Source organism: Arachis ipaensis, chromosome B9 (assembly GCF_059453495.1).
Source record: "Arachis ipaensis isolate K30076 ecotype BB chromosome B9, ASM5945349v1, whole genome shotgun sequence".
NCBI lineage: Eukaryota > Viridiplantae > Streptophyta > Magnoliopsida > Fabales > Fabaceae > Arachis > Arachis ipaensis.
Window position 1 is genome coordinate 85,470,523 of NC_142444.1, and position 72,089 is coordinate 85,542,611.

General features: G+C 38.7%; 2 non-coding genes across 2 annotated transcripts; one reads left to right on the forward strand and one right to left on the reverse strand.

Moving 5' to 3' along the window:
• Positions 1 to 15,959: 15,959 nt before the first annotated feature.
• Positions 15,960 to 16,067, reverse strand: LOC148545306 (small nucleolar RNA R71). Its single transcript, XR_015901607.1, has one exon. It is a non-coding gene; the product is annotated as a small nucleolar RNA R71 (small nucleolar RNA).
• Positions 16,068 to 49,940: 33,873 nt separating this feature from the next.
• Positions 49,941 to 50,048, forward strand: LOC148545307 (small nucleolar RNA R71). Its single transcript, XR_015901231.1, has one exon. It is a non-coding gene; the product is annotated as a small nucleolar RNA R71 (small nucleolar RNA).
• Positions 50,049 to 72,089: the final 22,041 nt, after the last annotated feature.

Sequence of the window (72,089 nt, forward strand, 5' to 3'; positions counted from 1 at the left end):
CGCCTAGAAGCTTATGAGAACTCAAGACTATACAGGGAGAAGATGAAGGTTGTACATGATCAGCACATTAAGAGAAAAGAGTTCCAACCTGGGGACTTAGTCCTCCTTTACAAATCTCGACTGAGGCTCATGCCAGGCAAGTTGAGATCAAGATGGGATGGTCCATACAGAGTAGAGAAGGCCGAACCATACGGAGTTTATCACCTAAGTCATCCTTCAAGCTCTGAACTTATCAAAGTCAATGGACATCGTTTAAAGCTGTACCATGGCGAGCAGATGAAGAAAAACAAGGAGCTCGAGATCTTCCTCTTGGAAGATCCCATATAGCCGAAGCCTGAGCTAGTGGAGCATCCAACTTACGGACGTTAAAGCAAAGTGCTAGGTGGGAGACAACCCACCATGGAATGATCGTTCTCTTCCTTATTTTTAGTTTTCATATTCAATAACTCTTCTCGTTATTAGTGCATTTCGTGCATCTGCATTTCCATACTTTTATTTCAAACAAAAAAAAATAAAAAATTCACGCGACACGACCGCCTCATTGACGCATCCGCGTCGTAGGAGATTGGAGGAAATAATAAAACAAACAGAGAGTCACGCAGGAATGTGGCTGGAGGCGTGCCAGTGGCACAAATCGCCCCACGCGACCGCGTCGCCGACGCGTCCGCGTCACATGGGAATATTGGCCTCCCACGCGACCGCAACACTCACGCGGCCGCGTGCCCTGGAATTCGACGTCAAAAGGGTGCATGACCGAAAGTTATGCTAGAGTGGTTCTGGATTGGTGCTGAACGCACAATCCTTCCCACGCGGCCGCGTGACCGACGTGACCGCGTCATATCCTTCTCATGACCACTCACGCGATCGCATGCCCCACGCGATCGCGTCACCCAATATTTGGCAATTAATGATTTTGAACAGCGAGTTGTGCGCGTGCGAGGCTGCCCTCGCGCCAGTGGCATAAAACGGGTCACGCGACCGCGTGACCGACGCGACCGTGTCAATCAGTATCAGCGCAAGTCGCGCGACCGCGTGCTTCACGCGACCGCGTCGATTGCGCCGCACAGCTTCCCTGATTTGCCACTTATCTTATCTTTCTCTTCCCCAAATCCTATTTTTCCTTTTTCCTTCCTTAATTCTTCTTTCTCTCTTCTTCCTTCTTTCTCACTTTTTACACTCTCACTCTCTCTCTCACCCCCATTAACAAGGTTTTCTTTTCTTCTTCCTTCCTTACTTTTCTATTTTTCTTCTTATTTTTATATGTTATCTTCTTTTCTTTTCTTTTTACTTTCATTATTCATATTTTCTTTTTCTTCTTTTTCCTTTTTACTTGGTGTTAGAAATTTATTTGAGTCATTATTTCTCATTATATGCTTGTGGATTGTTGTAAATTTGTTTGGCAATTATATATTACTTTTTAAAGGGTTGCTTGCATGTTCAATTTAATACTTTCTATACCTTAATTATCATGCATGCTATGTGCTTGTGAAAAAGCCCATATGGCATTATGTATTTTTCTACATTATTCTACTATTCAATGCTTGCTTTTCATAAATTCCCTTTACTATTGTATTCATTGAAATTAATTGTCAATACAAATATGATGGTTTGTTACGAGTGATGCTTGATCTATGCTACTCATGCCTTTGCCATCATGCCAATAAACACCTTGCATTCACTTGTCATCATATGTACTAACTATTTTCTATTAATGACTTTTCACATGTAGTCATGACCATGTGTTAACATCATTTACCTTTTACGGTGCATTCATCACCACCCTTTTTCGTTCTCTCCCTTGCTCTATCTCTTTGAATTTAATTTACTTTCTCTTCCCTTTTTCAGAATGGCCACCAAGAAGGGCAAAGAGAAAGCTACTCCCAAATCAACAGCAAGGAGAGGAATAAAGAGAGCACTAGTGACCGAGCCTTCTTCAACTGCGGTAAAGCCCTCAACAAAGAGACTTAAGAGGATTATAAAGGTTGATGATAAAGAAAAAGCCTTCCCAGCAAAGGACACTACGCGATTTCCCAATTGCTACTGTGAGCAGATGTTCCCCATCCTGGTAGAAAGGAGTTACAACAATGAATACCTTCTTCTCCTCCCAAACCATATTGCTACATTTGTTAAGCCGCAAATTGCACAAAGACAATGGGGTTTCCTACAGAGACAGCCGAGGCAGATCAATCTTTCTTGGGTAGTCGAGTTATACTCCAACTTCCACCTGCCAACCCTGCAGTCTGTCTTTGTCCGTCAGAAGTAAGTCCCCATTACAGAAGAGGCCATTCAAAAAGCTCTAGGTCTTCCCCCTATTTCAGAAGGTTTGGACGCCTTTCAAGAAGCCGCACTCAAGCGCCAGATGTACCAATTTAACTGGGACGCTGTTCTCAGAGTTATCGCACTACCTGGCAGCTGTTGGATCTACGGATACCATCGTACCCGCCCTAAGGGAATATCGACTTCAGCACTTACCTTGGAGGCTCGCGTATGGGCACAGATCATGTCCCATTACGTCTTTCCGAGCACTCACGAGTCCTCCTTCACTGCGGACATGGCCGTTCTACTATGGTGCATCCTTACTGACCATCCTCTGAACCTACCAAGACACATCCAGAATGCCATGGGACACGTATAAATTGCGGGCAACTTACCTTTTCCTGCCTTGGTCTCAGATCTTGTCTCCGCAGCCGGAGTCTCCTTCAGAGCTGGGGACACCAAAGCCATGCTTCCACGGGATGATCAATATGTCCCTAATGGGAAATATATCAGACCCTCAGCAGCCACTACAAGCCAGCCTATTGAACCGGCTGCAGACATTCCTCCTTCAACACCACAAGCACCTACAACATACCAACTACTCCATCAGATACTCGAAAGGTTGGATCGGCAGGAACACAAAGCGAAGATGAGAGAGCGCTGTAACAAGCACCGATTCACATACCTCAAGGAGCTGATCATGGGAAAATTCAAGGACTCAGACACTCCGGACTCCACTTCCTTTACCAGCACAGGGAGCCATGATGGTCCCGACTGTGGAGATACTGCTAACAGCCCACCCCTGTTCCTGACAGATGGCACTGAGGATGGTGCAAAGCCTTAAGTGTGGGGAGGTCGGTCAGTACCTGACTTCCGGAGGTAATTTCTCTTCCCTAAACACCAATAAATTAGGATATTTAGTTAGTTTTTCTTTTGTAGAATAGGATAAATTGCATAGTAATAGATTAGTTGAATGCATGTTCTACTTGATTGAAAAGACAATAAGTTTCTTCTAAGACTCTATTTTTGGAACAAATTTTCATTAATTTTAATTAAAATTTTTATGTTAAATTTGTTTGAAGTTGTATTTGGAACATGATTTTTAAGCAAAAGAACACACAACCTGTGAGATTTGAGCCTTTATGCATGGTTACATTATTTAACCATAATTATTTTATTCTTGTGTGTTTATTTCTCTATTATTGCAATCTATATTTTGTTTCATCCTATGTGTCCAATGTTTATTATATTTATATGTTTGCATATGATTGAGACCATTATTTGTTTAGCTCACTTATCCAAATTAAGCCTACCCTTTCAATTACCTTTGTTAGCCACTTTGAGCCTTTAAATCCCATTTGTTCTATATTTTACCACATTACTAGCCTTAAGCGGAAAATCAATTATATATCCCAAATTGAATCTTTGGTTAGCTTAAGATAGAATTGTGTGTGCTAATTAAGTATGGAAAATTGTGGGAACAAAAGATAATATAATGGAATGTGTCAGGATAATATAATAGAAATTTGGATACCTACTCATGTGAAACTATAAGAATTAAAGATCTATGTGCATTGATAAGCTATGTTTATTTTTATGCTTATATAGAAAAAAAAAACCAAAAATATTCAATAAATAAATAAGGGGACAAAATTACCCCAATGTTAAGTTAAGAATTCAAAGATCAATGCACGTATGATAAAATTAAAATAAAAAGTTGATACATGAGTATGGAATGTGAAAGAGAAATTCTGGGTAGCTAGGTATAAATTCTAAAGCTATATAGAATATATATATAGGTTATGTTAAAGCTTGGGTTAATTAAAGATTCAGTTTATAAGCTTACTTAGCCATATGTGTATCCTTACCATTACCTTGGCCCCATTACAACCTTGAAAAGACCTCATGATGTTTGCATTGGTATATTAAATGTTGTTGATTGATTAGGAGAAGAACAAAAAAAATTAGAAAGCATGATTAGAGAAGGATAGAGTGATTACCCTATACACTAGAGAGACTAGAGTATACATACATCATCAGTGAGGGTTCAATGCTTGAAACTTTATGTTCCCTGCTTTCATGAGTTATCTTCTTGCACTATTATCTGTTATCACTGTATAAGAATTGAATTAGTGGAATTTGATTTATATTTTGAAGAGCCTATTTGCTATTGATCAAGTGGACAAGAATCATATAGTTGCATTCATATATATAGGTTGCATTTCATTGCGTGAGTTTTACATGTTCCTACTTATTTATTTTATCTCCTTCAACTAAGCATGAGGACATGCTAATGTTTTAAGTGTGGGGAGGTTGATAAACCACTATTTTATGGTTTATAATGTGTTTAATTGTGTGGTTTTATCATGATCTTTACCCACTTATTCATATGATTAGCATGCATTTATATTTCCTTCCTAAAATTATTACACGATTGAAAACTTGCATCCTAGAGACTTTTAATTATGTATTTTAATTCTCCTTTATTCCATTCGATACCGTGATCTGTGTGTTAAGTGTTTCAGGCTTTATAGGGCATGAATGAGTTGGAGGTTGGAAAGGAAGCTTGCAAAAATGGAAGGAACACAAGAAATTGAGGAGATGACCAGCGAGAAGTGACGCGGCCGCATGGCTCACGCGACCGCGCGAAAGAGAGGAAATCGCAGTGACGCGGCCGCATGGCTCACACGACCGCGCGGATTGGAATAGCATAAGTGACGCGAAGGCGTGGACGACGCGCCCGCGTGGCAAAGCAAAACGCCAAATGACGCGTCCGCATGAATGACGCGATCGCATGACGTGCGCGATCTGCATAATCTGCAGAATTCGCTGGGGGCGATTTTGGGCCCTGTTTTGACCTAGTTTTCGGCCCAGAAAAGCAGACTAGAGCCAGAGAACATGCAGAAACGAAAACAACATTCATTCTACACAGTTTTTAGTTTTTAGAGCTAGTTTTACTCCTCTTCTAGGTTTTTCTCTCTCTTCACATTCATAATTCTTAGGATTTTTTAATTTCTATTGTTCTTTGCATTGGGATATTGAGAAGAGTTATTACCTCATCAAGACTTCATCATTCTAGTTCGTTTTCTTTACTTGGCTTTACTCTTCCATGTCCTTTAATTTACTCAATTTTACTATTGGATTATTTTAAAATTTATTAATACAAGAGTTACTTTTATTTTTAATTGATTCCTTTGGGTTTTATTTATCATGTCTTTCTTTAATTCCCTTCCCTATGTTATGAGTTTTATATTCACAATGGGCGAGTAGTTACCTAACTTGATGGGGAGTTGATTGAAAGGAACCCTTGAGTTGGAATGCTCAAAAGAGAAATTGTAATTGGGTTTATTGTTGGATTGCTCTCTAGTCACTAACGCCAGTCCTTCCAAGTAAGCAGATTGGGACTTGTGAATAGAAATAGCATTCCAACTCGTTTGACTTTCCCTTACCTAGTAAGGGATAACTAAACAGAATAACCTTCAATTATCAATTAATCTTGAGAGTACTGCAACAAGAATAGGATTTCCAACTAATCTACTCCCAGTCAAGGCCTTTATTTAAATTACTTAATTTCCCCAATTTAATTTCCAGTTTATTCAACTCAAACTCTTTTTGAAAACATCTGATTAATAAAATAGCACACCTTTCTGCAACTCGTTGGGAGATGACCTGGGATTCATACTTCCAGTATTTTAATTTTAATTTTTGTGACAACCCTTCTAAATTGATAAGCGGATTTCTAGTTGGTTAAGAACTATACTTGCAACGCATATTTTATAACAATTCTTGACTTGCCAATTTCCGCCACGTCAGTAACAGTACCCAGTGATGTAGGATATAAGACCCCGGGACACCAAAGGCAATCCTAGACTTCATATCCATCACAAGATTTCAATCTTACGGCATAACTAAAATAATAAATCATATATATATATATATATATATATATATATATATCTATATATATATCTTAACATAATTAAACAGTGTACTCTATCTTAGGGGATTTCTATTCTAACCAACTCCGTTGTCCCACAGCCTTCACCAACCTATCCTCCATGCGATCCCATCTCCACCGCCTTCCGAACCTCCTCAATCCCAGTAGAAATCACAATTAATTACAATGCAATTAAAACACAAGTAGAAGCATATAAGGCAAGTAATTCAAGTAAGCAAATAGGCATGTTATTCAATTAAGCATACATTTACAAGTTGACAAAGTAAACAAACGGATAGAAAATGCACATGATGAATGCCTGCCCTATTGGCTGTGATATCACATTGTCGGTTCAACTGCCAACTCGACACATCTCGATGGAGATGTCGCCCTTCGGAATCATCCTTGGGAACCCCCGAGATATAGTGCTCGGATCACTGTCCAGGGTTTCGCGCCTGCATGCTCTATTGATCCAAAGGGGTGCGAGCGGGATACTTTTGCCACAGACCTCACACTTTACGCAAGCGGGACGAACCACCGCCCTTATGCCGCCGCTACTACCTCGACAAGCAGGATCCAACCGCCGTTCCTGCCGGGTGCATAGCGTCTCATAATCTCAATTTAAAACAGTAGTTCAATGGTTTTTCATAAAACATTTTCAATACAGCAATGACTTATCATTGCACATTCGATTCCTCGACTCATCTCAACCACTGTCACATCAACATTTCCATTTTCGGTCCTCAACTTATCACAACTACTATCAATTCACATTTCAATTCTGAAATCAACAGTTCATCAATTTGAATCTCATATATCAATCTACCTTCACACACCATCAAACACATCCTCAGTACACCCGAAACTTAAGCTTCCATTTGCTAATTTTTCATTATAATATTAACTAAAACTTTAAAGTTCTTTCCCATGTTCTCATACTCAAAATCAAGCCCAAAAGTCTTAAAATTGTGTCATAGAAGCTTACAATCATGTTAGGAAGGTGAAATAGTTGAAAACAAAGTTAAATTTGAGAAATAGGACGTGTGCGTACACATAGGGGTGTGTGCGCGCACACCCTGGAGAAGTTTTAAAATGTGTGCGTACGCATAGAGGTATGCGTACGCACAGGTGCCAAAATTCACAATATATGTTCGCTCGCACAACCTGTGCTAGCACCCTCAACAGAATGACCTTCCCAACATGTGCGTGCGCACAGCGCCGTGCATACGCACAGGTTGCAATTCCTCATTGGGTATGTGCGCGCACAAGCTGTGCCAGTGCTGTGAACAGATTGCTTGCCTCTGCATGTGCGTACGCACAGGTCTGTGCGTGTGCACAGGTTAAAAATTTTGCAGAGGTGTGTGTGCGCACATACCAGAAATCACAAAATTCTGTAACTTTGTAGAATTTCAGATTTTTACATCAATCTTTGAATAATCATAACTTCCTTTACAAAATTCAAATCTTACAAACTTTATACGATTTGAAGAGTTTTCGATAAGCTTTAATTTCATAAAATTTTCAACCAATTTTAAAAACTGAGGCAAAAGTTATGATCAGACAAAGTTCACCAAAATTCCCCTTTTTCCAAATTCTCAACCACATCCAATTAGATCAATACCACACTTCCATTTACAACACAAAACTACCCCCTTGGGTCAAAATTCACTATTTATACAACTTTATCATCAACACCAAATGTGCAATACCACAATCAATTCTCATTCCACTTTTCCAACCACATTACCAAATCATCCACAATCAATATCCCTTATATCAACACAATTCACATCTCAACTTCACATAATCATACATCCTCATCATATCATTATCAATCATCAAAATCAAACTCAAAAAAAATCAATTCATCATAAATTATTACATACCATCATTCAACAACTCAACAACCATTTAAATCCAAACTTATCATATGGGTCACTAGCCTAAGTGTCCATGAATATTATATACTATATAGAGAAAACCGAAACTATACCTTGGCCGATTCCTTATATGAACCAAAACCCCAAATGAGCACAATTTAAGATTTCCACCACAATCCAAGCCACCAACAATCACCAATAAGCTCCAACAAGTTCCAATAGCTCACAACCTCCCAATAATCAAGCTATATATACATTAATCATCACAAATCAACCTAGGGCTCAACATAATTGAAATTTCACAAGGGTTCAAGAGCAACTCACCTTGGCCTACAGTTTTGGATGTCGAATTCAATGCAAAGGATTAGAGTGAACTTAAACATCCAAATTCACAAAAACTCACATAATCAAAAGCCCTAAAAACTAGAAATTTTGAAGAGAAGAACTGAAGGGGATTCGAGCTTTCCTTACGAGTTTTTTGGATGGGTTTTGTAGAGCTCTTTAAAAGGAACACGTAGCCACAAACCGTGCGGCGATTGGAGCTCTATAGCTCAAGATATGAGCTTGAGAAGATGGAAGTGAATAGTGTTCTATCTCTTCTCCTCTCCCTCTTTTCTTTTCTGCTGTGTATGTTGTGTTTGAGGGTGAAAAGGGTTCACTTAAGTGCTTATATATGTTGGGCTTAGGCCCAACTTGGGCCCGGTCCAACCCGTTAGCATTTTTAGCCCGTTTGGCCCAACTTCGGGCCAAACCTTTAAAATTAACGCCTAGTTTTCCATTTCTAACTTTTTTCTAAGGTTTTTGATGATTTTCACTTTTTCTCGTGCATCCTCGGGCAGACTTGAACCGATTCAATCGGTTCAACTATCGGTTCACGGTTTTTCATGGTTTTTCACAGAAAACACATTTTCTAACTCAGAAAGACCTACTGAGTCCAAAAATCATATTTAAATCATCAAATTCTCACTCTAACTTTTTGGAACCTAATTTGGGCAATATTAATTACTTAATTAACTGGTAGATTAGTTGTGGTTCTTACATTCTCCCTACCAAACAAGAAATTTTGCCCTCAAAATTTGAATTACCTGAGAATAGCTCGGGGTAATCCTTTCGCATTTTGGACTCCAACTCCCAAGTATGTTCTTCAACTCCTGCTCGCTCCCAAGCTACTTTGACCAATGAGACTTTCTTTCCTCGCAGCTTCTTTACACTAGTGTCGTCAATTCTCACTGGTGTTACTTGAAATGTCAAATTCTCCCTCAACTTGACCGACTCAGGCTCTAACACATGAGCCGCATCTGACGTGTACTTGCGGAGCTGTGACACATGGAATACGTCATGCAAGTTAGACAAGTGAGGTGGCAAAGCTACTTGATACACCAACGGCCCGAATCGCCTCAGAATCTCAAACGGTCCAATGAACCTCGGATTCAACTTTTTGGTTTTGATAGCTCTTTCGATCCCAATCGTCGGTGTAACCCTCAAGAATACATGTTCTCCCACTTCAAACTCTAACGGTTTCCTTCTCTGATTCGCATAGCTCTTTTGTCGACTCTGAGCAGTTAGAATTTTCTCTCATATCTTCTTAATCTTCTCAATAGTCTCTGCTACCAAATCAAGACCCAAAACGCTCACTTCACCCGATTCATACCAACAAAGTGGAGATTGGCACTTCCGTCCATTCAAGGCCTCATACGGAGCCATCCCAATTCTCGCATGAAAGCTATTGTTGTACTTAAACTCCACCAATGGCATGTAATGATCCCAACTCCCAGGTTGATCCAAAACACATGCTCTCAGCATATCTTCCAACGTCTAAATAGTCCTTTCCGACTGTCCATCAGTTTGCAGATGATATGCGATATTGAGACATAGCTTCGTACCGAAAGCTCTTTGAAAAGCTCCCCAAAACCATGATGTGAATCAGGGATCACGGTCCGACACTATGCTCGATGGCACACTGTGCAACCTTACTATCTCCTTTATGTACAACCTTGCTAACTCCTCCATAGAACAGTTCACTCGAATAAGCAGAAAATGAGCGGATTTGGTTAAACAATCCACGGTCACCCAAATCGCATCAAATCCCGACTTAGTCCTCGGTAAACCAGTCACAAAGTCCATTACAATTCCTTCCCACTTCCACTGAGGAATCTCAAGTGGCTGTAGCATTCCCGACGGCTTCTGATGCTCTATTTTCACTTTCTGACACATCAGGCACTTGGATACCACTGTTGCTACATCACCTTTCATCCCAGACCACCAAAACATCTTCTTCAAGTCATAATACATCTTCGTGCTTTCGGAATGAATGGAAAACCCACTGTTATGAGCTTCCGACAATAAGTCTCACCTTAAACTCCCGACATCTGGTATGTAAATTCTCCCTTTATACCTCCACAATCCTTCACCATCCTTAGTGAATTCTTCACGCCTCTCTAGGTTTTAGGATTCTTCGGTTTAGCTATTTTCAACTTTAGATTTCTACTTTACTTTAATTTAGTTTCTCTTCTACTCTTATTTATTCTAGCACTTTAGTTTCTCTTCTCTTGGTAGTTTATTTATTTATCCATTTTAGTTTATGAATTCTCATGTTAGATTTGATTTTCTATTTAATGCAATTTGAGGTATTTCATATTTATGATTGCGTTCTTCAATTTATGTTATTGATGCTTTAAATTGGTTGTTTGGATTTTATTATCTCTTACTACTTTTCTATGCTTTTATGTTGTTCCTTCCAAATATTTGATAAAATGCTTGGTTGGATTTTAAATTAGCTTTTTATGTTCTTAGCTTAGATTGAGTAATTGGAGACTCTTGAGTTATCAAGCTCCTTTGTTGATTGATAATTGAAAGTTGCTAGTTGATTTGAATCCCTCTAAAGCTAGTCTTTCCTTAGGAGTTGACTAGGACTTGAGGAATCAAATTGATTTATCCACTTGACTTTCCTTCATAATTAGAGGTTAACTAATTGGGAGCAATGGACAATTACTATCATAATTGATGATGCTAATGAGGATACGACTTCAAATTATCAATCCTTGCTAAGACTTTTCTTAATTATTATTTTATTTCCTTGTTATTTACATTACTTGTTCCTTATTTCAAAACCCAAAAAGATAAAATCCCATAACAAATTATAAGTACACTTCCCTGCAATTCCTTGAGAGACGACCCGAGGTTTAAAACATCGGTTATTATTTTTATTGGGGTTTGTTAGTTGTGACAAATAATTTTTTGCATGAAAGGATTGTTTGTTGGTTTAGAAACTATACTTGCAATGAGGTTTCATTTGTGTAATTATAAACCGTCAAAAATCCATTCATCAGAATTCTTACTCTGATTTCCTCTCCCTTTGCCACGCTGAAACTGATCCTGAGTGTTCTTTCTAAAGCCTCCTTGACCTTGAGTCGCATATCCTCCTCTCTTGAAACTTTGACCCCTTGGATGGAAATACTTGCGACGTCCCTGACTAGAACTCCCTTCGTGAGTTTCCTTGGACGAAGCTATCGTCTTGGCATACTCTTCCACCACTCTCACCTTGTTCACCAAGTCAGAAAAAGTATGATTCTCCATTGGAGCCACAGTAGTCATAATGTTGTCCTTCAAGCCTCTTTGGTACTTGATACACTTCCAACTTTCATAGATTTCCGGGGCACCCTAACACACTGATGAGCGGATAATTTATACGCTTTTTGACATTGTTTTTAGTATGTTTTTAGTAGGATCTAGTTACTTTTAGGGATGTTTTTAATAGATTTTATGTTAAATTCACATTTCTGGACTTTACTATGAGTTTGTGTGTTTTTCTGTGATTTCAGGTATTTTCTGGCTGAAATTGAGGGACTTGAGCAGAAATCAGATTCAGAGGTTGAAAAAGGACTGCTGATGCTGTTGGATTCTGACCTCCCTGCACTCAAAGTGAATTTTCGGGAGCTACAGAACTCGAAATGGCGCGCTTCCAATTGCGTTGGAAAGTAGACATCCAGGGCTTTCCAGCAATATATAATAGTCCATACTTTGGCTAAGAATAGACGACGTAAACTGGCGTTCAACGCCAGCCTTCTGCCCAAATCTGGCGTCCAGCGCCAGAAAATTATCCAAAACCAGAGTTGAACGCCCAAACTGGCACAGAAACTGGCGTTCAACTCCACAAATGGCCTCTGCACGTGCTACACTCAGGCTCAGCCTAAACACACACCAAGTGGGCCCAGGAAGTGGATTTATGCATCAATTACTTACTCATGTAAACCCTAGTGACTAGTTTATTATAAATAGCACCTCTTACTATTGTATTAGGCATCTTTGGACGCCTGGTTCTTAGATCAGAGGGGCTGGCCTCTCGGCCATGCCTGGACCTTTCACTTATGTATTTTTAACGGTAGAGTTTCTACACTCCATAGATTAAGGTGTGGAGCTCTGCTGTTCCTCAAAGATTAATGCAAAGTACTACTGTTTTCTATTCAATTCTTCTTATTTCGCTTCTAAGATATCCATTCGCACCCAAGAACGTGATGAAGGTGATGATTATGTGTGACGCTCATCATCCTTCTCCCTTATGAACGCGTGCCTGACAAACACTTCTGTTCTACATGAATTAAGCTAGAATGAGTATCTCTTAGATCTCCTAACCAGAATCTTCGTGGTGTAAGCTATAATGATGGCGGCATTCAAGAGAATCCGGAAAGTCTAAACCTTGTCTGTGGTATTCCGAGTAGGATTCAATGATTGAATGACTGTGACGAGCTCCTAACTCGCGATTGCAGGGCGTTAGTGACAGACGCAAAAGGATAGTAAATCCTATTCCAGCATGATCGAGAACCGACAGATGAATAGCCGTGCCGTGACAGGGTGCGTGAGCATATTATTCACTGAAAGGATAAGATGAAGCCATTGACAAGGGTGATGCCTCCAGACGATTAGCCGTGCCGTGACAGGGCATTGGATCATTTTCCCGTGAGATGACCGAAAGTAGCCATTGACAGTGGTGATGTATCACATAAAGCCAGCCATGGAAAGGACTGAGACTGATTGGATGAAGATAGCAGGAAAGCAGAGGTTCAGAGGAACGAAAAGCATCTCCATTCGCTTATCTGAAATTCCTGCCAATGAATCTACATAAGTATCTCTATCCCTATTCTTTTATTGTTTATTTTAATCTAATCAGGTATCATGTTTAAATCCGCCTGACTGAGATTTACAAGGTGACCATAGCTTGCTTCATACCAACAATCTCTGTGGATTCGACCCTTACTCACGTAAGGTTTATTACTTGGACGACCTAGTACACTTGCTAGTTAGTTGAACGGAGTTGTGATCACACGTGCCATTACCAGGGATTATTAAGATCCCAATTCATTACACCATGATCTCTTTGGGGTATTTTTGATTTCATACAAATACAAAGAGACTAACTTTGAAGATCACAATTTCGTGCACCAAGTTTTTGGCGCCGTTGCCGGGGATTGTTTGTGTTTGGACAACTGACGGTTCATCTTGTTGCTCAGATTAGGTAATTTTCTTTTTATTTTGTTTTCAAAATTCTTTCAAAAATATTTTCAAAAATCTCTCATATGTTTTCGAAAAAATAAAAATGTTTTCAAAAATTTATCCAAAATTTTTAAGAATGAATTCTAGTGTTTCATAAAGCATGTGAAGCCTGGCTGGCTGTAAAGCCATGTCTAAATTCGTTTGGATTGAGGCTTCCAACCATCACTTTATACGACTGTAGGGCATGTCAGGCATGTCATGTCTGAATCACATGCTGAAGCTTGGCTGGCTATTGGCCATGTCTAGTGTTTTGGACCGGAGCTTTCATTGAAAGCTTGGCTGGCTTGTGAGCCATGTCTAATTCCTGGACTGAAGCTTTAGACTAAGAATGCAAGATTCCTGGAATTCATGTTAAAAATTTTGGAATCCTTATTTTTTCTTTTTCATATAATTTTCGAAAAAAAAATACAAAAAAATTAGAAAATCATAAAAATCAAAAATATTTTCTGTTTCTTGTTTGAGTCTTGAGTCATGTTATAAGTTTGGTGTCAATTGCATATGCATCTTGCATTTTTTCGAAAATATCATGCATTCATAGGTTTTTCATGATCTTCAAGTTGTTCTTGGTAAGTCTTCTTGTTTGATCTTGATGATTTTTTGTTTTGTGTCTTTTCATGTTTATCATATGCATTCTTGAATTCTTAGTGCGTAAGCATTAAAGAATTCTAAGTTTGGTGTCTTGCATATTTCCTTTGCATTAAAAAATTTTTCAAAAATATGTTCTTGATGTTCATCTTGACATTCATAATGTTCTTGGTGTTCATCTTGACATTCATAGCATTCTTGCATGCATCACATGTTTTGATCTAAAAATTTCATGCATTGCATAATTTTCATGTTTTTCATAAAAATTCAAAAAATCAAAAAAAAAAAATATCTTTCCCTTTTTCTCTCATCAAATTCGAAAATTTGGATTGACTTTTTCAAAATTTTTTAAAAATCAAATTGTTTCTCATGAGTCAAATCAAATTTTCAATTTGAAAATTTTATCTTTTTCAAAATCTTTTTCAAAAATCAAATCTTTTTCAAATTTCTTAGTTATTTTCGAAAATTCCAAAAATCTTTTTCAAAAATCTTTTTCTTATTTTTATATAAAATTTTCGAAAATAACTAATTAATTAATGTTTTGATTCAAAAATTTCAAGTTTGTTACTTACTTGTTAAGAAAGATTCAAACTTTAAGTTCTAGAATCATATCTTGTGATTTCTTATGAATCAAGTCATTAATTGTGATTTTAAAAATCAAATCTTTTTCAAAACTAATTCTATCATATCTTTTCAAAAATATCTTCTTATCTTATCTTTTTCAAAAATATCTTTTCAAAATATCTTTTCTAACTTCCTAACTTCCTATCCTTTCAAAAGTTGTTTCAACTAACTAACTAACTTTTTGTTTGTTTCTTATCTTTTTCAAAACCACCTAACTAACTCTCTCTCTCTCTCTCATTTTTCGAAAATATCTCCCCTCTTTTTCAAAATTTCTTTTTAATTTATTAATTATTTTAATTTTTAAATCTTAATTTTCGAAAATTACTAACACATTTTTCAAAAACCATTTTTCAAAAATCACTAACTCTTTTTCAAAATAATTTTCGAAAATTATTCCTCCCCCATCTCATTCTATTTATTCATTCATATCCTAACATCTCATTTCACCTCCTTCCATCCTCACAGTTGTGTCTCTTCCTTTACATCACATTCTTTGTCTCCCCCTTCTCTTCCACTCACAAAGGGATCCCTATACTGTGGTATAAAGGATCTCTATTATTATTATCATTTTTCTGGCCATTCTTCCTTGTCATATGAGCAGGAGCAAGGATAAGAACATTCTTGTGGAAGCAGATCCAGAACCTGAAAGGACTCTGAAGAGAAAATTAAGAGAAGCTAAAATACAACAATCCAGAGATAACCTTTCAGAAATTTTCGAACAGGAAGAGGAGATGGCAGCCGAAAATAATAATAATGAAAGGAGGATGCTTGGTGACTTTACTGCACCTAATTCCAATTTACATGGAAGAAGCATCTCCATTCCTGCCATTGGAGCAAACAACTTTGAGCTGAAACCTCAATTAGTTTCTCTGATGCAGCAGAACTGCAAGTTTCATGGACTTCCATCTGAAGATCCTTTTCAGTTCTTAACTGAATTCTTGCAGATATGTGATACTGTTAAGACTAATGGAATAGATCCTGAAGTCTACAGGCTCATGCTTTTCCCTTTTGCTGTAAGAGACAGAGCTAGATTATGGTTGGATTCTCAACCTAAAGACAGCCTGAACTCTTGGGATAAGCTGGTCACGGCTTTCTTAGCCAAGTACTTTCCTCCTCAAAAGCTGAGCAAGCTTAGAGCTGATGTTCAAACCTTCAGACAGAAAGAAGGTGAATCTCTCTATGAAGCTTGGGAAAGATACAAACAGTTGACCAAAAAGTGTCCTTCTGACATGCTTTCAGAATGGACCATCCTGGATATATTCTATGATGGTTTATCTGAGCTATCAAAGATATCACTGGACACCTCTGCAGGTGGATCCATTCACCTAAAGAAAACGCCTGCAGAAGCTCAAGAACTCATTGACATGGTTGCTAATAACCAGTTCATGTACACTTCTGAAAGGAATCCTATGAGTAATGGGACGCCTATGAAGAAGGGAGTTCTTGAAGTTGATACTCTGAATGCCATATTGGCTCAGAATAAAATATTGACTCAGCAAGTCAATATGATCTCTCAGAGTCTGCATGGAATGCAAGCTGCATCCAACAGTACTCAAGAGGCATCTTCTAAAGAAGAAGCCTATGATCCTGAGAACCCTGCAATAGCAGAGGTAAATTACTTAGGTGAACCTTATGGAAACACCTATAACTCAACATGGAGAAATCATCCAAATTTCTCATGGAAGGATCAAAAGCCTCAACAAGGCTTTAACAATGGTGGAAGAAACAGGTTTAGCAATAGCAAGCCTTTTCCATCATCAACTCAGCAACAGACAGAGAACTCTGAACAAAATGCTTCTAATTTAGCAAATCTAGTCTCTGATCTATCTAAGGCCACTGTATGTTTCATGAATGAAACAAGGTCTTCCATTAGAAATCTGGAAGCACAAGTGGGCCAGCTGAGTAAAAGGATCACTGAAATCCCTCCTAGTACTCTCCCAAGCAATACAGAAGAGAATCCAAAGGGAGAGTGCAAGGCCATTGACATAAGCGCCATGGCCGAACCTGTAAGGGAAGGAGAGGACGTGAATCCCAAGGAGGAAGACCTCCTGGGACGTTCAGTGATTAATAAGGAGCTTCCCTCTGGGGAAGCAAAGGACTCTGAGGCTCATCTAGAGACCATAGAGATTCCATTGAACCTCCTTATGCCCTTCATGAGCTCTGATGAGTATTCCTCTTCTGAAGAGAATGAGGATGTCACTGAAGAGCAAACTGCCAAGTTTCTTGGTGCAATCATGAAGCTGAATGCCAAATTATTTGGCATTGATGCTTGGGAAGTTGAACCTCCCTTGTTCATCAATGAACTAAGTGATCTGGATCAACTGACATTGCCTCAGAAGAGACAGGATCCTGGAAAGTTCATAATACCCTGTACCATAGGCACCATGATCTTTAAGGCTCTGTGTGACCTTGGTTCAGGAATAAACCTCATGCCCCTCTCTGTAATAGAGAAACTGGGAATCTATGGGGTGCAAGCTGCTAAAATCTCATTAGAGATGGCAGACAGCTCAAGAAAACAGGCTTATGGACAAGTAGAGGACGTGTTAGTAAAGGTTGAAGGCCTTTACATCCCTGCTGATTTCATAGTCCTGGATACTGGAAAGGAAGAGGATGAATCCATCATCCTAGGAAGACCTTTCTTGGCCACAGCAAGAGCTGTGATTGATGTTGACAGAGGTGAAATAGTCCTTCAATGGAATGAGAACTCCTTTGTATTCAAAACTCAAGGATCTCCCTCTGCAACCATGGAGAGGAAGCAAGAAAAGCTTCTCTCCAAGCAGAGTCAACCAGAGCCCCCACAGTCAAACTCTAAGTTTGGTGTTGGGAGGCCACAACCAAACTCTAAGTTTGGTGTTGAACTCCCATATCCAAACTCTAAGTTTGGTGTTGGAGAGTCTCAACAAAGCTCTGCACATCTGTGAGGATCCAGGAAGAGCCCACTGTCAAGCTATTGACATTAAAGAAGCGCTTATTGGGAGGCAATCCAATGTTTATCTAATTCTTATTTTTATTGTTTTTTGTGTTTTCTTAGGTTCATGATCATGTGGAGTCACAAAATAAACAAAAAAATCAAAAACGGAATCAAAAACAGCAGAAGAAAAATCACACCCTGGAGGAGCATCTGTCTGGCGTTCAAACGCCAGAACAGAGCATAGTTCTGGCGCTGAACGCCCAGAATGGGAGCATTCTGGCGCTGAACGCCCAGAACAAGCATGGTTCTGGCGTTCAACGCCAGAAATGGCAGCAAATAGGCGTTGAACGCCCAAAATGGGCACCAACCTGGCGCTGAACGCCCAGAGTTGTGTGCAAGGGCATTTGCCATGCCTAAATTGGTGCAGGGATGTAAATGCCTTGACACCTCAGGATCTGTGGACCCCACAGGATCCCCACCTACCTCATCATCTCTCTTTCCATTCATGATCATCCCTTCTGTTATCCATTTACCACTCACATCCATACACCCACTACCGTCAAAATTCAACATCTCTTCCCCACCCAATCCCACCCATATGGCCGAATACACACAGCCATCCATCTCCTCCATATCCTCTTCTTCTTCTATTCTTTCTTCTTTTGCTCGAGGGCGAGCAACATTCTAAGTTTGGTGTGGTAAAAAGCATAGCTTTTTTGTTTTTTCCATAACCATTGATGGCACCTAAGGCCAGAGAAGCCTCTAGAAAGAGGAAAGGGAAGACAAAAGCTTCCATCAAGGGTCTATAGCTCAGTGGTAGAACATTTGACTGCAAATCAAGAGATCCCTGAGATACCTCAGGGGATACATTTTCTTCCACACAATTATTGGAAGCAACTAAGGGTGGAACATCAAGAGCACTCCATCATCCTTCATGAAATCAGAGAAGATCTAAAAGCAATGAAGGAGGAGCAACAAAGACAAGGAAGAGACATAGAAGAGCTCAAGGACATCATTAGTTCCTCAAGAAGGAAACGCCACCAGTACTAAGGTGGATTCATTCCTTGTTCTTATTTCTTCTGTTTTTCGTTTTCTATGTTATGTGCTTATCTGTGTTTGTGTCTTCATTACATAATCATTAGTAGTTAGTAACTATGTCTTAAAGTTATAAATGTCCTATGAATCCATCACCTCTCTTAAATGAAAAATGTTTTAATTCAAAAGAACAAGAAGTACATGAGTTTCGAATTTATCCTTGAACTTAGTTTAATTATATTGATGTGGTGACAATGCTTCTTGTTTTCTGAATGTATGCTTGAACAGTGCATATGTCTTTTGAAGTTGTTGTTTAAGAATGTTAAATATGTTGGCTCTTGAAAGAATGATGACTAGGAGACATGTTATTTGATAATCTGAAAAATCATAAAAATGATTCTTGAAGCAAGAAAAAGAAGCAAAGAAGAAAGCTTGCAGAAAAAAAAAATGTAGGCGAAAAAAAATAGAAAGAAAAAGAAAAAGCAAGCAGAAAAAGCCAATAACCCTTAAAACCAAAAGGCAAGGACAAATAAAAAGGATCCCAAGGCTTTGAGCATCAGTGGATAGGAGGGCCTAAAGGAATAAAATCCTGGTCTAAGCGGCTAAACCAAGCTGTCCCTAACCATGTGCTTGTGGCGTGTAGGTGTCAAGTGAAAACTTGAGACTGAGCGGTTAAAGTCAAGGTCCAAAGCAAAAAAAAAAAAAGAGTGTGCTTAAGAACCCTGGACACCTCTAATTGGGGACTTTAGCAAAGCTGAGTCACAATCTGAAAAGGTTCACCCAATTATGTGTCTGTGGCATTTATGTATCCGGTGGTAATACTGGAAAACAAAGTGCTTAGGGCCACGGCCAAGACTCATAAAGAAGCTGTGTTCAAGAATCATCATACTGAACTAAGAGAGTCAATAACACTATTCGAAATCTGAAGTTCCTATAGATGCCAATCATTCTGATCCTCAATGGATAAAGTGAGATGCCAAAACTATTCAAGAGGCAAAAAACTATAAGTCCCGCTCATATGATTGAAGCTCTGTTTCATTGATAGTTTAGAATTTATAGTATATTCTCTTCTTTTTATCCTATTTGATTTTCAGTTGCTTGGGGACAAGCAACAATTTAAGTTTGGTGTTGTGATGAGCGGATAATTTATACGCTTTTTGACATTGTTTTTAGTATGTTTTTAGTAGGATCTAGTTACTTTTAGGGATGTTTTTAATAGATTTTATGTTAAATTCACATTTCTGGACTTTACTATGAGTTTGTGTGTTTTTCTGTGATTTCAGGTATTTTCTGGCTGAAATTGAGGGACTTGAGCAGAAATCAGATTCAGAGGTTGAAAAAGGACTGCTGATGCTGTTGGATTCTGACCTCCCTGCACTCAAAGTGGATTTTCTGGAGCTACAGAACTCGAAATTGCGCGCTTCTAATTGCGTTGGAAAGTAGACATCCAGGGCTTTCCAGCAATATATAATAGTCCATACTTTGGCCAAGAATAGATGACGTAAACTGGCGTTCAACACCAGCCTTCTGCCCAAATCTGGCGTCCAGCGCCAGAAAAGGATCCAAAACCAGAGTTGAACGCCCAAACTGGCACAGAAACTGGCGTTCAACTCCACAAATGGCCTCTGCACGTGCTACACTCAGGCTCAGCCCAAACACACACTAAGTGGGCCCAGGAAGTGGATTTATGCATCAATTACTTACTCATGTAAACCCTAGTGACTAGTTTATTATAAATAGGACCTCTTACTATTGTATTAGGCATCTTTGGACGCCTGGTTCTTAGATCAGAGGGGCTGGCCTCTTGGCCATGCCTGGACCTTTCACTTATGTATTTTTAACGGTAGAGTTTCTACACTCCATAGATTAAGGTGTGGAGCTCTGCTGTTCCTCAAAGATTAATGCAAAGTACTACTGTTTTCTATTCAATTCTTCTTATTTCGCTTCTAAGATATCCATTCGCACCCAAGAACGTGATGAAGGTGATGATTATGTGTGACGCTCATCATCCTTCTCCCTTATGAACGCGTGCCTGACAAACACTTCTGTTCTACATGAATTAAGCTAGAATGAGTATCTCTTAGATCTCCTAACCAGAATCTTCGTGGTGTAAGCTAGAATGATGGCGGCATTCAAGAGAATCCGGAAAGTCTAAACCTTGTCTGTGGTATTCCGAGTAGGATTCAATGATTGAATGACTGTGACGAGCTCCTAACTCGCGATTGCAGGGCATTAGTGACAGACGCAAAAGGATAGTAAATCCTATTCCAGCATGATCGAGAACCGACAGATGAATAGCCGTGCCGTGACAGGGTGCGTGAGCATATTATTCACTGAGAGGATAAGATGAAGCCATTGACAAGGGTGATGCCTCCAGACGATTAGCCGTGCCGTGACAGGGCATTGGATCATTTTCCCGTGAGATGACCGAAAGTAGCCATTGACAGTGGTGATGTATCACATAAAGCCAGCCATGGAAAGGAGTGAGACTGATTAGATGAAGATAGCAGGAAAGCAGAGGTTCAGAGGAACGAAAAGCATCTCCATTCGCTTATCTGAAATTCCTGCCAATGAAACTACATAAGTATCTCTATCCCTATTCTTTTATTGTTTATTTTAATCTAATCAAGTATCATGTTTAAATCCGCCTGACTGAGATTTACAAGGTGACCATAGCTTGCTTCATACCAACAATCTCTGTGGATTCGACCCTTACTCACGTAAGGTTTATTACTTGGACGACCCAGTACACTTGCTGGTTAGTTGAACAGAGTTGTGATCACACGTGCCATTACCAGGGATTATTAAGATCCCAATTTATTACACCATGATCTCTTTGGGGTATTTTTTATTTCATACAAATACAAAGAGACTAACTTTGAGGATCACAATTTCGTGCACCACACACCCTAGAAAACCTACAAAGCTCCTCAAGTTTGCTTGTGTAGTCTACCACAGACAAGGAACCTAGATTCAGCTGCATCAGTTTCATCTCCGTCGCTTCCCTTGCAGACTCAGGATATTACTTCTTGTAGAAGGCCGTCTAGAATACATCCCAAGGTATGTCGGCATTCTGGAGCTATAGCAAGCGGCACTCTGCTTGCCACCAATGCTGGGCCTCTCCTGCCAGTTGATAAGCAGCGAATTCAACATATTGATTATTTGAAACGTGCTGCGCCTGTAAAGCATGCTCCATGGCCTGAAACCAGTTGTCTGCTTCAGTAGGATTAGTCGATCCACGGAAAATTGGCAGATGAACCTTGAGGAAAGTTGCCAAGGTCATCGGAACACTTCTCGTATTATTGCCGTTTCCCTCAGCATTATCATTGGCATTCCCTTCGCCATTCTCGTTTCTGTTTCCAGCCGATTGGCCTAACCTCTGCACAGCTTGCATAGTCGCAGCAGCATTAGCTTCCATGGTGTTCGCCAGATTAGCCATGGCCGTCCTGAATTCGGCATGGTTGTCAGACGGTTACTCATTCCTACTTTCTTGTGAACGCGCTCGACCTCGTCCGCGAGTGGCCATTAGGGTTCCTGTTTACACCAAACAATCGATATCAAGGTGATCATTCTCAATATCAAAAGCCTAGTGCTTCAATTATCCCAAAAAGGCATTCACAAACAAGCATGCTATGCAATATCAAACAGATAACCTAATAGCATCAAAGAAAAAGACACACAGAGTATGCAATGAAGCACAATTAGATCATCCCTCAAGCTCACGAGGACAAACCGCTCTGATACCACTAAATGTAACACACTAATTAGTCTAAGCTTTACCCCGCGTCGTAAAGCAAAGGTTAATCAGAGATTACGACAGTTCTAAGCTCCTACGTAATATATATATATATATATATAGAAAGAATAGTATAATCTAGAAGCCCGATGAAGGATATAGCTCAAAAACAAAATTTACAAAGCGCAAAACGTACTATCGAAGCTTCTAACTTAAAGCACAAGATACAAATAAGATATAGCAAAAGATAGTAGTATAATATCATAAGAATCTAGCCACGGCTCACAGAGTTTAAGCTGGCTAGCCAAATACAGACCATACATGAATCCAGACAGTAAAATCAGCTTATACATGTTTTGTTCTCTCAATACAATCCTCTATGCTAAAACAAAATACAAAAGTGAGAGATGTATAGCAAAATAAATCAAAAAGACTCAGAAGGTATTCGGTTCTGTCATTTCTGTCACCATCCAAGCAACTCACCGAGGTGGGTTGCGATCTGCATCTGAAAAATACAACAGAAATATGGTATGAGAACCGGAGGTTCTTAGTATGGTAACATTGCCCAGTGATGTAGGATATAAGACCCCAGGATGCCAAAGGCAATCCTAGATTTCATATCCATCACAAGATTTCAATCTTATGACATAACTAAAATAATAAAGCATATATATATATATATATATATATATATATATATATATATATATATATATATATATATATATATATCTTAACATAATTAAACAGGGTACTCTATCTTAGGGGATTTCTATTCTAACCAACACCACTGTCCCATAGCCTTCACCAACCTATCCTCCATGCGATCCCATCGCCACCTCCTTCCGAACCTCCTCAATCCCAGTAGAAATCACAATTAATTACAATACAATTAAAACACAAGTAGAAGTATATAAGGCAAGTAATTCAAGTAAGCAAATAGGCATGTTATTCAATTAAGCATACATTTACAAGTCGACAAAGCAAACAAATAGATAGAAAATGCACATGATGAATGCCTGCCCTATTGGCTGTCATATCACATTGTCGGTCAACTGCCAACCCGACACATCTCCATGGAGATGTCACCCTTCAGAATCATCATTGGGAACCCGTAAGATATAGTGCTCGGATCACTGTCCAGGGTTTTGTGCCTGCACGCTCTATTGATCTGAAGGGATGTGAGCAGGATACTCTTGCTACAAACCTCACATCTCAATGCAAGCAGGACGAACCACCGCCCTTACGCCGCTACCGCTACCTCGACAGGCGGGATCCAACCGCCGTCCCTGCCGGGTGCATAACGTCTCATAATCTCAATTTAAAATAGTAGTTCAGTGGTTTTTCATAAAACATTTTCAATACAGCAATGACTCATCATTGCACATTCGAGTCCTCGACTCATCTCAACCATTGTCACATCAACATTTCCATTTCCGAGTCCTCAACTCATCACAACTACTGTCAATTCACATTTCAATTCCGAACTCAAAAGTTCATCAGTTTTCATCTCATATATCAATATACGTTGACACGCCATCAAACCCATCCTCAGTACACCCGAAACCTAAGCCTCCGTTTGCTAATTTCTCATAATAATATCAACTAAAACTCTAAAGTTCTTTCCCATGTTCTCATACTCAAAATCAAGCCCAAAAGTCTTAAAATGGTGTCATAGAAGCTTACAATCTTGTTGGGAATGTGAAATAGTTGAAAACAAAGTTAAATTTGAGAAACAGGACATGTGCGTACGCACAGAGGTGTGCGTGCGCATGCTCTGGAGAAGTTTTAAAATGTGTGCGTACGCATAGAGGTGTGCGTACGCACAGGTGCAAAAATTCACAATATCTGTTCGCTCGCACAACCTGTGCTACTGCTCTCAACAGAATGACCTTCCCAACGCGTGCGTGCGCACAGGGCTGTACGTACGCACAGATTGCAATTCCTCATTGGGTATCTCCGCGCACAAGCTGTGCCAGTGCTGTGAACAGATTGCCTGCCTCTGCGTGTGCGTACGCACATGTCTGTGCGTGCGCACAGGTTAAAAATTTCACAGAGGTGTGCATGTGCACAAGGCTGTGCGTGCACACATACCAGAAACCACAAAATTCTGCAACTTTGCAGAATTTCAGATTTTTACACCAATCTTTGAATAATCATAACCTCCTCTACAAAAATCCAAATCTTACAAACTTTATATCGATTTGAAGATTTTTCGATAAGCTTTAATTTTATAAAATTTTCAACCAATTTTGAAAACCGAGGCAAAATTCATGATCAGACAAAGTTCACCAAAATTCTCTTTTTTCCAAATTTTCACTTATACTCAAATTACCAAATTCTCAACCACATCCAGTTAGATCAATACCACACTTCCATTTACAACACAAAACTGCCCTCTTGGGTCAATATTCAATATTTATACAACTTTATCATCAACACCAAATGTGCAATACCACAATCAATTCTCATTCCACTTTTCCAACCACATTACCAAATCATCCACAATCAATATCCCTTATATCATCACATAATCATTCATCCTCATCATATCATTATCAATCATCAAAATCAAACTCAAAAATAATCAATTCATCATAAATCATTACATACCATCATTCAACAACTCAACAACCATTTAAATCCAAACTTATCCTATGGGTCATTAGCCTAAGTGTCCATGAATATTATATACTACATAGAGAAAACCGAAACCATACCTTGGCCGATTCCCTATATGAACCAAAACCCCAAATGAGCACAATTTAAGATTTCCACCACAATCCAAGCCACCAACAATCACCAACAAGCTCCAACAAGTTCCAATAGCTCACAACCTCCCAATAATCAAGCTATATATACATTAATCATCACAAATCAATCTAGGGCTCAACATAATGGAAATTTCACAAGGGTTCAAGAGCAACTCACCTTGGCCTACAGTTTTGGATGTCAAATTCAATGCCAAGGATTAGAGTGAACTTAAACATCCAAAATCACAAAAACTCACATAATCAAAAGCCCTAAAAACTAGAAATTTTGAAGAGAAGAACTGAGGGGGATTCGAGCTTTTCTTACCAGTTTTTTGGATGGGTTTTGTAGAGCTCTTTAAAAGGAACATGTAGCCACAAACCGTGCGGCGATTGGAGCTCTATAGCTCAAGATATGAGCTTGAGAAGATGGAAGTGAATAGTGTTCTATCTCTTCTCCTCTCCCTCTTTTCTTTTCTGCTGTGTGTGTTGTGTTTGAGGGTGAAAAGGGTTCACTTAAGTGCTTATATATGTTGGGCTTAGGCCCAACTTGGGCCCGGTCTAACCCGTTAGCATTTTTAGCCCGTTTGGCCCAACTTCAGGCCAAACCTTTAAAATTAACGCCTGGCTTTCCATTTCTAACATTTTTCTAAGGTTTTTGACGGTTTTCACTTTTTCTCGTGCATCCTCGGGCAGACTTGAACCGGTTCAACTGGTTCAACTGCTTGTTTGCGATTTTTTATGGTGTTTCGCAGAAAACATGTTTTCTAACTCCAAAAGACCTACTGAGTCCAAAAATCATATTTAAATCCTCAAATTCTCACTCTAACTTTTTGGAATCTAATTTAGGCAATATTAATTACTTAATTAACTGGTTGATTAGTTGCGATTCTTACAGTATGTGTGTTTACACGATAGTGTGCATACGCATGCACACCAGAAATCTTGGTTTTTTGCAAAATTGTGTTTTTAAACACAAATTTCAAATGCACATAACTTTTTCGATAAAAATAATTTTTAGTCCATTTTTTGAATGTTATAAACTTCACGGACCTAATTTTTATGCAAAATAAATTTCACAAAATTTGGGAGTTCGGAAGCCAAATTATGGCCCACCAAAGTTGGTCAAAAATTATATTTTTACAAAAAAACTCAAACCTCAGGCTTTCCAAACTTTTCAATTCAACAAAACCAAATATTCTCTAACCAAAATAGCACAAAAATGTCTCTTAATCACTTTCACACACTTTCTTGTTACTCCACAACATACCAGTATGTAATTTCATTAATTCTATCATCAATATTACATTCGACTCAACATTTTGAATAATACTCACTAAACCTCAATAATACCAAAAAATTCCTATACCAATTTACTCAACACTTTCTGTAACACCCTTACTATCAAAATGTTACGCTTCTGACTTCGCCACTCTGATAGTGAGGAGTATTATGACGACTTTCATATATATTAATAATAAAATATGAGCCTTTGTAAAATTCGAGATCGTATAAACTATTATTTTTAAAAACTGGAAATATTCTTTGTTTGAAAACACACTTACATACATACAAATCATTCACAATCACTTATATATATATATATATATACACACACACAATAACTAGGTTCTTTATACCATAACTTACAAACATAACCATCAAAACTCCTAACCCTCTTTACAAGATACAATATTAATGGCGAAGGAAAAATATATAACAACTAAACTAATATAGCAATATTGTGTAAGCAAAATGCAATTAAACTCTTGGTAAGCTTCTTCATCCGATTCCTGAAAAGATAAAGCTGTAGGGGGTGAGAACCTAACCACATGGTCTCACCACAGATTTTAGAATTGTCATAAGAAGATATTTTAAAAGAAAACTGTTTTCACATAGTGACCATCGCTTGTCTTATGAAACTTTTGAAAATTAACGGTTCAACATCCAAAACCTTTCTTTTTTTTATAAGAAAATTTTAAAAGTTTTCTAGACTGTATGAATGACCAACCTGTTCCAAACATAGGTTCATTAAGTCTATGCTGAACCAGCTTGATTTTCCATACTTAAATAAACCTCAATGAGAGATCATTCATGCAATCAATCAACACTATCATCAATTAAACACCAATACTCAATCTCAAAAGTACCACACCAGAACAAACACAGGCAAAACAGACAAGAAAAACATAGGCAAACCAGATAGCTCAGATAGCAGTTAATAACAGTTAAGCAATTAGGCAAACCAAAACAAATTCAAACCCAAACAAAGAATACAATTGTATATGATGCATGCCTATCCTACGGTTGATGATATCATTTGTTGGTTATATAACCAAACCTAACATGTCATGTTAGCTAACCTTGGACAGAAGCACCCCATCGCGGAGCAAGTGGGTCTAAGCCACAACCCCCTTGCTACTACCCGCTTAACCCAGAGTAAGTGGAATAAACCACTATACCCAAGAGGGTGTTTAAAGACTCAACCTAGAGCAAGTGAAATAATCCATTACTGCTGCTACAACCTAAGCATCATAATCACTGACCTAGAGCAAGCAGGACGAACCACAATCCTTGTTATTGTCCAGGTATCTCAACCAAAAATTTATTCTCAACATCATTCAATTCATTCAAAATCATACTTTGAAATCAATCCTCATCATTCTTCCCATTTCGTTCATCAATAATTCAAACTGAAAACATAGTTCATCCTTTTCTAAATAAATCAAACTCAAAATGTAATCATTTTCTTAATAACTCAAAATCAAATAATAAAATTCTTAAAATCCAAATCTTTCAAAATAACCATTTCAAACAAAATCTTAAATTTTTATAAAAATTTTGGCAGCATCTCCTCTAAAAATCGGACTTTGCCACCCTTCAAAGGTCCTAACCAAACTATTTCTCAAACTCTTTTCAAATCATTCCCAAAATCAGACCGAATCCAATATCTCAATCCATTTTCAATTCTCAAAAATCATTTTCGATAAATCAAACAAACCAAACCCAATATCTCAAACCATTTTCAATCCTCAAATATCATTTTCGATGAATTAAACAAACCAAATCCAATTTCAACCATTTTTAGTATAAATTTATTTTTCAATATCAATTCAACTTCAAAATCAAGAAAACCACTTTTCATAATATTCAGTCGAATTAACGTTCCAAATTCATTTTTTATCAAGAACCACACACCACTCAAGCAACCAATAATTCCATCAAGCAAACAATCACATCCATAAGACTCACATATTCACCTAAATATATTTTTGGCATCAATATCTATTTATAAGAATTCTATAATATAAAATTAATTTTAAGAAAACCCCTACCTCGAATAATCGAAACCCATAAACCAAACGGGTCATAGACCCTTTTCTCTCGGCCAGTAACCTCGGCAGCCACAACCACAACCCATTCCACGAACGCAACAACAACGGCAACTTCAATTGCGACGTGCAACAACCAGGACTCGACCCTATGTAACCGAAACCTCAGAATCTTTAACCAAACATAACAGAATACTTATACGCTAGAGGCGAAGGTTTTAAAGCAAGAACAACTTACGGTAATAAGGGGACCATGGTAACATAGCAACGGCGGCAGCTCTGGTACTCAGAAGAACCGAAACCATCCTAAACAAATTGGGCAGAACCAAGACTAGAACTGGGAAGGCTGAGCTGACTATATGACAGAGGCTACAATGATAGTGTTCTTCAATGAGCAGAACAGAAAACTTGATGGCGACAGCTTCTGACCACAACAGCTTCTGACCTGGCGCGGCGGCAGAACGCGATGACGGCAGCAAAACGGCAATAACTAGCTCCTCTAGCTCGCATGCAGCAACACCGTTGGAGGACGCGGCAGTGGCGATGGCTAAACGGAATGGCGATGAGGCTGACCACAGCCTTCTCCTCCTCGCGCGTCGTCCTCCTGATAGAAGGTTACCGTCGGCTTAGAATTTCTTGTCGGTAAAAAAAATAACTTCGTTGCAAGTATAGTTCCAAACTGAAAAATAACACTCAATCAAAGTTTAATTTTGGTTGTCACAAGTTCAACCCAATAAAAATAACCGAGAGTATTAGTCCCAGGTCGTTCTCCCTAGGAATTACAATCGAGTGCTCAGTTATTGGTTATGAGATTCATGGGGGTTGTTGGCTTGATAAAAGGGCAAGAAATTAAATGGCAAGGAATTTAAATGGCATGAAATGTAATATCAAACAACTAAATATAACAACTAATAAAAATAGGCATTCATAGCAAGGATTGAAAAGCAAGGCTTTCTATCCAAGTCATTAATTATCATACAATAGTTGTCAAGAGCTAATCCTATTTCGTCATCTCCAATATCGGAAGAAGGTACAATGTTATCTTCACATTGAAAGAAAGTCAAATAGGAATAGTTAATCTCAATCCATAAGTAATGTTAATGGAAACAAGACTAACTAATCACTCCAGATCAGCAAGCTAAATTGGATATTAATGACTCAGGATTGCCCAATTTCTCTTTCCAAGCCAAGAATGCTCAAAATCTACTCTAAACTCCAACCAAGCATTTTGTCAAACACTTGGAAGGCACAAAAGGAAAGCATAGTAAAATTGCAAGGAATAATAAATTCTACCACTACTCAATGCAAGAAATTAATAATAACTCAAACAAGCAAGAAAAGAACATTAAACCTCAATTTGCATTAAAGGAAAGTGAAAATTAACTAGAGTTCATCAAACTAAAAAGTAGCTCAAAATAGAAATTAACAAGAGGAACTACGAAAATTAAAGCAATAGAACAAGAAAAAGTAAAGGAAACTAATTGAAAACAACAAATTAAACCTAATTCTAAGATGAAATTAAACTAAGAACCCTAATTCTAGAGAGAAGAGGGAGCTTCTTTCTCTAGAACTAACCTACAACATGTTTTCTATACTACCTAATTGCTCCCCCCCCCCCTTTCTCCTTCTTGATTTCTGCCTCAAATACTTCAGAATTGAGTTGGATTTGGGCCTCAGTGAGCTCAGAAATTGCCCCCAGGATTTTGTCTTTAATGAGGTCACGTGCCGCTTGTCACGCTTATGCATGGGTCACGCGTACACGTCACTTGGCAACTTTTCTTATCACGCATACGCATCAGTCACACGTATGCTTTGCCTTGGCGAGTTTCTTCACGCGTACGCGTCGGTCACGTGTACGTGTCGGTCACACGTACGCGTCACCTTGAATCTTCCAAATCCTCATTTTCCATGAATTCTCCATCTTGCATGCTTTTCTCTTCACTCCTTTGATCCTCCCTGAAATCACTAACAAACATATCAAGGCATCAAGTGAAATTAAAGTGAATTAAAATTAGCAATTTAAAGGTATAAAAAGCATGTTTCACTCTTAAGCACAATTTAGGAAAAATTACAAAAGCATGCTATTTCATTGAATAAATGTGAGATAAGTTGATAAAATCCCCTAAATTAAGCACAAGATAAACCACAAAATTGGGGTTTATCACCTCCCTCTTGGTGACCACAATGACAGCGACACCTCGGTAGCCTCTTCTCATTCCTCGCACGATGACAGCAATGAACACGACCAACGGCAACGATTGATGCGATGAAGCCGGTAGCAACAAGGCGGTGACAACGGCAACGACTCCTCCCTGTACGCAGCTCCCTCTCTCGGATCTCTTTCTCCTTTCCCCTTTCTTTCTTCCCTGTTTCCATGTCTCCCTCTCTTCTCTTTCTTTTTCTTTTGTTTTTAGTCGCTGATGTGTGATGAACAAGATTCTCTTGATGGTTTAGAATTCCACTAATGAAGTCTCGTTGTGAAGTATAGTTTCCAAACCAATCAAGAATCCTTTCATGCAAAAAATATTGGTTGTCACATGTACAAACCCCAATGAAAATTTTTTGAAGTATTTGGACTCCGGGTCGTCTCCCTAGAAACACAATGTAATGCTTAGTTATTGGCTATGAAGGGGTAAAAAGGGGGATTTGGTTCATGAGAGGGCAAGAGAAATAGAATTAGCAAGCGAATAAAGAGAGCAAAATAAAGAACCCTTGGCTAAGATTTGGGTAATTGAGGTCACCATCCTTGTCAACCAACTGAATATTGATAATCATGAGAGGCCAACCTATTAACTCTACTTCCCAAAAGCTTTAAGTACCTGACATTTACTCCTAAGCTTGAAGTACGTCAAATAGATTTGATCACATCCACCCTTAAGTCCTAACCTTCCTACTAATTAACTTAGTAGTGGGTTAGCGTCAATGGGTGTCAAATTGATCACCATGGGTTCTCAAATCACCAAATCAATCATACCCAATGACTCAAGATTACCCAATTCCCTTGGCTTAGACCAAGAGTTGACAAAACTACTCAAAAATTAAGAAGAGCATTTCATCAAACACATAGAGTGCAATAAAAGTAAGCATCATAAGTTGCAAGAATAATAAAATCTAACAACTATTAAGTGCAAGAAAAGTAAGATCACAACTCAATTCATCAATAAAAAGAACATCAACACAAAATTACATTGAAAATAAATCAAATCCAACATGAGTTCATCATCACAAAAGAGAGCAAAACGAGAAATTAACATCACAATTAAGAAAACCAAGATGTAGGAATGAGAAATTATAAAAGAAACAAGATGAGATCAAGTAATTGAACTTGAATTTAAGATAATCTACCCTAATCCTAACCTAATTCTAGAGAGAAGAGGGAGCTTCTCTCTCTAGAAAACTAACTAAAGGCTCATGTTGGCTAAACTAATTACTCCCCCCTATGCTTGGACTTCAATTCTGCATGAAATACACTCAGAAACAAGTTGGACTTGGGCCTGGGCAGCTCAGAAATCGCCCCCAGTGTTTTGCCTTCAAGTGGGCCATGTAAGAGTATTGGCGCATGCGCGCCATGTGCGCGTGCGCATCGATTGACAATTTCTCCTCCGCGCGGAAGCGGCAGGTACGGGTGCGCGTCCATGGGCGAGATCACTTTTGCGCGTGCGCGCCTTGTGCGCGTGCCCGTCCTTTGATGTACTCCCAATCTTTGTTTCTTCATGCATTCTCCCCTTTGTATGCTTTTCTACTCATTTCTTCCATCCAATATTTGCTTTATGAACCTGAAATTACTCAACAAACACATCAAGGCATCGAATGGAATTAAAGTGAATCAAAATTACCAATTTAGGGCCTAAAAAGCATGTTTTTTACACTTAAGCGAAAATCAAGGGAGAATTGTAAAACCATGCTATTTCATTGAATAAATGTAGAAAAAGGTGATAAAATCCCCTAAAATAAGCACAAGATAAATCACGAAATCGGGGTTTATCAAATCTCCCCACACTTAAACTAAGCATGTCCTCATGCTAAAATCAAAAAGAAGCAAAGGGTATTAACATTTATTCAATACAACTACTAAATGCAATCTATCTATATGCAATCTATTTACATGATGCAATGGCTTAGTCAAAATAAATAAATCTTCAAGAATACACATACAAGCACAAGGGCCAAGATATTAGCAATCAAGCAAACCACAATTAGATTGAATCATTGAAAGAGTTCACAAACTTGCAAGAAAAGATGATCATGGGTGGAAACATGTAATTGAGCAATCGAACGCTCACCGGATGTGTATCCGCTCTAGTCACTCAAGTGTATGGGGTTGATTCACTCAATTCTCTCCTAATCATATTTTCCAAGATTTGTTTTTCATCTAACAATCAACAATTATTTCATGCATGCATACAAATATCAAGAGGACTTCCCATAGGTTGTAATGGGGCTAGGGTCGAGGTAGGATGCATATGGTCAAGTGAGCTTGAAATTTGAATCTTTGATTAACTTAAACTTCCCACCTAACCTATGACAACCTATACAATTCTAAACAATCCTAGCTATCCATTTCTCACTTTTCACACACTCATGCATTTCCTTTTTGATTACCACACATATGTATTGAATTTATGAAAACTTAAACTTTGGGACCCCTTGTTCCCTTTTTGCTGCAAAATAAATTTTTTTTTGAGTATATACAAGAACATCAATGCATATGGTTTACATATGGTTTTCAATAAAACCTAAATACACTTTTATTTCTACCCAATGTACCCAACCTTCCCAAAATCAAGTAATGAACACTCTCACTAGCCTAAGCTAATCAAAGATCCAAACAAGGGACATTTATTGTTTTTTCACTTAAGCTTGTAATGTGCTACAATTAAGAACAAATGGGTTAAGCATAGGCTCAAGATTGGTTAACAATGGAAGATAAAAGGTAGGCTATTTGGGTAAGTGAGCTATTTGAACAATGGCCTCAATCATATAAATGCATGTATACACAAAGTAATGGACATAAAGAATTAAACAAATCAAAGATTACAATCATAAGAAGAGAATGATGCACACAAGAATGAAAATAAGTGGTTATATATGATGTAACCACACAATTAGGCTCAAATCTCACATGCTTGTATTCATCGCTCAAAGCATGATCCACAAGTATATAACTCAAGCAAGTTCTAAAAAAAATTTTCAACCAATTGGGTGGTACCCTAAAAATGAATTTCTTGGAAATCTTCATCATATTGACTAAGCTTATTCTAATGCAATGTTATGATTTAGAAAATTTTTTTTAAAAAAAATGTTCCTAGTTTATCCCTTTTTCAATCAAAACACAATTCTTATATAAAAAGGGTCAACTAGATTTTAACAATCCAAAATACTTTTCTAATCACAATCAGAAACTAAGATGCAAAACACACACACACACACACACACACACACACACACACACACACACACACATATATTAAAAGTGCGCAACTACCAAAACAAGAATATCTACAATAGCAAATATATACAGTCATCCCAAAATGATCTAAAATATAAAGTGCAAAATAAAATAAGGTAGCAGAAAATATAAATAGATGTCTGAAAGTTCACCACATCAATGTAAACATCGGTCACGAACGGTGACCTCCCCACACTTTAGAATCAAGCATCGTCCTCGATGCTACTGCTGAAGCTCAGGACGGGGGTCAACAATCATGCCGGGCTCCTCAAGCTTAGGCTGTGGAACTAGTACTGGCTGCGGCTCTGGATGTGGCTGTGGATCTTCAGGGAGCTGCTGGAACTCGGTGGTGGTCTGTGTCTCTGGAGGTGCATCTTGATGGATCGGCTCCTCAGCCAGCTCCTCCTCCTGATCCTGCTCGTCGGAAGCTGGAAAGTCTGGGAGTAGCGGTAGCTCAATGCCCTGTGATACAAATACCTGATTGATGCGATCGAGACGTCGCATGACACGACGCTCGAAGCGCACCATAAAGCGAAGAAGGTGCTGCACCAACAGATAAGTCGGCTCAAGTACTGGTGGTGGTGGTAAGGATGCTGCGGCTGCCGAAGTAGAAGGGGGGCCTGCGACTGCTGCTGACGATGAGGGCTGAGCTGCCTCCTCCACTGCTCTGGCTTGTGAACGGTGTTTGGGTGGGGGCTTCTCGTGCACCCACCCACCTCATGGAACGGTGTTCTCCTTATCATCGTCATCTGGGGGTGGTGGTGTCACATCATCATCCTCCCACGGGACACCTGCCAGCTCAATCATGCTGGTGACCAGTGTAGGGAAGGGTAGCAAGCTGCAAATATGAGCTCTCCATATACTATGTCTAACCAGTCAGGGGAAATTTATCTCCTTCCCCTCCATCACACACCCAATCAGAACTAGTATATCCATCGGGATCTCTGAAATGAGAGTGGTGGGGAAGATATAGTGGGCGAAGATCTGCTGCCAGGTCTTGGCCTCCCTCGTCAGATAAGCAAAGCGCATCCCCTTAGGCTTCTTGTTGTTTGAATCCATCACCCAGGGAGCGTCTGGTGTGGCAATTACGCGCTTAAGCGCCTCATAGTCAAAGGTCATGGAGAGGATAGCTACCTCTGCCTGCCTATAGGCGCAGGTCTCATTAGGATGATGGTAGCAAAGCAGTGCATCTCCAATAGCCTCCTCAGTGATCATAATCTCTCTACCCCTCAACTGGACTGAATCAATATTGGCTCAGAAGAAGTTGCAATAAAATTCTCTCACCCATGAAGTGTTCACCCTCTCTAAGTCTCTATCAACAAAATCCAATCCCAACTCCAGAATCCGGGTGTTAATGGCACGCCTCACATCATTGGGAAGAAGTAGTTTTTTCTCAATGTTCAGATTTTTCTTCCGGAAGTCGGAGAAGCGAAGCTCACAATAGAGGTTTGGGAATTTGACTTGACCAGTGGATGGTAGCAACTGGTTTTCCCTATCCACCTCATTCAGCGGATTCTTAGCATAGTTTGCATAGGGAGAGGGGGTAGAGGCCTTAGAGCGCTTCTTCTTTTTGGAAGTAGTGGCTATAGCCTTTCCTTTGTCTGACATCCTGAAAAACAGAGATGATATAATATAAGTGATGACATGTCACCATGTCATGTTTTTCTATGCTTTTTCATACAAGAAATTGATAATTAGTGCTAAAATATTACATTCTTTTGTGCTTAAACAGTATATTTCCTTGATCTTTTGATTTGATAAATTTTGTAGGAAATAAGAAGAAAAAGAAGCAAAAGAGCACAAAATAAACTAAAAAGAAGAAAAGAGGAATTTTGGGCACACTTTGAAGTTGAGCATGCTTTGGAGCATAGGTCACGCTTTTAAAAGCGTGGCCCATGACCATAAAACCATGGCATGTATTAATGCCTTATGCATGCATGGCGTTGCATGAATGAACACTAGCGTTCACCAATTGGCTAATAAGGCCGAAGAATGCATGCAAGTAATATTACATCAATCGTTTGACAAGGCATTAATGAAAGCATGCATTTAATTATTAATATGGATGTATGAATTAATAACCAAGGCTTGCATCATATTTAGAATGAATTGAATGAAAGCACAGCATGCATTTTCATTCCACTAATGCCATTGGTTTATTAAAGCATGCATTTCATTATCAATGCCACTAAAGCCATCATGCTTTAACGTAATGCATTTAATTAATGAAAGCATGCATTAAAGCTAAGCTAATGAAAGCAAAGGCAGCAAGCATTTCATGAACCAAGCGCTACAATGTGACAAGGAAAAAAGGCTTGGAAGAGCTTAACGTTTGCGCCAACGTTTGCCTCAAATATGAGGTCAAACATTGGCTAAGGAATATCCTGGGAGGAGCTCAACGTTTATGCCAACGTTTGCCTCAAATGTGAGGTCAAACGTTAGCTTAAGAACACTCTGGAGGAAGAGCCACGATTGCACCAATGTTTGCCTCAAACGTGAGGTCAAACGTTCGCTGAAGATTGCCTTGGAGAAGCTTCAACGTTTGGCTCACGTTTGACCTCAAACGTGAGGTCAAACGCCAATGACAGCAGCTGGCTGGTTCTGCATAACTTACACAAAGACGTTTGAGTCAACGTTTGACCCAAACGTTGACTCAAACGTGAAGCACCAACAATCCAATTTGCACACAGATTTCTCCTAAAAGACCAAGAGCGATCAACTGGATCCATTCTTTCTCAAATCCAAAGCAAGCTAAGCCCATTACCATCACTCAAAGGCACAAGAGATAGTTAAAATAGAAATTTTATTTAATTGTAATTTGTTTTTAATTTCAATTTCATTTTCATTTTTATTTTGTAAAGCCTATATAAGGCATCATTTTCATCTTTGTTATAGAGGCTAGCTCTACTAGAGAGCAGTGGTAGTAGGAGCTCTCTTATTTTCTTTTTTGAATTTGATTTTTGGGAATTGGGAAGGAGAATTGATCTCTCTTCTTCCTTGTTCTTGCTTCTGCACTCTCCACTTCTTGTCTTGGATTTTGGGTGGAGAATTGAAGAAATTCTGTTTCAATCTCACCTTGAGATCTCCTTCTGATTAGTTGTCGACATAATTCAAGGAATTTTGATTTGGGATTTGAATTCTCTTTACTGCTTTCATTTTCTACTTCTTCTGCAATTTATTCTTTTACTTTTCTGCAATTATTCTCTTGTTGGATCAAGGAAGGACTTGAGATCTAGACTTGTTTTTTAGTCTCCTCCACCCCTGAGATCCTCAACTTCCCTTTAACTATTGCAATTAAGCTGCATTTTACTTTCTGTTTGGTTCCTCAATTCAGTCTACATTAAGCTTGCTGCAAATCTCATTTACATTTCCTGCACAATTTTAAATTCCTCTGCAATTACTCTAAAATCCTGATTCACTGCAATTTTGCTTCTCTGTTTACATTGCTCTCAATTTACTTTCCTACAATTTAAGCTTTCTGCAAGGGTTCTAAGCCTTGATCTATTGCTTCCTTTAATTTCCAGCACCCAGCCCCCCTTTACATTTGATGCAATTTACATTTCTTGTCATTTAAGATTCTTGCAATTTACATTTCTTGCTCTTTAAGTTTCAATACAATTTACTTTCTGCAACTTTAAATTCTCTGCACTTTACATTCTGTTCTCAAATTTTCACACAATTCACTCAATGTTAGCTTGACTAAACTAATCACCCACTAAAGTTGCTTGATCCATCAATCCCTGTGGGATCGACCTCACTCTAAGTGAGTTTTACTACTTGATGCGACCCGGTATACTTACCGATGAGTTTTAGGTGTTGGAATTCGGTTCCAACACATCAAGTTTTTGGCGCCGTTACCGGGGATTAATTTAGATCAACAATAATTAAGTGGGTGAGAAGTCTAGATCAAGCATTTTCTTTATTTTTGTTTTCTGTTTTAGATTGAAACCAAGGTGTTTGAGTTTTTGCCTCACTAAGAAATTCTCATCTCTGATATGAGCAATTTCAATTTTCAATGGTGTTGTGTTTTCCAAAATTCAAATGGAGTTCAACTCATCTTATGATCAAATAAATTTTATGGGATATTACCCACCATCACCAATCTCTAATGGTGGCTAGGAATATCACCAAGAAAATACAAATTCTAAGCACTCCAATCCATGGAGATTTGCTTCAGAGACACAAGATGAGCAGGAGAATCATATGGGATACCAACCACCACCACAAAATCATTCATATTATTATCCTCATGGTAGATGGGAGTATCATCAAAGAATGAAAGAGCATCCACCCTCACTTCCCAGTTGCTCATTTGAAAGTTCTTCATCACTTGATTATGCCTCAACACAAAGTTTCCTCCAAAATCCATACACGTCATCCCACCAATCACACAACTCATTCCACACCCCTCAACACAACTTCACCACAACAAGCCAATGCCAAGCCATTGAAATACACAGACAACTCGTGAAAAGACACACACAACCCCAATCCTAGAAAGAAATCCTCTTCAAGAAGATGAATAGGCCCTTAGAGCAAACAAGGAGGACCTTAGAACCATTAAACAGAGAGGATGAAGACCAATTTGTAGGTGAGAAAGTGGAAAAGCAAGATGAGGAAGCCTCTGTGTCAAGTGAAATTTCAATGGAAAAGCAGGTTATGGAGGTGTTTGAACCTGTGGCTTCATATTCACAGAAGCTAATTGAGGTGATAGAGGAACATGAGACTTCACTCCCAAAAGACTTAATGGAAGATCATGTAAAAGAAGAGGAGGAAGCCAATCAAGAGAAGTCACACTCAACTGAAGCAGAGAAGTGCAAAGAGGAAAAGCTCATGGAACCACCAATGTAAAAAGCTCTTGATGAAGAAATCACTCCAACAATCACACAACCACCAAGACTTGGACTCAAGGAAGTGAAGGCAATTAACAAAAGCACCGAGAAGAGGATTGTGACCAAGCTACAAAGGACAATATTCATGAAGAAGAGAAGGTCAACTACAAGCAATCCTCCCCCTGATTCAGCAAGCAAGCTTAATCAAGTCATTAACAAAAGAAAGCTTGCTAAGGAGAGACCAAGACAGGGGGCAATATATGAATCTTCTCCTCCCTTGAGGTCATTCCTCTTAACAAACTGGAAGAAGAGGAAGAAAGTGAAGAACAACATGCCAACAGTAGGTATAATTTCTCTTCTCTGCTTTGTTTTCTTTCTTTGCTTTGTTTAAATTCAATAAATTGGCATATGGTTACATTCTAAGTTTGGTGTTGCCATGCAACACTTTGTTTTCAATCCCCCTGGATGATTGCATCAATTTTAAAGTGTCACACTAAGATTCTAAGTTTGGTGTGCCACTTAATTTTATATGCAAGTCATCCAGCAGCACCACTTGTTTGCATAATCACAATACCTCTATAGTTTTATTTTTCTCTTTTGATTTAACACTTTTTCATTCTACTTGCTTTAGTTATTTTTCTGTTTTTAAATGCTTTCCTCTAGTTTGCTTATTAACTGTCTTTGTTAGTACATCACCAAGAGATCCTTATTCATGACAGATTCTTGGCTTGGTGATTGTACTTAACAAATAACAGTTTCATTTGCTTAGTTTTAATTCAAATAAATTGACATATGATTGCATTCTAAGTTTGTTGTTGCTATGCAACAAAATTTGGTTCCAATCCTTACTAGATACTTGCATCAATTCCAAGTGAAAGTGTCACACTAAGTTTGGTGTGCCACTTATTCTTTATGCAAAGTATTGTGCACACCTTCTTATGCTTGCAATCACAATGTTTCTGTTTCTCTGTGTCTTGATGGTTACTCTTAATTTCGCTTGCTTAAAACACATGTGCTACTAATGTTTCATTATGTAAGACCATCATGATCCATCTTAGCCCATAGCCATTGTTCTAAATTATTGCTTGAGGATGAGCAAGCATTTTGAGTTTGGCAAGGAAAAGGGAAGAATAAGAGGAAAATGACAACAATAGAGAAGATGAACTACAAGGTTGTAAAGTTCCTTTTCCTTTCATTTATTTTCAGCACTTTAAATTGCATGATTGTCTGTATCTCCTCTGTATGCATGTGTGTTATGAATAAGCATGGTTTGATTACCGATTTCTAACATGTTGTTGTGCCATTATGACTACCAATTTGAGTTTTGTGAGTTCAAAAGCAATAAAGCATCATGATCATAAACAAACAAGGAATTAAAGAAGAATTTAGCATGTGCATACAAGCATTGGAAGGCTAGTATGGTTGATTGTTGCTCAATTGCATTAGATTTTATTTCATTGAAGTTTTCATCTAGGACATTTTGTGAAATCTTTTGAAATCATGAAAACCTTGAAGAAGCAATTGCAAATTAAGACACGAAAAGCAAAAGGGAAAGAATGAGAAAGCTGAAGGCTCTGAGTACCAATGATAATTAATTTGTTAAGTACTTGTGGTGTTTATGTATCAAGCAAAAAGCTTGAAAACAAAACCTTTAGAGTCAAGGTTAGGCTCAAAGTGCAAAAAGCACTCCCTCAAAGCTCAAGGCTCTAAGTATCAATAATTAGAGAGTAAAGAAAAGAAACAAATGAACTTAAAGAAGTCCTCTAATTAAATGCTTGTGGTGCTTATGTATCAAGTGGTAAAACTTGAAAACAAAGCATTTAGAGTCGTAGCTTTGTTATCAACTCATGGGGCAAAGCACCCAAAAGGAGAAGCTAATAAGAAAATCAAAAGCTTGTTTCAAGGAAAAATTATAAGAAAAAGATTTCATAAATTGAGCTAGATAGAAGCATCAATCATTTACATTTCTTTTGTGATTGTAGCTTGCATTGAAAACTAGCTTACCATGAACATTGAGTTGCTATTCTTCTTACCTTGGATTGTCAATTTTTATTACATGATTCTTTTCTTGCTTGGGGACAAGCAAGGTTTAAGTTGGTGTTGTGATGACATGTCACCATGTCATGTTTTTCTATGCTTTTTCATACAAAAAATTGATAATTAGTGCTAAAATATTACATTCTTTTGTGCTTAAATGGTATATTTTCTTGATCTTTTGATTTGATAAATTTTGTAGGAAATAAGAAGAAAAAGAAGCAAAAGAGCACAAAATAAGCTAAAAAGAAGAAAATAGGAATTTTGGACACACTTTGAAGTTGAGCACGCTTTGGAGCCTTAGGCCACGCTTTTAAAAGCGTGGCCTATGACCATGAAACCATGGCATGTATTAATGCCTTATGCATGCATGGCGTTGCATGAATGAACACTAGCATTCACCAATTGGCTAATAAGGCCGAAGAATGCTTGCAAGTAATATTACATCAATCCTTTGACAATGCATTAATGAAAGCATGCATTTAATTATTAATATGGATGCATGAATTAATAACCAAGGCTTGCATCGTATTTAGAATGAATTGAATGAAAGCACAGCATGCATTTTCATTCCACTAATGCCATTGGGTTATTAAAGCATGCATTTCATTATCAATGCCACTAAAGCCATCATGCTTTAACGTAATGCATTAAATTAATGAAAGCATGCATTAAAGCTAAGCCAATGAAAGCAAAGGAAGCAAGCATTTCATGAACCAAGCGCTACAATGTGACAAGGAAAAAAGGCTTGGAAGAGCTCAACGTTTGCACCAACGTTTGCCTCAAACGTGAGGTCAAACGTTGGCTAAGAAATATCCTGGGAGGAGCTCAACGTTTGCGCCAACGTTTGCCTCAAACGTGAGGTCAAACGTTGGCTTAAGAACACCCTAGAAGAGGAGCCACGTTTGCACCAAAGTTTGCCTCAAACGTGAGGTCAAACGTTGGCTGAAGATTGCCTTGGAGAAGCTTCAACGTTTGCGCCCACGTTTGACCTCAAATGTGATGTCAAACGCCAATGACAGCAGCTGGCTGGTTCTGCATAACTTACAGAAAGACGTTTGAGTCAACGTTTGACCTAAACCTTGACTCAAACGTGAAGCACCAACAATCCAATTTGCACACAGATTTCTCCTAAAAGACCAAGAGAGATCAACTGGATCCATTCTTCCTCAAATCCAAAGCAAGCTAAACCCATTACCATCACTCAAAGGCACAAGAGATAGTTAAAATAGGAATTTTATTTAATTGTAATTTGTTTTTAATTTCAATTTCATTTTCATTTTTATTTTGTAAAGCCTATATAAGGCATCATTTTCATCTTTGTTAAGGAGGCTAGCTCTACTAGAGAGCAGTGGTAGTAGGAGCTCTCTTATTTTCTTTTTTGAATTTGATTTTTGGGAATTGGGAAGGAGAATTGATCTCTCTTCTTCCTTGTTCTTGCTTCTGCACTCTCCACTTCTTGTCTTGGATTTTGGGTGGAGAATTGAAGAAATTCTGTTTCAATCTCACCTTGAGATCTCCTTCTGATTAGTTGTCGGCATAATTCAAGGAATTTTGATTTGGGATTTGAATTCTCTTTACTGCTTTCATTTTCTACTTCTTCTGCAATTTATTCTTTTACTTTTCTGCAATTATTCTCTTGTTGGATCAAGGAAGGACTTGAGATCTAGACTTGTTTTTTAGTCTCCTCCACCACTGAGATCCTCAACTTCCCATTAACTATTGCAATCAAGCTGCATTTTACTTTCTGTTTGGTTCCTCAATTCAGTTTACATTAAGCTTTCTGCAAATCTCATTTACATTTCCTGCACAATTTTAAATTCCTCTGCAATTGCTCTAAAATCCTGATTCACTGCAATTTTGCTTCTCTGTTTACATTGCTCTCAATTTACTTTCCTGCAATTTAAGCTTTCTACAAGGGTTCTAAGCCTTGATCTATTGCTTCCTTTAATTTCCAGCACCTAACCCCCATTTACATTTGATGCAATTTATATTTCTTGTCATTTAAGATTCTTGCAATTTACATTTCTTGCTCTTTAAGTTTCAATGCAATTTACTTTCTGCAACTTTAAATTCTCTGCACTTTACATTCTGTTCTCAAATTTTCACACAATTCACTCAATGTTAGCTTGACTAAACTAATCATCCACTAAAGTTGCTTGATCCATCAATCCCTGTGGGATCGACCTCACTCTAAGTGAGTTTTACTACTTGATGTGACCCGGTATACTTGTCGTTGAGTTTAGGTGTTGGAAATTTTGTTTCCAACAAATCAATAAGCAGATAGCCAAATAGATACAAAGCACTCAAAGCAAACCATATTCATGAAGTGAACCAAAGAAAGGAGATTTCTTGGAATGCAAGCCAAATCTCAAACCAAGAATTCAAACCATATTTTGCACATTACTTGTTCATCAAGCTTAGGAAACACCATATCCAAAATAATGATAAAAAGACTTAGGTTGAAAACCAAAAGAAGTTAGTTGGTTAAACAAGTCAAAGTTAGAGATCAGTTTGAAAATCAGTGATATGGTGGTTACTAGTTCAATTCAAAAGAGAATGTACAAAATAAGAATATAAGCACGTTCATGGTGCACGAAATTGTGATCATCAATGGCGCCATCAACATGGTACGCACAATTGTAATCTCAACTCTTTATCACAACTTCGCACAACTAACCAGCAAGTGCACTGGGTCGTCCAAGTAATAAACCTTACGCGAGTAAGGGTCGATCCCACGGAGATTGTTGGTATGAAGCAAGTTATGGTCATCTTGTAAATCTCAGTCAGGCGGATTCAAATGGTTATGGATGATGAATGATTAAAAGATTAATAAAACATAAAATAAAGATAAAGATACTTATATAATTCATTGGTGAGAATTTCAGATAAGCGTATGAAGATGCTTTGTCCCTTCCGTCTCTCTGCTTTCCTACTATCTTCATCCAATCCTTCTTACTCCTTTCCATGGCAAGCTGTATGTTGGGCATCACCGTTGTCAGTGGCTACAATCCCGTCCTCTCAGTGAAAATGTTCAACGCACTCTGTCACAGCACGGCTATTCATCTGTCGGTTCTCGATCATGTCGGAATAGAATCCAGTGATTCTTTTGCGTCTGTCACTAATGCCCCACAATCACGAGTTTGAAGCTCGTCACAGTCATTTAATCCTTGAATCCTACTCGGAATACCACAGACAAGGTTTAGACTTTCCGGATTCTCAAGAATGCCGCCATCAATTCTAGCTTATACCACGAAGATCCTGATTAAGGAATCCAAGAGATAAACACTCAATCGAAGGTAGAACGGAGGTGGTTGTCAGGCACACGTTCGTAGGTGAGAATGATGATGAGTGTCACGGATCATCATATTCATCAAGTTGAAGAGCAAGTGATATCTTAGAACAAGAACAAGTTGAATTGAATAGAAGAACAATAGTAATTGCATTGATACTCGAGGTACAGCAGAGCTCCACACCTTAATCTATGGTGTGTAGAAACTCCACCGTTGAAAATACATAAGAACAAGGTCTAGGCATGGCCATGAGGCCAGCCCCAAAATGTGATCTAAGGTAGCATAGAACTACTCAAAGATTAGCCTACAAATACAATAGCAAAAGGTCCTATTTATAGAGAACTAGTAGCTTAAGATTTACAAAAATGAGTAAATGACGTAAATATCCACTTCCGGGCCCACTTGGTGTGTGCTTGGGCTGAGCATTGAAGCATTTTCGTGTAGAAACTTATCTTGGAGTTGAACGCCAGCTTTCGTGCCAGTTTGGGCGTTTAACTCCCACTTTGGTGCCAGTTCCGGTGTTTAACGCTGTGAATTCTGATGCTGACTTTGAACGCCGGTTTGGGCCATCAAATCTCGGGCAAAGTATGGACTATTATATATTGCTGGAAAGCCCTGGATGTCTACTTTCCAACGCAATTGAGATCGTGCCAATTGGGTCTCTGTAGCTCCAGAAAATCCACTTCGAGTGCAGGGAGGTCAGAATCCAACAGCATCTGCAGTTCTTTTAAGCCTCTGAATCAGATTTTTGCTCAGGTCCCTCAATTTCAGCCAGAAAATACCTGAAATCACAGAAAAACACACAAACTCATAGTAAAGTCTAGAAAAGTGAATTTTAAATAAAAACTAATAAAAATATAATAAAAACTAGCTAAAACATACTAAAAACATACTAAAAACAATGCCAAAAAGCGTATAAATTATCCGCTCATCACAACACCAAACTTAAATTGTTGATTGTCCCCAAGCAACTGAAAATCAAATAGGATAAAAAAGAAGAGAATATACAATGAATTCCAAAAACATCTATGAAGATCAGTATTAATTAGATGAGCGGGGCTTTTAGCTTTTTGCTTCTGAATAGTTTTGGCATCTCACTTTATCCTTCGAAGTTCAGAATGATTGGCATCTATAGGAACTCAGAATCCAGATAGTGTTATTAATTCTCCTAGTTAAGAATGTTGATTCTTGAACACAGCTACTTTATGAGTCTTGGCCGTGGCCCTAAGCACTTTGTTTTCCAGTATTACCACCGGATACATAAATGCCACAGACACAACTGGGTGAACCTTTTCAAATTGTGACTTAGCTTTGCTAAAGTCCCCAATTAGAGATGTCCAGGGTTCTTAAGCACACTCTTCTTTTTTTTGCTTTGGACCTCGACTTTAACCGCTCAGTCTCAAGTTTTCACTTGACACCTTCACGCCACAAGCACATGGTTAGGGACAGCTTGGTTTAGCCGCTTAGGCCAGGATTTTATTCCTGTGGGCCCTCCTATCTACTGATGCTCAAAGCCTTGGATCCTTTTTATCACCCTTGCCTTTTAGTTTTAAGGGGTATTGGCTTTTTCTGCTTTCTTTTTCTTTCTCTTTCTCTTTCTTTTTTTTTTCTGCAAGCTTTTCACTGCTTTTTCTTGCTTCAAGAATCAATTTTATGATTTTTCAGATCATCAAATAACATTTCTCCTTTTCCTTTCATTCTTTCAAGAGCCAATAATTTTAACATTCATGAACAATCAAATTCAAAAATATGCACTGTTCATGCATTCATTCAGAAGAACAATAGTATTGCCCCCACATCAAAATAATTAAACTGTTTTAAAATTCGAAATTCATGTACTTCTTTTTCTTTTTCAAATAAAAACATTTTTCATTTAAGAAAGGTGATGGATTTATTTTCATGGCTTTAAGGCATAGACACTTAGACACTAATGATCATGTAATAAAGACACAAACATAAATAAACATAGAGCACAATTTTCGAAAAACAGAAAATAAAGAACAAGGAAATTAAAGAACGGGTCCACCTTAGTGATGGCGGCTTGTTCTTCCTCTTGAAGATCTTATGGAGTACTTGAGCTCCTCAATGTCTCTTCCTTGCCTTTGTTGCTCCTCTCTCATGATTCTTTGATCTTCTCTAATTTCATGGAGGAGGATGGAATGTTCTTGGTGCTCCACCCTTAGTTGTCCCATGTTGGAACTCAATTCTCCTAGGGAGGTATTGATTTGCTCCCAATAGTTTTGTGGGGGAAAGTGCATCCCTTGAGGCATCTCAGGGATTTCATGATGAGGAATTTCCTCATGCTCATGTCCATGAGTGGGATCTCTTGTTTGCTCCATCCTTTTCTTAGTGATGGGCTTGTCCTCATCAATGAGGATGTCTCCCTCTATGTTAATTCCAACTGAATTACAGAGGTGACAAATGAGATGAGGGAAGGCTAACCTTGCCGAGGTAGAGGACTTGTCCGCCACCTTATAGAGTTCTTGGGATATAACCTCATGAACTTCTACTTCCTCTCCAATCATGATGCTATGAATCATGATGGCCCGGTCTATAGTAGCTTCAGACCGGTTGCTAGTGGGAATGATTGAACGTTGGATAAACTCCAACCATCCCCTAGCCACGGGCTTGAGGTCATGCCTTCTTAAGTGAACCGGATTTCCTCTTGAATCTCTCTTCCATTGAGCGCCCTCTTCACAAATGTCTATGAGGACTTGGTTCAACCTTTGATCAAAGTTGACCCTTCTAGTGTAGGGGTGTTCATCTCCTTGCATCATGGACAAGTTGAATGCCAATCTTACATTTTCCGGACTAAAATCTAAGCGTTTCCTCCAAACCATTGTAAGGTAATTCTTTGGGTCCGGGTTCACACTTTGATCATGGTTATTGGTGATCCATGCATTGGCATAGAACTCTTGAACCATTAAGATCCCGACTTGTTGAATGGGGTTGGTGAGAACTTCCCAACCTCTTCTTCGGATCTCATGTCGGATCTTCGGATATTCACTCTTTTTGAGTTTAAAAGGACCTCGGGGATCACCTTCTTCATGGCCACAACTTCATAGAAGTGGTCTTGATGCACCCTTGAGAGAAATCTCTCCATCTCCCATGACTCGGAGGTGGAAGCTTTTGCCTTCCCTTTCCTCTTTCTAGAGGTTTCTCCGGCCTTAGGTGCCATAAATGGTTATGGAAAAATAAAAAGCAACGCTTTTACCACACCAAACTTAGAAGGTTTGCTCGTCCTCGAGCAAAAGAAGAAAGAAAAGAGTAGAAGAAGAAGAAGAATGGAGGAGATGGAGGAGGCTTTGTGGTTCGGCCAAGGGGGAGAAGTGGTGTTGAGGTTGTGTGAAAATGAAGGAGTGAAGATGGGGTTATATAGGAGTTGAGAGGGGTGTAGGGTTCGGCTAGTATGGGTGGGTTTGGGAGGGAAAGTAGTTTGAATTTGGATGGTGAGGTAGGTGGGGTTTTATGTAGGATGGATGTGAGTGGTAAAGAGAATGGTGGGATTTGATAGGTGAGGGGTTTTTTGGGGAAGAGGTATTGAGGTGATTGGTGAATGGGTAAAGAAGAGAGAGAGTGGTGGGGTAGGTGGGGATCCTGTGGGGTCCACAGATCCTGAGGTGTCAAGGATAGCTCATCCCTGCACCGAGTGGCGTGCAAAATGCCCTTTCTGCCAATTCTGGCATTAAACGCCGGGCTGCTGCTCTTTTCTGGTGTTTAACGCCAGCTCCTTGCCCATTCCTGGCGTTAAACGCCAGTCTGGTGCCCCTTTCTGGCGTTAAACGCCCAGAATGGTGCCAGACTGGGCGTTAAACGTCCATTTGCTGCCCTTACTGGCGTTTAAACGCCAGCAAGCTTTTTCTCCAGGGTGTGCTATTTTTTTCTCTGTTTTTGCTTTTTCAATTGTTTTTGTGACTTCACATGATCATCAACCTATAGAAAACATAAAATAACAATGGAAAATAAATAGATATAATAGAATTGGGTTGCCTCCCAACAAGTGCTTCTTTAATGTCAGTAGCTTGACAGTGGGCTCTCATGGAGCCTCACAGATGTTCAGAGCAATGTTGGAACCTCCCAACACCAAACTTAGAGTTTGAATGTGGGGGTTCAACACCAAACTTAGAGTTTGGTTGTGGCCTCCCAACACCAAACTTAGAGTTTGACTGTGGGGGCTCTGTTTGACTCTGTTTTGAGAGAAGCTCTTCATGCTTCCTCTCCATGGTTACAGAGGGATATCCTTGAGCCTTAAACACAAGGGAGTCTTCATTCACTTGAATGATTAATTCTCCTCTGTCAACATCAATCACAGCCTTTGCTGTGGCTAGGAAGGGTCTGCCAAGGATGATGGATTCATCCATGCACTTCCCAGTCTCTAGGACTATGAAATCAGCAGGGATGTAGTGGTCTTTAACCTTTACCAAGACATCCTCTACAAGTCCATAAGCCTATTTTCTTGAATTGTCTGCCATCTCTAGTGAGATTCTTGCAGCTTGTACCTCAAAGATCCCTAGCTTCTCCATTACAGAGAGAGGCATGAGGTTTACACTTGACCCTAGGTCACACAGAGCCTTCTCAAAGGTCATGGTGCCTATCGTACAAGGTATTGAGAACTTTCCAGGATCCTGTCTCTTTTGAGGTAATCTCTGCCTAGTCAAGTCATCCAGTTCTTTGGTGAGCAAAGGGGGTTCATCCTCCCAAGTCTCATTACCAAATAACTTGTCATTTAGCTTTATGATTGCTCCAAGGTACTTAGCAACTTGCTCTTCAGTAACATCTTCATCCTCTTCAGAGGAAGGGTACTCATCAGAGCTCATGAATGGCAGAAGTAAATCCAATGGAATCTCTATGGTCTCAGTGTGAGCCTCAGAGATCCCATGGTTCCTCATTAGGGAACTCATTAGAGGCCAGTGGATGTCCATTGAGGTCTTCCTCAATGGCGATCACTGCCTCTTCTTCCTCTCCAAATTCGGCCATGTTGATGGCTTTGCACTCTCCTTTTGGATTTTCTTCTGTATTGCTTGGAAGAGCACTAGGAAGGAGTTCAGTAACTTTCTTACTCAGCTGACCCACTTGTGCCTCCAAGTTTCTAATGGAGGACCTTGTTTCAGTCATGAAACTTTGAGTGGTTTTAATCAGATCAGAAACTATAGTTGCTAAGTCAGAGTGGCTCTGCTTAGAATTCTCTGTCTGTTGCTGAGAAGATGATGGAAAAGGCTTGCCATTGCTAAACCTGTTTCTTCCACCATTATTGTTGTTGAAACCTTGTTGAGGTCTCTGTTGGTCCTTCCATGAGAGATTTGGATGGTTTCTCTATGAAGGATTGTAGGTGTTTCCATAGGGTTCACCCATGCAATTCACCTCTTCCATTGATGGGTTCTCAGGATCATAGGCTTCTTCTTCAGATGAAGCGTCCTTAGTACTGCCTGGTGCAGCTTACATTCCAGACAGACTTTGAGAAATCATATTGACTTGCTGAGTCAATATTTTGTTCTGAGCCAATATGGCATTCAGAGTATCAATCTCAAGAACTCCTTTCTTCTGATTTGTCCCATTATTCACAGGGTTCCTTTCAGAAGTGTACATGAATTGGTTATTTTCAACCATTTCAATGAGTTTCTGAGCTTCTGCAGGCGTCTTCTTCAGATGAAGAGATCCTCCAGCAGAGCTGTCCAATGACATCTTGGACAATTCAGACAGACCATCATAGAAGATACCTATGATGCTCCATTCAGAAAGCATGTCAGAAGGACACTTTCTGATCAATTGTTTGTATCTTTCCCAAGCTTCATAGAGGGATTCACCTTCCTTCTGTCTGAAGGTTTGGACTTCCACTCTAAGCTTGCTCAATTTTTGAGGTGGAAAGAACTTTACCAAGAAGGCATTGACTAGCTTTTCCCAAGAGTTCAGGCTTTCTTTAGGTTGTGAGTCCAACCATATCCTAGCTCTGTCTCTTACAGCAAAAGGGAATAGCATAAGTTTGTAGACCTCAGGGTCAACCCCATTGGTCTTGACAGTGTCACAGATTTGCAAGAATTCAGCTAAAAACTGATGAGGATCTTCCAATGGAAGTCCATAAAACTTGCAGTTCTGTTGCATTAGAGAAACTAATTGAGGCTTCAGCTCAAAGTTCTTTGCTCCAATGGCAGGGATTGAGATGATTCTCCCATAGAAGTCGGGAGTAGGTGCAGTAAAGTCACCAAGCACCTTCCTTGCATTGTTGGCATTGTTGTTGTTTTTGGCTGCCATATCTTCTTCTAGTTTGAAAATTTTTGTTAGGTCCTCTTCAGAGAGTTGTGCCTTAGCTTCTCTTAGCTTTCGCTTCAAGGTCCTTTCAGGTTCAGGGTCAGCCTCAACAAGAATGCCTATGTCTTTGCTCCTGCTCATATGAAAGAGAAGAGAACAAGAAAGTATGGAATCCTCTATGTCACAGTATAGAGATTCCTTGAGGTGTCATAGGAAAAGAAGAATAGAAGGAGGAGGTAGAAGGAGAGGAATTCGAACTTATCAAGAGGGATAGAGTTCGAATTATTGATAGTGGAGGAGTGTTAGTCCTTAAATAGAAGGATGTGAAAAGAGGGAAAGAATTTTCGAAAATTAATTAAAAGATTTTAAAAAGATATTTGAAAATTTGATTGAGATTTTCGAAAACTAAGATTGGGAAAGAAATAAAGTAATTTTTGAAAAAGATTTTGAAATTAGAAAACAAAAAGATATGATTGAAAACTATTTTGAAAAAGATGTAATTAAGAAGATATGATTGAAAAGGTGTGGTTTTAAAAAAGATATGATTGAAAAGATATGATTGAAAAACAATTTTAAAAAAAGATTTGATTTTTAAAATTAATGACTTGGCTAACAAGAAATTTAAAAGATATGATTCAGACATTAAACCTTTCTTAACAGAAAAGGCAACACACTTGAAAGTTTTGAATCAAATCATTAATTGTTAGCAAGTATTTTTGAAAATGGAAAGAAATTGATTTTGAAAATATATGATTGAAAAGATATGATTTGAAAAAGATTTGATTTTGAAAAATTATGAAAACTTGAAAAAAATGTGCATTAAAAACAAAATCTTCCCTCTAATGTCATCCTGGCGTTAAACGCCCAGAATGGTGCCCATTCTGGCGTTTAACGCCCAAATCTCTACCTTTTTGGGCGTTAAACGCCCAGCCAGGTACCCTAGCTGGCGTTTAAACGCTAGTTTTCCTTCTTCACTGGGCGTTTTGAACGCCCAGCTTTTTCTGTTTGATTCCTCTGCTGAATGTTCTGAATCTTCAATTCTCTGTATTATTGACTTGAAAAGACATAGTTTTAAAAAATATTTTTGAATTTTTTTGATGATGAGAAACAATAAAAATGCAACTAAGATCAAATAAACAATGCATGCAGGACACCAAACTTAAAAATTTTCATATAGGAGATACTAACAAATTGAGAATGCATATGAGAAACAACAAAACACACTAAACAAGAGAATTTAAAGATCAGAGCAAGGAAATCATCAAGAACAACTTGAAGATAAATGAAGACACATGCATGTAATTTTCGAAAAATGCAAGAAAAATAGAAACATGCAATTGACACCAAACTTGAAAATTAATACTAGACTCAAACAAGAAACATAAAATATTTTTGGTTTTTTTTATGGTTTTACAAATTTTTTTTTGTGATTTTCGAGAATTATATAGAGAAGAAAATAAAGAGAATCAAAACTTTTAATAAGAGTTCCAGGAATCATTGCAATGCTAGTCTAAGACTCTGGTCCAGGAATTAGACATGGCTTACTAGCCAGCCAAGCTTTCAATGAAAGCTCCGGTCCAAAACACTAGACATGGCCAATGGCCAGCCAAGCTTTAGCAGATCATTGCTTTCAGCAGCAAAATTGATAGAAATCAACAAGCTCTTGTGATGATAAGTTGAAACCTCGGTCCAAAAGATTAGACATGGCTTCTCAGCCAGCCAGACTTCAACAAATCATCATGAAACTCTAGAATTCATTCTTAAAAACTCTGAAGAACAAAACAGAAAATCTTTTTGTATTTTTGAAAAAAAAAATTTTGAAAAATAAAAAGGAAAAGTACCTAATCTAAGCAACAAGATGAACCGTCAGTTGTCCAAACTCGAACAATCCCCGGCAACGGCGCCAAAAACATGGTGCACAATATTGTGATTATCAATGGTGCCATCAACATGGTACGCACAATTGTAATCTCAACTCTTTATCACAACTTCGCACAACTAACCAGCAAGTGCACTGAGTCGTCCAAGTAATAAACCTTACGCGAGTAAGGGTCGATCCCACGGAGATTGTTGGTATGAAGCAAGTTATGGTCATCTTGTAAATCTCAGTCAGGCGGATTCAAATGGTTATGGATAATGAATGATTAAAAGATAAATAAAACATAAAATAAAGATAGAGATACTTATGTAATTCATTGGTGAGAATTTCAGATAAGCGTATAAAGATGCTTTGTCCCTTCCGTCTCTCTGCTTTCCTACTGTCTTCATCCAATCCTTCTTACTCCTTTCCATGGCAAGCTGTATGTTGGGCATCACCATTGTCAGTGGCTTCAATCCCGTCCTCTCAGTGAAAATGTTCAACGCACTCTGTCACAGCACGGCTATTCATCTGTCGGTTCTCGATCATGTCGGAATAGAATCCAGTGATTCTTTTGCGTCTGTCACTAACGTCCCACAATCACGAGTTTGAAGCTCGTCACAGTCATTTAATCCTTGAATCCTACTCGGAATACCACAGACAAGGTTTAGACTTTTCGGATTCTCAAGAATGCCGCCATCAATTCTAGCTTATACCACGAAGATCCTGATTAAGGAATCCAAGAGATAAACACTCAATCGAAGGTAGAAGGGAGGTGGTTGTCAGGCACACGTTCATAGGTGAGAATGATGATGAGTGTCACGGATCATCACATTCATCAAGTTGAAGAGCAAGTGATATCTTAGAACAAGAACAAGTTGAATTGAATAGAAGAACAATAGTAATTGCATTGATACTCGAGGTACAACAGAGCTCCACACCTTAATCTATGGTGTGTAGAAACTCCACCGTTGAAAATACATAAGAACAAGGTCTAGGCATGGCCATGAGGCCAGCCCCAAAATGTGATCTAAGGTAGCATAGAACTACTCAAAGATTAGCCTACAAATACAATAGCAAAAGGTCCTATTTATAGAGAACTAGTAGCTTAAGATTTACAAAAATGAGTAAATGACGTAAATATCCACTTTTGGGCCCACTTGGTGTGTGCTTGGGCTGAGCATTGAAGCATTTTCATGTAGAGACTTCTCTTGGAGTTAAACGCCAGCTTTCGTGCCAGTTTGGGCGTTTAACTCCCACTTTGGTGCCAGTTCCGGCGTTTAACGCTGGGAATTCTGATGCTGACTTTGAACGCCGGTTTCGGCCATCAAATCTCGGGCAAAGTATGGACTATTATATATTGCTGAAAAGCCCTGGATGTCTACTTTTCAACGCAATTAAGAGCGCACCAATGGGGCTTCTGTAGCTCCAGAAAATCCACTTTGAGTGCAGGGAGGTCAGAATCCAACAGCATCTGCAGTCCTTTTCAGCCTCTGAATCAGATTTTTGCTCAGATCCCTCAATTTCAGCCAGAAAATATCTGAAATCACAGAAAAACACACAAACTCATAGTAAAGTCCAGAAAAGTAAATTTTAAATAAAAACTAATAAAAATATAATAAAAACTAGCTAAAACATACTAAAAACATACTAAAAACAATGCCAAAAAGCGTATAAATTATCCGCTCATCAGTTCACAATCATGAAATGCATAAAGTCATTGATGATGAATTATGGTATAGTTAGAAAATAACTAATATGGAACAAACCATCAATCAATGCAATGATCACTAGAATCAAATGAACTTGTGTTGGTGAAGTCAATTCATAAAAAAAATCAATCAAGAATTATTCAACACTAAATTCAATAATGCATAAAAGTTACAAGCTGAGAAAAGAGTGAAAAACCTTATGGTCTATGTGGCTTAATGTCAATTATGCATGAACATGTGAATTAATTAGCCTCATAGATTAAAAACTTTCAACTTGTATGTTTATGCAAAAGAGGTCTGACATTTGAAGGAAGTCACAAGTTATGGTCAATCAGAAAATTCATTCAAACTATTCAATGCCTATACACAAATCATCATGCATATCGAGCAAAGAGTATAAGCAAGACCAAAACTTGTTCTTGAGGATTTTCCAAGACCATCTAGGTAACAAAGTACTAATTGAAATAGAAATCATCAACTAGAGTTTGCTATACCAATCAAAGCATCCTCAATTCATGGAACATGGTTAAGAAAAATTCGGCAGCATCTCAGCAGTAAATTGGCTATTTCCAAGTTTAAACAGCAAATCAGGTTCCATATGAGTTCATCAATGCTTGAAAACACAAAATCATATATATATGAATTCACATGGATGGAATAAACAGCCAATAATGCAGCAGCAATTCAAATAGTACAAAGAACAGCAGCGGTTGCTTTGTCAATCAAACACAAGCAAGCAGCATCATATACCAAATGAACAAAGAACAATCCAAGAGAACAGAGCAATTCAACGAAACAGAACAAATTCACACAGCAGTAAAGATTTCAATTAATCCTAAATCCACTACTCAACCCAGATTCGCTAACCACCTAAGTTAAACTAAACTAACTAGTTAAGCTAATCTAACCAAACTAACAAAATTATCATAAAACAAGTAAAAGGGAAGCAGAACAGGGGAAGCAGAAACCTGGGGAGACAGAGACTGACTAGGGCGGATGAAGGGAAGGTGTAGCAGAGGGAAGTGAGTTGGTCAAAGCAGACGGCGGTCTAGTGGCACCGTGGAGCAATCGCTGGCGACAATGGGGGGTCGCGGTTGTGCTCGTGGCGGAGCAGAGGTTGGCTGCGAGAGAGAACAAAAACAGAGAGGAGGGGGTAGAGGAGTGAGAAAGAGTGGGAGGGTGAAGAAGAGGGACGTTGGAGCGCGCGGCGACGGCGGTGGTGGACGCCAGAGTGCTCACCGGTTATTGAGAAGGGAGGTGGTTATGGATGAAAGGGAAATGGAACGTTTGCAAAGAGAGGGACGAGAGGGACTGTGCAAATGCACTAGGGCTTCGCGTCCCTGAGGTAAGTGAAAATTTGAATCCGCGCGCACGCACCGTGCACGTCCGCTCGGGTGAGAAAATAGGGAAGTGGTGCGGAAGCGCCATACGCGCTTACGCGTAGATGGGAGAATTAGGGATCGGCGCGGACGCGTACAGTGCGCATTTGCGCGGGTGTGCTGGGCCAGAGGCACAAAAGAAGCCCAGAGTTGGCACAACTCTCGGGTCCTTTGGCCTAGGTGATGCTAAAACGCATCGACGCGCGCGTGCACTGTGCGCTTGCGCGTGGATGGCTTGAACTAATGGAATGGACGCAGAGGTGCCAGGTACGCCAACACGTGGGTAGTGAAACAAGGAGTGGCGCGAACGCGTACAGCGTGCGTCCGCGTGGGTCGAGACACAGAGTTGGCCCAAAAGTGGCACAACTCTCTGGTGATGCACGGAAAACTTGTCTCTCAACAAATTCCCCTTCGGCAAGTGTACTGAATTGTCGTCAAGTAAAACTCACAATAGAGTGAGGTCGAATCCCACAGAGATTAACGGATTAAGCAATCAATGGTTAATTGATTATTCTAGTTAGACGATTCAGATTTGGATGATGAGCAACAAGGAAATGTAAATTGACAGAAAAATAAAGAAAGCAATAAAGTGCAGAAAAGTAAAATGACAAGAAAAATAAATGTAAGAACTAAAAATAAAATGAACATTGGGATCAAGAGATATTGCAATCCTCCGGATCATGTTCATTCTCATCTCTTCCTCAATCAATGCACTCATTGATCTCCTTGGCAATCTTAAGTGATTGAATTACAATTTCTTGTAATTCAATCTCTCAAATCTTCATCAATAGCCAATTCCTTGGTCAATTGCTCACGAGAAGAGATGAAGTATGGTCACTGATTATACGACATGCATTTCCCAAATCAAGTATTGAGAGGGTTATAGTCACATACCCATCCAAACCCAACTTGGTCCAGCATGAGAAAGCATTTCTAGCTTGATCTCTTCATTTCTCTTTCAAGGTTCAAAAGAGATCCAAGTTTGAATAGCTTCTTTTCCAAGATAACTACCCAATTGGATGAAGACCGAAAGCTTTCAAGTAAAATCAAGAGAAAAGAAAGAAGAAGAAGAATAAGAACTACAATTGATCCATTGAATCACAATAGAGCTCTCTAACCCAATGTAAAGAGTTAGTTGATCATTGCTATACAAAAATAGAAAAGAAAGAAAGTGCAGAAAAGTAAAGATGAAGATTCAAAATGAAAATTCAACATTCATAAATGAAAATTACAACTAAAAGAAAGAGAAGGAAAAGTGAGTGAGGGGAGGGAGTCCGAAGACCCCTCTTCAATCCCCCATTCCAGAATTCCCCTTGTCCAAGCTAAGATGTTTTCAATTAAAAGACTAAAGCCTTTATATAGGCTCTCCTAAATTACAAAATGAAATGAAAAGCAAATTACAATTAAATGAAAATTCCTATTCTAGATGCTTCTTGTGGCCTTGATTGGTTGACAATTGTGGGCCTGCTTGCTTGAGCTTGGATGTGGGCTTGAGAGAGAAGTGAGTCAAGTTGAGGTCCAGGTGCTAAAGTTAGTGCCAAAGTTAGCCACACTAACGCTACAAGTGTGGCGTTAGTGCTAAAGTTATTGTGGCTAACGTTGCACTTGCTGCCCAGTTGGTGTTTTTGGGGCTTAAAAGATGCCCCTTGTTTGTGCTCAAATTTCATGCCCACTATAGATTATTATATATCGTTAGAAAGCTTTGAATGTCAGCTTTCTAACGCAACTGGAATCACCTCAATTGGACCTCTGTAGCTCAAGTTATTCTCCTTTGAAGTGGACATGGTTGCTGGCATATATGCCAACGTTACTGGAAATGTTGATTGCCAATAACGCTAGCGATTTCCCGTTTCTGAAGCTCAAACTTAGTGTCCACCCCATACTATTATATATTTTTGAAAAGCCCTGGATTTCCACTTTCCAATACCTTTGGAAGCGCATCATTTGGAGCTCTACAACTCGAGTTATACTTCTTGGAAGGTGAAGAGGTCAGTTGGCCTTAATACAGGTTGATACCATGTTCATCATTGCACTTTCGGGGCAGGTTTTCTCCCTCAAATTTAGTGTCAACCATGTAGTGCCATATATGCTTGGAAAGCTCTGGAATCCTAATTTCCAATGCCACTGAAATCACTTCATTTGGAGTTTTGTGGCTCAAGTTATTCTTGTTTGAAGAAGGCATGGTCAGGCTGCCAGGTGGGACTTTTGCCCACATTAACTACCACGTTAACTAAGTTAACGTGGGAGTTAACGTGGCTCTTTGTGGCTTGTGTTGGCAAAGTTAGTGACAATTTTTGGTGTCACTAACGTTGTCGACAACTTCTCTTCTTCACGTTAACTTCCACGTTAACCTAGTTAACGTGGAAGTTAACGTGACTCCTTGGGGTTGTGTGGTTGCTTTCAACGTTAGTGACAATGTTGGGTGTCACTAACGTTGTCGACCACCCTTGCCTCTTCACGTTAGCTCCCACGTTAACCAAGTTAACGTGGGAGTTAACGTGGCATTGTACACTTAGGCCAACGTTAGTGACAATGTTGAATGTCACTAACGTTTGCTTCCTTTCCCCCTTTTAACGTTAGAGGCCACGTTAACTAAGTTAACGTGGACTCTAACGTGGCCACTTATGAGCATTGGCCAACGTTAGTGATAATGTTAAGTGTCACTAACGTTGGCTCCATTTCCTTTCTTCAAAGTTAATGCCACTAACTTTTCTCACTAACGTTGTGGCTTTCCTTCCTTCCACGTTAGTGCCCACGTTAGTGTAACTAATGTAGGCACTAACGTGGCTCTTCTCTTCTTCTTTTGGCCTAAAATCAATCAAACAAAGTGCATCAAAGTCTTGCTCTTAATCATGGGATCATGCATCATCCAATTTATCATATAATTCATGCAAAATCCTCATGAAATCATGTAAAATGCACAATGTATGCTTGAATCAAGATGTAAGTGAATATCCACCCAAAACTAGCTTATTTCCTAAGAAAATGCATGAAACTACCTTAAAAACAGTAAAGAAAAGGTCAGTGAAACTGGCCAAGATGTCCTGGCATCACAACACCAAACTTAAAGCTTGCTTGTCCCTAAGCAAGTACTGGAACAAGAGAATGATGAATGGAATGCCAAGAAAAATGAGTCATTCTTGTGGAAGTCATGTCACTGATTTTATGGTGGTTTCATGCATAGCAACTTAGGTTCATTCCTTTACTGGCTTTCAGACCTTTATCATGTTCTAAAACACTGACTTTGCTTACAACCCATGAGACTTTTATTCATTGATCCTTTTGTTGTCATTTCAGGGCTTATTTTTGTTCTTAAGCTAAGTGCTCTGTAAGGGGGCAACTCTTTAAAATAAGCTTTCAGCCAACACTCCCAAACCAGTTGGTTCAAGGTGCTAGGTGTTGAAGTACCCCTAAGGACTTACTTGCTCAAGTCTCTCCCCCATACATACACACCTCAGGCACATAGTTTATTTATTTTCTTTTCTTGAGACCTTGGTGTCCAGCACCTCTTTGGGTAACTAAATGCTCTGTAGTGAGGGTTACTCTTGATAGTGGACTTTCAGCTGATAATCCCGAGTTAGTTAACCCAAGTTACCAAGTGATAAGGCACCCCTAAGAGCTTATTCATCCAAGTAGATCCCTCACACAGGAGCACCATAGACACATGCCTCAAGATTAAAACCATTGGTGCCTAGCCTTATTGCTTACTCTTTTTCTTTTATTTTTCAACCTTTATTGTTCTTTCCCTTTTTCTTATTAGGATCTTCTTATTTAGCTAGTCTCATGGGGTGTTTCTCAAGCACAGTATTCATGACAGATAGTTGTCCTCCCACCTTCTGGTTGAACCAACTTAGCTAACTTATGACCACACCATAAACTCATGAACTTACTCCATAGTATGAACTCTACTCTGGTCTTTAAAAATACTCATTCTCTTTTTATTTGATTCAAAGGGACAAGCATACTAGTAAGCAAAGTAAGGATGCAGTAATGACATTCAGACTAGAAAATACAGCCTTAATCAATAAAAAGTTTAAAAGACAGAACTGACATGCTTATTCACAAGGAGAAAGCACACATACATACAAAGAACATAGAAGACAATCATGCAAATTAAAGTGCTGGAAATAAGTAAGAGGAGAAAGGAACTTTACCACCTTGTATTTTATCTTCATTGTTGTTGCCCTTTTCCTCCTATTCTTCCCCTTCCCACACCAGACATAGAATGATTGCTTATACTCAAGCAACAATTAAAACAGTGGTGACGGAGTTTATGATGGATCATGAATGTCTTAAAATGAAGTGTGAGTATGCATGTGTTTCAGCAAGCAAGATTATGGATCACAACAAAAGCACAAGAAGTGAAACAGAGATAATGTGATTGCATTAATGAGTGGTGTTGGCATGGTACTTTGCATGAAAGTTAAGTGGCAACACCAAACTTAGTGTGCCACTGTCAATTTAGAATGTTGCAAGTACCCCAGTGAAGATTGAAAATCAAATTGTTGCATGGCAACACCAAACTTAGAGTGCAATCATATGCCAAATTATTGAAAGTAAACTAAGCAAAGCAAGAAAATGTTACCTACGGTTGGGTTGCCTCCCAACAAGCGCTCTTTTAATGTCATTAGCTTGACATGTTGTTCATGACTTTCTTCCTCTTCTTCCAGTTTGTTAAGAGGAATGACCTCAAGAGGAAAGAGGAGCCAGTTAATGCCCCTTGTTTTGAGTGCCTCTCCCCAGCAAGCCTTCTTCTGTTGTTAGCTTGAGTAAACTTGCTTGTTGGGGTGGGGGTGGGATGGCTTTTGGTTGACCTTTTCTTCTTCATGAATATTGTCCTTCTTTTCTTGGTCACCATCCTTTTGTTAGTGTTCAAGTTGATTGCCTTTACCACCTTGATTTCAGGATTTGGGTATTGTATGATGGGTAGAGCATCCTCTTCATCAAGAACTTCTCGAATTGGTGGTTCAATGAACTCACCCTCTATGCAACTCTCTGTTTCATTGGAGTGTGGGCTCCCTTGATTGACTTCCTCATTTGTTCTTGACCTTTGAATGAACTCCTCTGTTTCTGGAGAGACTGAAGTGGTCTCTCTTTGTGCTCTCAGCTCTTCAATGAATTGTTCTTCAGAATAGAGTTGTGCATTCTGTCTCAATTTTTCTTCATGGTCCCTTCTTGCTATTTTCTCCTCTTCATTTGTCTTTATTATTTCTTCAAGCAGGAGCTCTATCCTAACGAGTCTCTCTTCTTCTCTACTTCTTTTGAGCTCTTCCATGAAGAGTTCCATCCTAGCAAGTCTATCTAAAGGTGGTTGGGTAGGTTGTAATGGTTGTGAATGGAATTGGTTGTTTTGTTGTTGGTGAAATGAATTGTATGGATTTTGGATAGACTTTTGTGCTGAGGCATACTCAAATGATGAAGGATTTAGGCATGTGAAACTTGGAGGTGAGGTTGTATAATTGAGAGGTGATGGCTCTTGATGAATGGGGTATGAATGAGTGAAATCTCTTTGACTTTGATCTTCCCAGCCACAACTTGAGTAGTGATCAAATTTATCAAAATATGGACCATTTTGTGACCCTGGGAAGCACCCCATTTCATGTTCTTGATACTCCCACCCACCATGAGCATAGTAAAGTGAATCATTCTGTGGTGGTGGAGAGTTTCCCATGAAATTTGATTGACTAAAATATGATGGATGCTCCTTTCTTTCCTGCAGAAAGCTCTGTCTCAAACAATAATCACCAAAAGAAATTGGAATCTCCATTGTCACAGATGAGGAAATTTCCAGTGAGGCAATATCACAAACAGTTGGTTAGTAAAAGAAAATAAAGAAACAAAAGAAAACAAAGATAAAAGAAAAGTGTCTAATCTAGTAAATCAATTAACCGGTAGTTTGTTAATCACAATTAATCCCCGGCAACGGCGCCATAAACTTGATGCACGGAAAACTTGTCTCTCAACAAATTCCCCTTCGGCAAGTGTACCGAATTGTCATCAAGTAAAACTCACAATAGAGTGAGATCGAATCCCACAGAGATTAACGGATTAAGCAATCAATGGTTAATTGATTATCCTAGTTAGACGATTCAGATTTGGATGATGAGCAACAAGGAAATGTAAATTGACAGAAAAGTAAAGAAAGCAATAAAGTGCAGAAAAGTAAAATGACAAGAAAAATAAATGTAAGAACTAAAAATAAAATGAACATTGGGATCAAGAGATATTGCAATCCTCCGGATCATGTTCATTCTCATCTCTTCCTCAATCAATGCACTCATTGATCTCCTTGGCAATCTTAAGTGATTGAATTACAATTTCTTGTAATTCAATCTCTCAAATCTTGATCAATAGCCAATTCCTTGGTCAATTGCTCATGAGAAGAGATGAAGTATGGTCATTGATTATACCACATGCATTTCCCAAATCAAGTATTGAGAGGGTTATAGTCACATACCCATCCAAACCCAATTTAGTCCAGCATGAGAAAGCATTTCTAGCTTGATCTCTTCATTCCTCTTTCAAGGTTCAAAAGAGATCCAAGTTTGAATAGCTTCTTTTCCAAGATAACTACCCAATTGGATGAAGACCGAAAGCTTTCAAGTAAAATCAAGAGAAAAGAAAGAAGAAGAAGAATAAGAACTACAATTGATCCATTGAATCACAATAGAGCTCTCTAACCTAATGTAAAGAGTTAGTTGATCATTGCTCTACAAAAATAGAAAAGAAAGAACGTGCAGAAAAGTAAAGATGAAGATTCAAAATGAAAATTCAACATTCATAAATGAAAAATTACAACTAAAAGAAAGAGAAGGAAAAGTGAGTGAGGGGAGGGAGTCCGAAGACCCCTCTTCAATCACCCATTCCAGAATTCCCCCTGTCCAAGCTAAGATGTTTTCAATTAAAAGACTAAAGCCTTTATATAGGCTCTCCTAAATTACAAAATGAAATGAAAAGCAAATTATAATTAAATGAAAATTCCTATTCTAGATGCTTCTTGTGGCCTTGATTGGTTGACAATTGTGGGCCTGCTTGCTTGAGCTTGGAAGTGGGCTTGAGAGAGAAGTGAGTCAAGTTGAGGTCCAGGTGCTAAAGTTAGTGCCAAAGTTAGCCACACTAACGCTACAAGTGTGGCGTTAGTGCTAAAGTTATTGTGGCTAACGTTGCACTTGCTGCCCAGTTGGTGTTTTTGGGGCTTAAAAGATGCCTCTTGTTTGTACTCAAATTTCATACCCATTATAAAGTATTATATATCGTTGGAAAGCTTTGAATGTCAGCTTTCTAACGCAACTAGAATCATCTCAATTGGACCTCTGTAGCTCAAGTTATGCTCCTTTGAAGTGGACATGGTCGCTAGCATATATGCCAACGTTACTGGAAATGTTGATTGCCAATAACGCTAGCGATTTCCCGTTTCTGAAGCTCAAACTTAGTCTCCACCCCATACTATTATATATTTTTGGAAAGCCCTGGATGTCTACTTTCCAATACTTTTGAAAGCACATCATTTGGAGCTCTACAACTCGAGTTATACTTCTTGGAAGGTGAAGAGGTCAGTTGGCCTTAATACAGGTTGATGCCATGTTCATCATTGCACTTTCGGGGCAGGTTTTCTCCCTCAAATTTCGTGTCAACCATGTAGTGCCATATATGCCTGGAAAGCTCTAGAATCCTACTTTCTAATGCCACTGAATTCACTTCATTTGGAGTTTTGTGGCTCAAGTTATTCTTGTTTGAAGAAGGCATGTTCAGGCTGCCAGGTGGGACTTTTGCCCACGTTAACTACCACGTTAACTAAGTTAACGTGGGAGTTAACGTGGCTCTTTGTGGCTTGTGTTGGCAACGTTAGTGACAATGTTTGGTGTCACTAACGTTGTCAACAACTTCTCTTCTTCACGTTAACTTCCACGTTAACCTAGTTAACGTGGAAGTTAACGTGACTCCTTGGGGTTGTGTGGTTGCTTTCAACGTTAGTGACAATGTTGGGTGTCACTAACGTTGTCGACCACCCTTGCCTCTTCACGTTAGCTCCCACGTTAACCAAGTTAACGTGGGAGTTAACGTGGCATTGTACACTTAGGCCAACGTTAGTGACAATGTTGAATGTCACTAACGTTTGCTTCCTTTCCCCCTTTTAACGTTAGAGGCCACGTTAACTAAGTTAACGTGGACTCTAACGTGGCCACTTATGAGCATTGGCCAACGTTAGTGATAATGTTAAGTGTCACTAACGTTGGCTCCATTTCCTTTCTTCAAAGTTAATGCCACTAACTTTTCTCACTAACGTTGTGGCTTTCCTTCCTTCCACTTTAGTGCCCACGTTAGTGTAACTAACGTAGCCACTAACGTGGCTCTTCTCTTCTTCTTTTGGCCTGAAATCAATCAAACAAAGTACATCAAAGTCTTGCTCTTAATCATGGGATCATGCATCATCCAATTTATCATATAATTCATGCAAAATCCTCATGAAATCATGTAAAGTGCACAATGTATGCTTGAATCAAGATGTAAGTGAATATCCACCCAAAACTAGCTTATTTCCTAAGAAAATGCATGAAACTACCTTAAAAACAGTAAAGAAAAGGTCAGTGAAACTGGCCAAGATGCCCTGGCATCATCTGGTCCTTGGCCCAGAGTGTCGAAATGCGTAGCCGACGCGCGCGCGCGCCTTGCGCTTGCACGTGGCTTGGGTTGGTTTTTTTTTCTTTTTTTTTTCTTTTCTTTTTGATGAGCATCAAAGAGAGCTTATAACCTTCCTATCCTCCTCTAAAATTTTAAAACAAGCTAAGGTGCAAAATTAAGCATATTTTTGAGATATAGGGGATTTTTCAAACAAATTGAGGAAACTTGCAAGCCAAGCAAAAATTCAAATTCAAAGAATCATCCCTAATTAAAGCATAAAATGTATAGACACCTTAACAAGAAAATTGAAATGTACCAAGAAGCAAAGGATTTATATACAATGGAACTCAATTCATTCATTTGTTATATCTACAAGGGAATGGAAAGAGTTTACCATGGTGGGGTGTCTCCCACCAAGTACTTTTGGTTTAAGTCCTTAAGTTGGACATTTAGGAGGCTTCTTGTCAAGGTGGCTTATGTTTGTACCCATCCTTGAACCTCTAAAAGTGCTTGTCCTCCAATCGGTTGTCAAAAGTTCCAACCATCTTCAATAAGCTTTGATAAGGTCCTCTCCAAGACATGAGCTCCCAAAATTGACTTCCATAAACTAATCTAGGATCCCATATCTTGTCCTCTCACCCATCTTCTAACTGATTGCCTTGACCTTTTCCGGGCGACAAGAAAGCAGAATTCTCATGGAAGCACTAAACTACTCTCCTTGACCCATTTACTTGAGCATTACACCAATCTATGTTCTTCAATCTTGAGCTTTCAACCATAATGAATCTAGATTTACAACGCTAACCACTAAACATCCTTCTCTTTCGCTTAATTCCACAAAGCGCCCTAAGTTGGCCATTCGTCTCAAGCAAACCATACTCAAGTGGGATAATAAAGCTGAGGGTTAGAAGTTTTACCCACTCAAGCGTAGGATTGGATGATGAACTAGGTGAAGGAGTTCCCAAGGGTCTTGATAAAGTATGCTCTACTCCCGTCCATCCTCTTCTGGGAAGTTCCACCATTTTGCAAGGTTCTTCAAGTTTCTCCTCATGCCAAGCTTTCTCAAGTTCACATTCTTTTTCACCAATTTCTTCTATCTCCTCCCCATCACTCTCATCATAGATAGGAGGTCTAGTGAAGTCTATCTCCTTATCAAGTGCAAGCATTTTGGGGAAGGACTCTTCAAACTCGAAAGGGTCATATGTCGATGCGGAATCATCATAAATAGGAGGGCTTGTTGCTTGGAATACTTCTTCCAGTTCTTCACTTACAATGGGTTTTGAAGGCTGTACATCCTTCTCAACCTTGCTTTCCAATCCACTGGGAGAGGGTTCAACAAGATCGTCAAGGGAGATGATCAATGTGGGCAAAAAATCACTAGTGATGGAAACCACTTCTTGATCATTTTCCTTCAACTCTCCGTTTACTTTTGCAACTTTACTCTCCTTTTTAACATCCTTTATGAGCTCAACGTATCCCAAACATCTATCCACTACTTCCTTTTGTTCGCTAATCTCTATCTTCTCCTCTTGTTGCACTTCTTGCTTCAACTCTTCTTCCTCACCTTGGAGCTTCAAGATTATTCCCTCGCTAGGCTCCTTGATAGTTTCTCCGCATTCAACAATGGGAGTGCTCAGGGTACATGAACCTAGGTGAGATGTTAGGTGATTCACGGCTTCTACCATGCTAGCTATCCTTGCTTTTAGCTCCTTAAACTTAGCTTCATCCTCCTCTTGTCGCCTTAAGATGCGAGATTCAAGATCTCTTAGTTCTAATATGAAGGCTTCGTCGGAAGGTGGTGGTGAAAGATAGGGTTCAGTGTTTGAGGGAAGATTGTCAATGTTGGAGGGTGGTTCATATTAGGGGAATTCTTGAGGTGGTGTATGTGGAATTTGTGGTTCTTGGGAGTATTGGTATGGGAATGGTGGTTGTCCTAGATGTGATTCAAATGGTGGTTGATATGGTGTGTATGAGTCATGGTCACATGGAGTTGAATGGTGATGTGAGGCTTGTGAGTATGGTGTGTGGCTATATTGAGGAACGGGATCACATGCATATGATGATTGTGGTTGACAAACACAATGAGGGTCATCACACACATTGGATTGATACACATTAGGATCAGGATTATACCCATAGGAGTTTATAGAAGGTTGTTGCCATAAAGGTTGTTCATATGCTTGAGGTTCCTCCCATCCTTGAATTCCAAACCCTTGATGCATACTCTCATTGGAGCTTTCATTTCCTACAACATAGTTTGAACTACACTCATAGCCAAAAGGATGAGAATTCATAATGAAAGAGAAAATAAAAACAAAAAAACAATAGGAAACAAAGAAGATAAAATCCTAACTAGTAAAATCTAGCAAACAAACCAAAATTCAAGCTATTCACAATATATACAATAGCCAATAACATAGCACCATTGCGTTCCCCGGTAACGGCGCCATTTTTGATGAACGAGATTCTCTTGATGGTTTAGAATTCCACTAATGAAGTCTCGTTGTGAAGTATAGTTTCCAAACCAATCAAGAATCCTTTCATGCAAAAAATATTGGTTGTCACATGTACAAACCCTAATGAAAATTGTCCTAAGTATTTGGACTCTGGGTCATCTCCCTAGGAACACAATGTAATACTTAGTTATTGGCTATGAAGGGGTAAAAAGGGGGATTTGGGTCATGAGAGGGCAAGAGAAATAGAATTAGCAAGCGAATAAAGAGAGCAAAATAAAGAACCCTTGGCTAAGATTTGGGTAATTGAGGTCACCATCCTTGTCAACCAAATATGTGACATTTAAGTATGTGACATTTACTCCTAAGCTTGAAGTACGTCAAATAGATTTGATCACATCCACCCTTAAGTCCTAACTTACCTACTAATTAACTTAGTAGTGGGTTAGCGTCAATGGGTGTCAAATTGATCACCATGGGTTCTCAAATCACCAAATCAAGCATACCCAATGACTCAAGATTATCCAATTCCCTTGGCTTAGGCCAAGAGTTGACAAAACTACTCAAAAATTAAGAAGAGCATTTTAACAAACACATAGAGTGCAATAAAAGTAAGCATCATAAGTTGCAAGAATAATAAAATCTAACAACTATTAAGTGCAAGAAAAGTAAGATCACAACTCAATTCATCAATAAAAAGAACATCAACACTAAATTACATTGAAAACAAATCAAATCCAACATGAGTTCATCATCACAAAAGAGAGCAAAATGAGAAATTAACATCATAATTAAGAAAACCAAGATGTAGGAATGAGAAATTATAAAAGAAACAAGATGAGATCAAGTAATTGAACTTGAATTTAAGATAATCTACCCTAATCCTAACCTAATTCTAGAGAGAAGAGGGAGCTTCTCTCTCTAGAAAACTAACTAAAGGCTCACCCTGCGAGAAATACAGGTTATTCTTCTTGCGAGGTGACAGGACACTCACCCTGTGAGGTTTTCTCTGTCTGCGAGGGGTACATGACACTCACCCTGCGAGATACATACAGTATACATATATGCGAGATAACAGTAGAGAGACAATATCCGGGTTAGCTACCGGATGTGTTGGGTTCTGGCAAAGTAACCGACATGTGAGCTCATAGCCAGTAGGACAGGCATACATCATCTGTATTTGATTGATTTGTTTAGGTTTGCTACTTGTCATGGCTTGTTTATCTGTGTATATTAAGTGACTATGTGCTAGTTGCTTTACCTGAATTTACTTGTATATTATTTGTTTGTCTTGCTTGTGTTTGAATATCTGAGAGGTCCCTAACGTTAAGATTTTTGCCAGTAAAGAATTTTATAAAAAAAACAGCCGCGTTGTAGGTATAGTTTCTAAACCAACAGAAATCCCTTCGTACAAACGTTTTGGTTGTCACAAGTAACAAACCCCTAAATAAATTGATAACCGAAGTATTCAAACCTCGGGTCGTCTTCTCAAGGAACTGCAGGGAAGTATGTTCTTATTATTGGTTATGAAAATTGTAAATTGGGGTTTTTAAGATGAGGAGCAAGTAATTTAAATTGCAATTGAAATAAGTAAAAGACTGTAAAGTAAATAAATAACTATAGAATAAACTTTTGGCAAGGTATGAGAAATTAGAAGTCCTATCCTAGTTACCCTTATCAATGATGATGAAGATTGAATCTTAATTCCACTCAGTTAGTCTTTACTTAAAGTAAGAAAAGTCAAGTGACTAATTAGTTAGATCCTCAAATCCTAGTTAATCCCTAAGGAAAGATTGGGATTGTTGAAGTTCAATTCAATTAGCAAAGATAACAATTATCAATCATGTTTGAGTTTGATAACTCCTGAGTTACTGATTTCTTAACCAAGACCAAAAGGGAAAAAAGTAAATCTACCGGAATAAAAATGTCTTCAGATTGGAAGCAACAGTAATATAAATAAAAGAGAGCAATAATAAACTGAAATACCTCAATTAACATTAATTCAAAGGAGTAATCTGTAACATGGAAGAGTTCATAAATTAAATTGAAAAGATAAATAAAAAAGAATGTTGAACCTGATAAAAAGATAATCCTAAAAGCGAATAAAATCCTAAATCTAAATCCTAATCCTAGAGAGAGAGGAGAGAACCTCCCTCAAAACTAAATCTAAATCATGAAAAGTAACTAATTGGCGACTCTCCCTGAATGGATGCATTTCCTCACTTCATAACCTCTGATCTGTGCCTTCTGGACTTGGATTTGGGCCAAAAAGGGCTTCAAAAATCACTGGGAGCGTTTTCTGTAATTTCTGGTGCGTGGCCTCTGTCACGAGGCTGCGTGGGTCACGCGGTCGCGTCACCCGGAGTTTTCCTTATCGCGCGGTCACGTCAGTCATGCGTCCGCGTCAAGCACGCGGTCGCGTCGCTGTTAATTCGCGCTGGCATGCAGCCGCGTCGTCCATGCGATCGCGTTACTGCCTGTTTCTTCAAAAACTTCATTTTATGCTTTCCTTCCAATTTTGTATGTTTCCTTTCCATCCTTTAAGTCATTCCTGCCTTAGAAGATCTGAAATTACTCAACACACGAATCACGGCATCGAATGGTAATAAAGGAAAATTGAAATAATTACTTTTAAAGCATAGGAAACATGTTTTTCACATACATCACATAATAAGGAAGAGAAAGTAAAACCATGCAATTAATATGAATAAGTGAGTGAAGGATTAAATAAATCACTTAAATTAGGCACAGAATGTATCATAAAATATGGGTTTATCAGTCCCTCATGTTAGTGTTAATTGACGTTGGGGGCTGTTTTGTTTGGAGATTGTTACCACTTTTGAATGGAATGGTTGGATATCAAATTTACTGAGTTTGAACCATTGTGACAATGAGAGAACTGATGACTTGTGTTGATGAGAGTTGAGAACTCGAAATCACTAAATATGCTGAAACTAAATATTGAGAAAAAAAATAAATACTATTGAGATGAGATTATTTTGATAATGGGTTATTTAAAGTAATTGAGATTGGATATATATGTATAGCTGAGATTAGCCTATTTAACCTGCCGAGATTTAAAGAGGACTCTAGGCTTGGATCTTATCTACTGGAGTTTTAGGATTGCCTAGTGGGTTCGTGTAGTCTTTATATCGTCTCTGTTTGAAATTTTTACCCTGCTGAGAACCCTGTAAAGGATGATGTTCTCGCCCGTTTCGGGAATTTATACTTTACAGATACAGGACGTGACGCACCTCGCTGATCATGCAGGATCTGCTCTTGGAAAGCAAAGATTTCTTTTGGGATTTATATTCTGTACTTAGATTATATATATATATATTCTTATCTCTTTTGTTTTCTCGGTTATGCACATTTACTCAACGCTTTGCGATTGATACGTACTTGTTTTGATTATTCTTTTCACAAACTCCTAGTTAACATATATTCCTTAAAATACTATGTATGTATTTTGTTTTTAAAGGTCGTAATATTTCACCACCTTTGATTTACAACTTAAGTGTAAAGCTCTATGTGGTAGGGTATTACAGTACACCACCACGATCCTTGCTAGGTGCATAAGTTACATATAATCATTTATATTCACAATCATTCTTAATTAACATATTTAGCACTAGATAAGAAGTACACCACCACGATCCTTGCCAATCAGTAATCACATTCATAGTCACAAACTTAATCAATTCTCATTGTCAATAACAATCATTTATCATCAATCATAATCTCTCCATATATTCTCAAATCTTAGCCCAGAACGAGTAGAACAAAGCCATAACCCTTGCATCTACCCAAGAAATATCATATCAATCAAACTTATTTTCATCATCTAATTCATCATTAATCATAATCTGCCAACATATATCTAAATCATAATTTTCATCATAAGCCTCACTTAAATTCTCAATCAGTTTCATATAATATAATTCAATGTAAACCCATAATTCTTGAAAATCTCAACTTAATATAACCATAAAAATCAAATTTTTTTAAAAACAAGTTCCCAAAACCGATTTTAATTTCATTTCTAAGTTTAAATCATTCTTAGGAGACTCGAAAATCATATCGTTGCGCTAAATCAATTCAAACACTTTAAATTCACTAAATATATCTTCAAAACATAACCTTTTATTTAGAAGTAATCCAATGAAACTCATTTTTTTTAAACTAATTTTCCAAAACTAACTTTAACTTCACTTTAAGTTTAAAATTTCTTCTGAAAAAAATTCAAAATCATTCTTATTTCCCAATTAAAATCTCAATTGAAATATAACCACTTATTTTGGAACAATTACTTTAACATAAAAATACCCCAAAACACAATCATTTACATAGTTAAATCAAAATTAAATAAATAATTTCTCAACCTAAATTTTTCAAATAAGACTTCAAACAAAGTCCTTAGGCTTTAGGAGGGTAACAACCAATCTCATTTTTTTATTATTTAATTTAATCCAAACTTATAAAAATTTTGACAGCACCTCTCTTAAAATTTGGACTTTACCACCCTTATAGGTTCCATCAATCACCGCAAATCACTGACCTTTTTCTCAACAAAAATAAAAAGAAACAATGTTCTTAATCCGTTCAATTTGGAAACAAAAGTGACATCATCAATTTATCCAAAACTTACAGCAAGCATTCCGTCTCAATAATCAGAAATAGCCACAATCCAACCATCATCATAACAACTTCAAACCAAATACAAAATCCAACTGTAACAGCCCAGACCACCCGCTAGCACGATATTGTCCGCTTTGGCACACAAGGCCTCACGGTTTTGCCTTTGACGATAGGGATGATAGCCTAAACCCCCCACACTCACTCGTCAAAACGCGTCATGCTAGGGAGAGGTATCCACACCCTTATAAGGCATGCTTCGTTCCCCTCTCCAACCGATGTGGGCCTTACAATCCACCCCCCTAAGGGAGTCCAGCGCCCTCGCTGGCACATCGATCTGGGTTCTGGCTCTGATACCATCTGTAACAGCCCAGACCTCTCGCTAGCACGATATTGTCCGCTTTGGCACACAAGACCTCACGGTTTTGCCTTTGACGATAGGGATGATAGCCTAAGCCCCCCCCCCACACTCACTCGTCAAAACGCGTCATGCTAGGGAGAGGTATCCACACCCTTATAAGGCATGCTTCGTTCTCCTCTCCAACTGATGTGGGCCTTACACCAACTCCATTCGACAATTACTTATCACGTTTCAATTTCACAATCAATACATTATATCAAGCAACCACTTCAGCAGCAATCAACTAAACATTTTCAATCGATCAATAAACCAACAAGGCAAGCAATTACATTCATTCAAAGTAACTCAGTTCAATCTATAAGACTTACGAAATCATAAAAATACATTTTTCGCATTCATATCGACTTGTAACAATTCTTTAAAGTAAAAGGAATTTAAGAAAAATCCACAATCTCAAACAGTCGAAACTCAAAAACTATAAAATGCGTCAAAACCCTCTTTCTCCTGGCCTGCAATAGCGACAGCCGTAACTTCAACTCCACTCCACTTTCACAGCAACTGTAGCAACTTTAATACACATGCGAAAATCAAAACTCAATCCTATGGCAATAATGCCACA